Source organism: Ziziphus jujuba, chromosome 8, assembly GCF_031755915.1.
Source record: "Ziziphus jujuba cultivar Dongzao chromosome 8, ASM3175591v1".
NCBI lineage: Eukaryota > Viridiplantae > Streptophyta > Magnoliopsida > Rosales > Rhamnaceae > Ziziphus > Ziziphus jujuba.
This window is the reverse complement of record NC_083386.1, coordinates 20,690,847-20,761,312: the sequence shown is the minus strand read 5'-3', so window position 1 is coordinate 20,761,312 and position 70,466 is coordinate 20,690,847. Positions and strand designations below refer to the sequence as shown.

The 70,466-nt window shown below is 32.0% G+C and overlaps 8 protein-coding genes across 17 annotated transcripts in view; 3 read left to right on the top strand and 5 right to left on the bottom strand.

The window, feature by feature from the left end:
- Positions 1-1,567, bottom strand: part of LOC107413852 (protein EARLY FLOWERING 4) — a 1,932-nt gene extending 365 nt beyond the window's left edge. Inside the window, exons 1-4 of one of the 6 annotated variants that reach the window (XM_048470339.2) lie at positions 1,085-1,567; positions 792-834; positions 648-681; positions 1-81 (exon numbers count right to left, since the gene is read on the bottom strand). The exon at positions 1-81 is cut by the window's left edge and continues 365 nt beyond it. In XM_048470339.2, coding sequence (XP_048326296.1) covers positions 827-834; positions 1,085-1,493 — 417 coding nt within the window. In that variant the 5' untranslated portion in view covers positions 1,494-1,567 and the 3' untranslated portion in view covers positions 1-81; positions 648-681; positions 792-826. Of the gene's footprint in view, positions 82-167; positions 682-791 lie in introns of those variants that run through there. The other 5 variants (XM_048470343.2, XM_048470338.2, XM_048470340.2 and 2 more) reach the window with 5 other exon arrangements.
- An 812-nt stretch (positions 1,568-2,379) lies between these two features.
- On the bottom strand, positions 2,380-5,463 carry LOC107413859 (DNA replication complex GINS protein psf3). Its single transcript, XM_016021909.4, has 7 exons — positions 5,299-5,463; positions 4,516-4,646; positions 4,349-4,417; positions 4,170-4,270; positions 3,643-3,735; positions 2,730-2,896; positions 2,380-2,622 (listed from the first exon to the last, which is right to left on the bottom strand). The coding sequence occupies exons 2-7, from the start codon at positions 4,558-4,560 to the stop codon at positions 2,513-2,515; spliced, it is 585 nt and encodes a 194-aa protein (XP_015877395.3). The 5' UTR covers positions 4,561-4,646; positions 5,299-5,463; the 3' UTR covers positions 2,380-2,512.
- Positions 5,464-7,899: 2,436 nt separating this feature from the next.
- Positions 7,900-12,469, bottom strand: LOC107413846 (GDSL esterase/lipase CPRD49). The gene is made up of 6 exons (XM_048470489.2): positions 12,127-12,469; positions 11,582-11,659; positions 10,270-10,410; positions 9,665-9,741; positions 9,428-9,577; positions 7,900-8,594 (listed from the first exon to the last, which is right to left on the bottom strand). The coding sequence occupies exons 1-6, from the start codon at positions 12,235-12,237 to the stop codon at positions 8,381-8,383; spliced, it is 771 nt and encodes a 256-aa protein (XP_048326446.2). The 5' UTR covers positions 12,238-12,469; the 3' UTR covers positions 7,900-8,380.
- Positions 12,470-16,872: 4,403 nt separating this feature from the next.
- On the bottom strand, positions 16,873-24,213 carry LOC107413835 (putative ABC1 protein At2g40090). 2 transcript variants are annotated; one of them, XM_016021884.4, is made up of 12 exons: positions 23,854-24,212; positions 22,541-22,695; positions 22,239-22,364; positions 21,912-22,007; positions 21,669-21,769; positions 21,431-21,467; positions 19,955-20,173; positions 19,497-19,608; positions 18,809-18,900; positions 18,528-18,707; positions 18,076-18,189; positions 16,873-17,455 (listed from the first exon to the last, which is right to left on the bottom strand). In XM_016021884.4, exons 1-12 carry the CDS (start codon positions 24,035-24,037, stop codon positions 17,255-17,257), a joined length of 1,617 nt encoding a protein of 538 aa, XP_015877370.3. In that variant the 5' UTR covers positions 24,038-24,212; the 3' UTR covers positions 16,873-17,254. The 2 variants fall into 2 exon arrangements, 1 of the variants encoding a protein (XP_015877370.3); XR_001581102.4 differs by having other exon boundaries at positions 17,415-17,455; positions 18,076-18,155; positions 23,854-24,213.
- Positions 24,214-31,294: 7,081 nt separating this feature from the next.
- LOC107413860 (uncharacterized) lies at positions 31,295-34,299 on the top strand. The gene is made up of 4 exons (XM_016021911.4): positions 31,295-31,996; positions 32,127-32,401; positions 33,858-34,004; positions 34,111-34,299. Exons 1-3 carry the CDS (start codon positions 31,693-31,695, stop codon positions 33,927-33,929), a joined length of 651 nt encoding a protein of 216 aa, XP_015877397.3. The 5' UTR covers positions 31,295-31,692; the 3' UTR covers positions 33,930-34,004; positions 34,111-34,299.
- A 911-nt stretch (positions 34,300-35,210) lies between these two features.
- Positions 35,211-50,597, top strand: LOC107413861 (nuclear pore complex protein NUP88). The gene is made up of 9 exons (XM_048470005.2): positions 35,211-35,726; positions 36,176-36,327; positions 36,681-36,803; positions 45,864-46,008; positions 46,561-46,622; positions 47,340-47,556; positions 47,943-48,845; positions 49,523-49,772; positions 50,174-50,597. Exons 1-9 carry the CDS (start codon positions 35,421-35,423, stop codon positions 50,434-50,436), a joined length of 2,421 nt encoding a protein of 806 aa, XP_048325962.2. The 5' UTR covers positions 35,211-35,420; the 3' UTR covers positions 50,437-50,597.
- Positions 50,598-55,126: 4,529 nt separating this feature from the next.
- LOC107413862 (nuclear pore complex protein NUP88) lies at positions 55,127-62,609 on the top strand. 2 transcript variants are annotated; one of them, XM_048469668.2, is made up of 9 exons: positions 55,127-55,544; positions 55,958-56,109; positions 56,472-56,594; positions 57,355-57,499; positions 58,198-58,259; positions 59,015-59,231; positions 59,617-60,537; positions 61,211-61,460; positions 61,849-62,609. In XM_048469668.2, the coding sequence occupies exons 1-9, from the start codon at positions 55,239-55,241 to the stop codon at positions 62,157-62,159; spliced, it is 2,487 nt and encodes an 828-aa protein (XP_048325625.2). In that variant the 5' UTR covers positions 55,127-55,238; the 3' UTR covers positions 62,160-62,609. The 2 variants fall into 2 exon arrangements, with proteins under 2 accessions (XP_048325625.2, XP_048325626.2); XM_048469669.2 differs by having other exon boundaries at positions 55,406-55,544; positions 55,971-56,109.
- A 438-nt stretch (positions 62,610-63,047) lies between these two features.
- On the bottom strand, positions 63,048-68,831 carry LOC107413844 (3beta,22alpha-dihydroxysteroid 3-dehydrogenase). Of its 3 annotated transcripts, XM_048469671.2 has the most exons (9): positions 68,008-68,831; positions 67,240-67,389; positions 66,765-67,010; positions 64,604-64,693; positions 64,405-64,483; positions 64,183-64,289; positions 63,899-64,023; positions 63,771-63,831; positions 63,048-63,639 (listed from the first exon to the last, which is right to left on the bottom strand). In XM_048469671.2, exons 1-8 carry the CDS (start codon positions 68,527-68,529, stop codon positions 63,798-63,800), a joined length of 1,353 nt encoding a protein of 450 aa, XP_048325628.2. In that variant the 5' UTR covers positions 68,530-68,831; the 3' UTR covers positions 63,048-63,639; positions 63,771-63,797. The 3 variants fall into 3 exon arrangements, with proteins under 3 accessions (XP_048325628.2, XP_048325627.1, XP_048325629.2); XM_048469670.2 differs by lacking the exon at positions 63,771-63,831 and having other exon boundaries at positions 68,008-68,828; XM_048469672.2 differs by lacking the exons at positions 63,771-63,831; positions 63,899-64,023.
- Positions 68,832-70,466: the final 1,635 nt, after the last annotated feature.

Sequence of the window (70,466 nt, the reverse complement as noted above, 5' to 3'; positions counted from 1 at the left end):
GAGCTAGACAGAACATAAATACCTCTTTTTAGCGGGTTGAACAGAAAAGTTAGCAGTTCCCACACTGTGACACTGACCCCCCTTGTAAAACAAAACAGCACACGATAAAACAAAAATAAATAAGGATCATTCTATCTTCTCTCAGACCAATCGTAGCACTGTCAGTGGATCCCAAAAAGAGAAGATAATATATTGAAATAGAGTCATTTCGGCATTAAATTTTAACGCCTACAATAATTCCCATCTGGGATACAACAACACCCGAGTAACAAATCACTTTTTAAGACTAGCAATATCAAAATCAATATATAGCCACCTAACACTGGTTCACATAGCTACACAGTCTCCTCCTCTCAAACTCACTTGTGGCTTATGTGGGCACTTTCTGGGTCTTTAATATTCAAATTTCTGAAAATAAATCTCTAAACTACATGAAGCATTATTTGACTCCATTACTTTGCCCACATCTCCATCTATGCGCTCCCAACATTAATCCTTTTCTCTCCAACCGATTGAAACTCAAAATCCAAACCATATTTTCAAAACCATGTTTTTTTTTTTTTTTTTTTTTGTGGTGGGGGGGGGGGGGGGGGGGGGGGGGGAAGAAAGAAAGTCCAAAAATTCAGCATAAAATCGGAGTAACAAACCAATAAATGCTTCAATCCTCATCTTCTTGTTTAACTATTAAAAATAAAATCAAAATCAAAAATTAGAAAGTTCCATCACATAACTAAACAGATAAGAGAAAAACAACAAGAGGCAGCAAACAGAGCATTAATGGTTTTAAATACCTTATTACGTCAACGGAGTTGAGGAGTGTTGCAGTTCACCCTCCTTTATAAAACACAAAAGCGAAACAAACACACACATAAGCAGATTCAATTACAAAACCCCACACAAAAAACACAGAGTCTCCGACTAAAACCGAACACTTTATTTGAAACACCGACCTAAGACTCTGATTTCATAAATTGATTTTATATAGATACGAGAAAATGCTTGGAAATTAGTGATGATTTAATAAATAAAAACAGTAATTGAATGTAAATCAATCAACGCTGAGGAGGAGGAGTTTCAGGCTTGCCGTTCTCAGAGCGCTGCTGATCATGGAAGATGGTAGAGAAATTGGTAGAGAGGTCAGAGTAGAGCGAAACGACCTTAGAGATGTTGCCGTTGATCTCCTGAATAAGAGCCACGTTCTTCACCATGTTATTGGGGAGCCTAGACTGGTGGTTCTCGTTGACTTGCTGGATCAGAGCTCGGTTGCGATCGAGCACCGACTGAACCTGGTTGAAGCTGGTGTTGAAGGTTTGCCACGCCTCGCCTTCTTCTTCTTCTTCATGGTCGACGGGTTTGCGTTTGGATTTGTTTAGGGTTTGGTGGTTGTGACGGCGGTGATTGGAAGCGTCGTCCATGCTCGATTCGGCAGCGGAGGAGGAGGAATCCAGAGTGGTCATGTGCATGGACGGACTGCTAGACCGGCACGGTCTCATCGGAACACATTGTCAGTGGCTCTGGTTTTTTTGGTCATTTAATTTACACTTCAATAACAAGGCAAGAGGAAATGAGAAGGGCGTGCGGAGATATTTATATATAATAACATGTTTAATTTTGGATGAGCGTACACGAGATCAGAATCGCGCGTGAGAATCGAGTTGGAGGATCTTGCTTTCAATTTTTTTTTTTTTTGACCTTTTCATTTGGTAGCGTCAATAGGACGCGCATTCAGCGCGAATGGGTAAATGAGCTAATGAGCTTTTCTTGGTCGGAGATAAATATCTAAAATGGAATGGCATTGGTAGCGTCCAAATGGAGTATTTTGGAAAAAGGAAATAAAAAGGGAAAAAAAAGTCCAAAGGAATCCTGCCACGTAGGCAAAAGTCCGTGTGCTGTCCTTTCTGTCTCCTTTCCAAGTGCTCTATCCACCTGTCTTAGCCATAAATATCTTCTTTTCTTATTTACATATGAAGACCCAAAAATATCCTAAGTGGGTCCCACAAACATATTCTCTCAAAAAGCACACCATGAAAGATGATGCAACGCTCATGTAAGCAAGCAACGAAAGTTTAATGCAATGTCTCTCCAAAATACCAAATTATTTCTATTAACCTTTTCAATCCACTCTAAATTCTTTCTTTCATTTGTTTATTAGAACAAAATTTGAACTATGTATCCAAGAAAAAAAAAAAAAAAAAAATCATGAATTATGAAATTCCACCTGTTGTGGAATACCATATGAACACTTTTTTTTTTTTTCTGAATAAAATTTAGAGGTAAAATCATATAGGCAATTTTTTTAGACAGATTTTGTAATAATTTTCTTATCCAATAAAGTTGCTTTATTCTATTTCTAGTAAGATTCAGCAAGGATTGTGAAAGTGAAATATAAACAGAACTAAATATATTAGAATATGATTGAAAAATACAAGTCAAATACATATCAATTTCTCATGCATGTGCAAAAGCTATAAAAATGCAAAAGAGATGCATATAATTAGGTTAGAAATAGACACTAGTCGGTTGGTTTCCTTTTCCTTCCAAGTATGGATGCTTTCTGGAATCTAGGACCACCCATCCTCCATTTCTTAAAAGCCGCCATCGAAGATTGAGCTGCCTCATACACTACAAAAATATCCGTTTAAGCAATTACGGTAAATATTTCAGTACAGAAGATCTTGAGGGAATGACAGTAAGAAAATAATGCTACAAAATGGAACTAAGAGTCTCACTGGTGGTTTCTTCTTTTGTTAGGAGTGTAAAGCATTTGGAAGCCGCTGCGAATGCTGCAGAGTGTGCCTTGGCTAGGACTTCCTTATATCTGTTCTCAAATGCAGATAACAGGAAAGATCCCAAATCCCTACCCTCAACCCTCGTCTCTGGCTCACAGGAATTGAACCTTGATCAAATTAAACAAGCAAAAAATTGTTAGCTAAATAAAAATTTGGCTAGAATATACTACATGTTTAACAAGTTTAACAACAATTTATCCACCAAAATTTGTTGTTTTGTTTGTATCATTTAGATTTATTTGCAATTAGATCTTAATTAATGACTGAAATATTCCCCTCAAGTCTAGCCATACAACTACTAGTAAGAACACAAAAAAAATATGTAAGGACAGTGATGCGGCAACCAGCAAAAAGCACGTCAGTATACCAGATGAAATCAAAATTCTCCACTCGATATGCTCCAATTACAACAAAATCATTGTATAATTTCAGCCTTCAATATAGTTTGCTACTGAAAATTTAAAACTCTGTCTTAAAAACATGTTGCATGACATTGTTAATAAAACATACAATCAGATAAAATTTATTCCTGTACATTTAAACAGAACATGATGAGCCAGTGATTTCATCAAATGGTTTGGGTTAGCACATGCATATGGCTTCTTGTTCTGCTTTTTTGATAGACAAATCATCATATAATGAACATATTATGCACGAGAGAAATGAATATGAAAGTATTTGCAATGGAAGAACTTTATCTATGATAGGAGTTCTTGACATATGTTCTGTCTCAACAAATCCTCAGTGAAAGGGACCTTTAAGATCATAATTTAACATAAAAAAATACCCAGAGAACGCATTAAATTGGTAAAGTTACATATGAAAGAAGAGAATGAGTAATGCAGGAACTCACAACCGTGCTATCTTGCATCCAAATTCGTAGAAGTATGGACATCGAGATCTCAGATCCACACATGCAGCATCAGCCCCAAGTTCCAGCCTAGTTCTGGAAAAAAAAATTTAAATAAAAAAAAGTTGAAAATTAATAAGAATCTATAAGAAATTAGATACTGTAAAAATTGCAAATTAGTACTCATTTTTTTAGACTTTGAACTCGCTACACGAGTCAAAAACCATGCCTTAATTGAACATATGCTACATGTCCAGGGATTTCCAACCATATTATTTGGTTAGTCACAACTCTGCTCCTGACTAAATTATCTATGATCTTCATGTCGCAGAAAAAAACTACTAGTTATCAGATTTCACAGGTGAAGCAGAAGCATGTTTCCATTCTAAAATCAAAATTACCCCCAAAAAAAAAAAAAAAAAAAAGAAAGAAAATCCTCTCACTCAGCCACTAGGAGTTCCCCAATGAAATAATATTACTTATACAATAGATATTGGAAAATGAAGATATCAAGTTATTGTGACAATTACTTTTGATTGAAACAGGTAGGAACCTTCAGTTTTACTACTTTTCGTAGGTATAACTCATGAGCAAGCCAGAAAGGCAGCTCTACCTTGGAATCTATTTCAACCTGGAAAAATGCAGACAAGAAAATATCAGAAAAAACATCCTTTCTCAATCCAACTCCAGATCCAATCCGCTCACTTACACAATCCGTTTCGGCGCTGGCATCAATTCCCACCCCATTTACTGCCTTTCGGAACACAACCGAAACACGCTGTCAGCAAACAGATAAACACATTTAGAAAACCATCAGAAACCAACATTTTGGGGAGATGAACTACAACCAGCAGAATAGGAAGCCAAAATATGAACCTCTTCCTCAGCAATAATATCATCAAGGTCATAGTAATTAGCCATTCTAGAGAAAACCTTGCTTAGTGCTTTGCAAATCCCACAACGTACTCCAAGTGAAAAATCCTTTATATAGCATTACCAACCAAAACCTACAATGAATTTAAAAAAAGATAAAAAGAAAAAAAAAAAAGATTGAAAATCAGAAGAAAATCATTTTTTCCCAGTTATCAACATAAAGTAAACCATGAACCATATTAAGAACACAGATTTGGGTTTTCCAAGTGGGTAATAGAACTACAAAACTGCGGATCAAGCAATGGGTTCGAGATCACTTCATTTACACTAGTTATTCAAATGACAAGGTTAAGAATTTTAACAAATTGGCCGCAATCTGAGCAAGGACATATTGGGCAAACTATAAAAAAATAAAAATAAAAATAAAATAAAAAAAACTGCTATACTATTTTGATAAACAAGTTCGTATGCAATAAACCCATTGATTCGCAAACAATAACCACCCAATCAAATTCAGAAAAAATGTTTTTCTTTTTTCTCTAAAGAAAAACAAAAAAACAACTAAAATCAGCTCTAAATCGAGAAGCAGATGTGCAATCCAAACCACGAATCGATTACTGAATAGCAGAAGAAAAGCAACGAAATACAAATTTTATTTTTTCTCTAAAGTTCAGATACAAGAAGTACAGATCGGAAACAATAATATACATATATACCAATTGATATTATTCACAATAACATCGAAATCTAAGAAATATAGATATATACAGAAAAATAGAGAATTACCTGGATTCGTGTTGCTCTAATTTGGCGTTTGCACGAAGGGGGTGTGTGTGTGTGTGTGAGAGAGAGAGAGAGAGAGAGAGATTTGAGCCGCGCCTCCAAGTGCAAGAAGATGACTGAAAACGAAAAGGAAAGAGGAAGCTGACATAAACAAAATTGAAAAAAATAAAGGGAGGGAAACTCCAAAAATATGGAAAGCGGGGGAATTCTATTTATAACATGTATCTGTAATCGGATACCGTTCATTAGTAGTGGTTCAAAAAAATTTCAACGGTCTAGATCCAGTGAAGTTTGGGGCGTCGCTTAAATATGAAATTGTAATTTTAGCCCCAAAAAAAAAAAATTTATATATATATATAGCAAAGATAAATAATAAATGAGGAAATGATCAAGCACACAATCCATTTAAAGCTAATAAAAAAAGAAATCATCTAAATTATGTGTATTTTTGTTTTCAATTTTTCTTATGTAATTGTGGCTTGCGGTTTTCTACAGTGGATCAGTAGAGTTCACTATTATTCTAATACCAAATTTTAAAGAGGTAATATTATATTAGAAAGAAAAATGTTATTGGTTACTGTTAATAAAAATCACTTTGTTATTTATCATCAATATCTGATAATTATCACCCGTAGAATTATTGTTAATATGGCCATTACTAATTAATTGCATTTGAATATGAATTGATTTTTTTTATTAAAACTACCTAATTTGGCAAAGTGAACATATTTAAATAGTTATTGAAATTGTCAAATGGTAACATTAATAGTGATATAATATTTTTTTTAGATTAGCATTTAAGTAGCTATATAGAAAGATAAATTATTTGGTAGGATAGATCTATCACGTTAGTCATAAACCCATCATATTATATTATGTTAATTTATTAAATATCGCACATGTGATGATTTAATCCTCAAATTTATCTTATATTGCTGCTGTAATGTGCTCTAAAAACTGGTGCAAAATCTAGTGCAGAATCTGTTTTGAGCGTTTTGAAGTTTTAGGAGGTCAAAACGGTGCACTTCATTATTTTGGAAATAAAGAATGGCAAAATGGTCACGTTGCCTCACATCTTAAGTAGAGTGACGTCATTTTGAGCAATACTTGTTATATATATGGTTTTCTTCCTTCACAACGAAAAAAAAAAAAAAAAAAACAAAAGGAAAAAAACAAATTTTTCTAGAAAGTTGCAGAAGTGGGAAAAACTTCAAGAAATCTGTTTTCATTCCCTCGTGTTCTTCTTTGTGTGTGTAATTGATGTTCTTTGTGAGCTTGGTTGAGAACACAGAGAGAAAAGGGTGTAACAGGAGTTTTGGATTGTGAATATCTGAATGATTCCATAGTTAAAATTATATAGTGATTTTAGTAACAGCAGCTATTCAATAATACCAAAAACTCTCACTGGAGCAATGAGGACGTAGGCAATCTTGGCCGAACCTCTTGGCCAAACCTCGCTAAATCTTGTTGTTGTTTGTGTTACTTAGTTTTTCAGTTTTGCTTTATGATTTTCCAACAACACATTATTTATATCATTTTTAAAATGCAATGTAATTAAACTTTAAATTGGTAAATTATTTGTTAACAAATCAAACTATTTCAATATTTCGTCCAAAAGAAATCAATTTCTTTAATATGACTTTATTAATATATTTAATTTTCTTAAAAAGGATTATCTCATTTATTTTATTTCTTAAACAATCTTTAAAAAAAATGCAAATACTATTTCTTACTATTATTAGTTTATTTTAACCAAAATAAAACATTATATATACAATTGCTCTATTTTTATAAACATTATGGGAAAATCAATGTAGGTGTATATATATATATATATAGGCATATTATTTTTATTATAAAAGAGTAGCAACGCAAAGAGAAGTATAAAAAAAGTATTTCTTTCTTTTCAAAAATAAAAAATAAAAATAAAAAGATATCCCTCTTAATTTATCATATTAAACTTGAAAGTATGTAAATATAAAGTGGATGGAATATGAAATACATAATAATGCTTTTTTAAAGTATTTTTGAATGAAATATATTTTTTAAAAGTTTTTTATTTTTTAAGATAAAATTTATATAAATTAAATGATATAATTATTCCTTAGAAGGATACTAAATGATTTATTAATAAATGTATTGAATAAAGAAATTAATTTGATGTCAAATAGCTTACTAATTTGAAGTGTTATTATATTAATTAATTTAAAAAATAATATGAATTACATATCATATTTGATAAAATGACGTAATACAATTAGACATCTAAAGCTGACATAGTAAACCCATCTTATCAAATAATTTCTTGTGTTAAAAGGTTTACTTATCTAAAAAAAAAATTTAGAATAAAAAATTAATGATTAAATGCTACCAATTAGCAGTTGTCTTGTTAGCATAGTTTCAATTGTGACAAAATAGTAAAACTTTTTATCAAAAAATCTTAATGGCAAAAATACAGTGAAGCATTCAAGTGCAGGACCATTACCCAAAACAAGTTTTGCACGGATATAATTCAATTTAGACTATCACAATTAGAACCCCCACAAAAATTAAAAAAAAAAAAAAAAAAGAATAGGAAAGAAAAATACAAAAGAAAAAAAGATAAAACTCAAAATCCAATTTGAAACCGTTATTGGCCAAAGATTAATCAATTTATGTAATCAAATTTTGCATTTCGACCATTCAGGCTCTCAACAAAACAAACTGCAGCTTCTCCATCTAATGTGGCATAGAAATAATTTTCTGATCAAACAGTGAATGGCTCCTCAACTACCAACTTTCAACAGTACCATGTGGCTGAAGAAATATGAAAGGCACAAAGTTACTTCTAAATAACTTACTTACAAAGCTATATTTAATAGAATTGAGTAAACCATATATAAGAGTCTTTTCCTGGACTTCTAAAGTAGTGTTTGCTACAAATGTATTGAATCTTCTTCCCTTCCCCTTGCATTTTTCTTTTCTTTTTTTTTTTCTTTTTTTTCTTTTTTCAAATATTCCATGTGTTTCATACAATAACATATCATTGTTCTCCGCAATTAACCAAGCACCTGCATGGGGAAAGCAGGCAGAAGATGACCATTGATTATTTCCACTGAATCTCCCTGTGAAAGGTCCACTCAGAGGGATTTAATGTTCCTTTTCCATCAGCAGTAACGAGATCATATGGTGAGTCCTCTGAAAACTCAGTCGGAATGGACTTCCAGTGTAAACATGGTTTCCATTCAGCATTCTTGAGCACCTTCAATATCTCCTCTACAACTATATTGCTCCCCTCAGCGGATAAATGAACACCATCTCTGAAAAGGAAGAATGAGACTGAATTTCCTTTTACCAGAGAATGCAAAACAAATTAAACTCTTGACAATAAACTACTACTGAACAATGAACCATCAAACTCATTAAAGTTATATAAGCTTTAAGGTAGTTATCATGCAGGTTCATGACATTGAAAACTTCTATTTACTTTGCTCGAGAAAGAGTAGAAGAGTACATTTCAGCCAGATATCTTTCAGATGACAATTAGCTGACAATTTGACAGAGCATCAATTGTAATGAAAGTTCACTGAAGTAGTCTGGTTTTTCATTATTATTTCAATTTTTTTTCTGAAAAAGGACCTTATTTCTCAACCACAGATGTATAGCCATCTTAATTGACTGCTTGAACCATAACAAGGACAAGGAAAATCATATTATGGAGTTATGGAAAGCAATAACCTCAATCTCAATTCTGCAGAGACTGAGTCAACCTTGGAGCAGAATTTATGCTTCATAACAATATCAGAAAGAATTATGACATGTCTAATTAACTAAAGCAATTCTTCACAATTAAATCTAGAAGTGAGAAACATGCACTCACATACGCATATAGCCATAAATGCCTCAACTATAATGGTATATAAACAGCATTAAGACATTAATAGCTATGCCTAATGTGTAATTATTGATCTTCCAGTAATAAGCATCAGTAAAGAGTTTAAAATTCTAGCCAACGAAAGACAAGGTATCTGAAAATTGAAAAGGCTAAAGTTTAAACAGGGCAGAGTATTTTTTCAGTGCAACAAATTGCACTCATCATAATTGAGGGTACTGTCAAAATAAAATACAAGAAAATTTGAGCAAACTAACTTACGTAAAACAAGTATTCATCCAATTATCTCTTTTCTGAAATGCAGTAAAAAGATCAACAACCTTCAAACCCATTTCCTGGCACAACTCTACACAGGCATCTGAATACTGTCTGCACAACTCATTAGTTCTTACTAGTTTGCTTAAATACTCACTGTGACAAAGGTAAAACACCTGCATTAGCATTGTCCTAGTAACAGAAAAAAGGAAGGAAAATATTATAAGATGTGCAAACGAGAACCTTGTAATTTCACGAACTTTTTCCTCATTCACAGGAGGACAACTAAGAAAAATGATGCGTGTGGAATCTGAAAGACTCTGGTAACATAAACGTGTGTCAGAATGCATCAAACATCATTCTAGATTGAAGAAGGCATCAACAAAGCTAATTTTGATGGTCATTCAGAGGTGACGTACATACAAAACAAGCATAAATGAATCATTTCAACCATGTATGACTATGAAGATTTATTATTTCCTTTAGCACATTTGGATTGTCTCTTAAATCCTCTATGACAAACTATATTTTATTGATCGTTGAAAGATTGGTTTCATAAATTTTCGTTGCTTGGTTGAGTCTCGGACATGCAGACTTGTCAGATGGTAAAACCAAAATTAAATGCATCACTGATTTCCTACGAAGTTACCATGAATCCAAACAATGCTCAAGATGCCAAGAAAGGGAATGTTCAAGACACCAAGGAAAGGTGAGATGAATGAAGTACAGATCATCCCAATAGGTTAACCAGTATGTAATTAAGGATCCTTCACTCCTTCAGCAAGTCAACTACAGCCTATTTATATATAGCATGATAATGATATTTATTATTTGTATGAAGAAAGAACCTGGAGATGTCTTGCAATCACTCTCATGTTTTCAATGTATTCAGGAAGTGGCACATGAGGGCCCAGGCCAGATGAGTGAGGCCCCATTGAATCATTACCTCCAAAATAAGCTATGACCAACGATGGCTGTACTGCAGCATCCTATATTCAATAAAAGCATATTGTTGGGAGTTAGTATCTACTAGAGTCTAGGCTGCTACATTAAAGCCTCAACAAAAGAGAGTAATATCTGTACTGTTCACTATCCTCTAGTACACAAAATATATATATATATATATATATATTATAAATACTAGAAGTTATAACCTAATTATCATTGTCTCTGTCAAATTGCAATGGAAGCTTTATGATCAGAAGAAGCTTTGAGAAAGTTAAAAAAGGCTAAAAAATCACTGATGGTGACAGGCATATGTTCAGGGCGATATGAAATTCTCTTTGTGGATGAACAAGTCACTTAAATATTCATATGGGAGACACAAGAGAATATACTGAAGTTAGGAGGATTTACATAGGATTGGCAAATTTTTTTTTTGGTTATTCTGCTGATCCTATGGAAATCCTCCTAACTTCAGTAAAATTTGGATGCAGCTCATCCAATTATTTTCATTTTTAACAAGACTTTGCAACAACTTGGGGAACTTCAAATTGATTCAACCAGGTTCAAATTGATTCAACGAGCTTGAGAAACCTCAAGGAAATGTTAGAAATTTAAATCCATTGGGTATAAGGGGAAACAAAAAAAAAAAAAAAATATATATATATATATATAGATATATAAAGTATTAGAGTATTATTTGGCTTAAAAAAATAGTGAGGAAAAGAAAATAATGGAATAAAAATAAATTATGCGAAATCTAGGAATTTTATTTTGAAAACGTGTAAGAATGTTTGTTTCTCTTTCCTTTTTGGTGTATGGGATTCCATACTCGAACCATAAGATAGTTTAAGTAAAACAAGCCGGAGACAGCCGGCATCCTAATACCTCTTTCCATCTGCCCTTTCAACCAGAAAAATAGACTTGGTCAAATCCTGATTTTCACATCACAAAACAGCTAAGTGGGTTACATTATTTTCATTTATTGTTATCTCTCCATTTTCTTCACAAGGAAATTTGTTACTAAAGGTATCAAGCTAAGAAAATGGAATAACATTGTAATTGATAGAGGAGACTATGGACTTTAGAGTGATCCTATTACTCCATCAAGTTCAATCTCATAATTTCTTGTAAACATAGGATCCCTTTATGATCATATCTAAAGTAAAATCCAATAAAGCAAAAAGATTTAAATTTGCAACTTGAAAAATGCAATACCTTAGGAAACACTTGATCGAGGACCTGTACAGCACGCCTTGAGTTCCAACCGTAATACCCCCGCACCAATATATCTGCCTGCAACAAATCACAAATAAGATTGCCAATGTCTCACTGAAACAGATAGCAAACGAGAACCTATAAATGCAGAAACCAACATAAAATCATCAAATTATGGCAATTTTCTTTTGAAATTCAACATTATGCCTGCATGATAGACTTAAAAAATTATTTTGGAAAAAAAATCCATTCACTGATGTGTTTTGGTTGATAAAAAATTCACATGTAAATGGCCGAGAAACAAAAGCTCAGGGCCAGTTTGGACGCCAAAAATCTGACTAGTATTGACAATTTTCAAACAACCTCTGTTTTTTGTTCCTTCTTAAACGAATTAATAAACGAAGAAAAAAACCCACAAAATTAAAGGCGTTAAAATGCATAATATTTTCTTAGTTAGGCTCAAACATAAAAATAATCCACAAGTAGGACAACAACAACAACAACAACAACAACAACAAAAAGGGAAAGATTTAGAGAAAGAATACTTTGCGAGCGTAAATGTCAGCGAGAGTAGCACCCCAACCGCCATTGCTGAAGCTTAGCTGAACAATGGAGGATCCGAACAAAACGAACTGAGGCCTTGGCGGTCCCACCATTTCTCTGTGTGTGTGTGTTTGTAGAAAGTTCTCTCACTCAGAAAAGTCTGTGAGAAAGAAAGACGAAGAACAAGTAATTAGGATCACCGCTCCACCCACCTTATTCGGAGCTTCTAGCGATGACTGATGATGATACACATATACAGATACCAGTAAATCAAATCGCAATTCCTAATTGCAGAGGTGTATCTGTTTTTAGCAATCACTTTATACACCTCCGAGATTGGATGGCATTCTATTGTATTTGCGTGATTATTTATAACGTTTTATTAGCCATCCAAATTATGACATGTAAGAAGCATGGCCCACTTGCGTTAATTATTTATTATTATTTTTTTCACAGATGCAAGTAAACACCGGAGTCACTTTCTCCCTATCTGTTTATTACCTAAGAATAAATAAGTAAAAATTAAATACGAATATTTTGTACATTATATTATTTAATAATTCATCTCTAAACCCTAACTTAATTAAATACACAATGATTTCGTACCAAACGCGTATTGGTTGGTAGGTTAAATTATCAGTTATTAATTTAAATTTAAATTTTTAAAAATAGGTATGACAACTTTTAAATATTTATTATGTATTGATGATACGGTGATATATACATATATATATATATTCACTCATATTCAAACACTCTACGATTAGGATCCATATAGTTTGTTTGCTTTATGTTCAATTAAAATCTTTTATCCATCTTTTTTTTATCCGACCAGTAATAAAATTTTATCTTATTTTAAAAAAAAAGTTATTCATTTTCATTTAAATTTATGTTATTTATTTATTAATATTTTTAATTGAGATGGTAATGAATAGAATAGGGACAAATTATTCAAATTTATTAAAAATTATAAAAAATGATATGGCCTACCCATTATATGTAATACTTTCTTTTTTTTTTTTTAAGATAGCGACTAATTAAAGATTTGCACATGCACATATTAAATTGGGCAAAGAGTTCAATTTTGCTGTAGCAAAATTGTTAAAAAAATATATATTGGAAATTTCGTCAAATAATGTTGACCAGGGAAATAGTTTTGTGATGAAAATAATATACATTTGAATTAGTTTTTATATTAGTATTTAACGATGGGAAAAAAAAATCATAGAGACCCTTTGAAATTTTCAAAGTTACATAAAATTAGAAATTGCATTTAAATTTACAAATATTTGAGAGTTTCTAATTTATAATATTTTCTAAAATTTGTATATATACTCACTAACATAATCCTAAAATATATACTTTTGTAACATTTACTTATATTTATAAAAAAAAAAAAGAAAAAAAACTTTTTGAGAATGTGCAATCTATTGAGAAACAATCACATAATTACAAAATATCCAATAAATTTATTAGCAAGTGAAAAATAATAATAATAATAAAAAAAAAAAAAGGAAAGCAAGAAGAAATAAAGAAAGAGGGTAGAGAGGGTAGAAGGAGGATGGTGGATTTGGTAAATAAGCCACCAACCAAGACCAACTAACCGAAGCTTAAAATTCAATGCTCATTTATGAATGTGATTTGTAATATGTTTTATTATGTACCACTCAAACCAACAAACAAACCAAATTTTACTCTCTCTCTCTCTCTCTCTTCTCTGTCTCTTTCTCCGTCTGTCTGTCTCTCTCTCTCTCTCTCTCTCGCTATCAACTTGCCAACAAATGCAACCCTTCATTTCTCTGCTCTCAACATCTACCGTCAGATTAAAATCCCTCGAGATTCTCGCTCCGTATAAATTGGCTATTCATTCATATCTACTTGGCTTTGGGAATTGACTTGGACAAACACTTAAACATTGAAATTGATTGCTTTACATGGCAGTGGCAGGAATACGATGGATGAAATGAAACCCCCGCGACCGCATTACTCTTTTGTCTTTTTCTCATCATTCTCTATGCTTTCTTGTTTTAGAATTGGTAATGAGAATTTCAGCATAATAATGAGTAATTAGTTCAATATTCTTTTATTTTTAGAAATTTGATTTATTTAAACAAAATTTACTTCAAAATAGCTTGATGGATAGTCGAGGTGACAATCAGCTTAAGGGTCTATTATCTGTAATAACTTTATGGTATTTAATATAAACCATCCGACTAAGTTGAGTAAGTAATTTATGTATTAACAGTGCTAAAATTGCTAAATTATTGAGCATTATTATTTATCATTATTGATAATCATCAACTATAAAATATATATATTAAATATCATTTAATTGTCGATTGTTGTTAAAGTTCATAATTTTGATATTGATGAAAATATAAAAATTTTCATAAAAATATAAAAAAAAATTAAATATTTATAAAAATTCATAAAAAATAATAAAAATTTACTTAAAAAAAAATTATTGAAATTTTAGCATTAACTTATTTAATCAATTAATTATTAAATTTATTATAAAAATTACAAAAATATTAAATAAATATTATATTTTTCTTAATCAATTTAATTTACAATAAACAAAAATAATTATAAATAAATTATTATTGATAAAAATATAAATATATATATATATATATATATTTAATAAAATTATTTATTGATTAAGATAAAATAATTATTATAATTATATTATATTTTATAAATATCATTTCAATATTTATAGTTAATTAATTGAAAATTATTGATATTTTTCTTTTTTTCATTTTGATATGTGAAATGTAAAAATAATTATTAAAAGATATATCTCCTTAATAATTTTTTATGTAATTATTATTGTGTCTACCATAAATATCTTGTGTTAAATATAATTGTTTTTAATATTTAGTATAATATATTCTATTTTTTTTTTATTTGCTTAAATTATTAATTAAAATGCTATCAATGTCAATTTTATATAACATTGTATTTCTATTTTTATATAATAAATTATTAACTTATAATTATGGAATTTTAATGAATCTATCTTATATAAAATGTAATAAAATGTATAGCAAGTATATTTACTTTATCAGTGAATAAAACCTATCAAAGTTATTGAATTTAATTCACATCGTTTTATTTATATTATTAAATACTTAAAAAACAATCAAAAGGTTAAAAAAAATCACTAAAATTAATTTCGTAACATAATTTGCTAAGTATTAATAATATTAAAAAATTTCGTAAATATTTGCAAAAATTCTATAGAAATTTCAGAAATCCACATGGAAATTTTTGAAATTTCGATGGATATTATGAATTTTTTAACCAAATTGTTAAAGATTTGATATGAATATTTTAATGAAAATTTTGATAAAATTTCGCTATATATTATGAAAATTATATCAATTTCTATTGGGAACCTATTTTTTTTTTCAACCCCTTAAAAAAACGGAATTTTCAAAAAAATAATAATTCAATATTTAAAACCTTGGTTGTGACTGGAAAAATGAACCATTAGTATTAACTTATTAATAATTAATATAAAAATGTAATTTTACTGGTGATAATCATAAATAGCAACAAATATCATTTTTTTTAATTGTTTATCAAATAATGTTAAAATTATGTGTTAATATATGATAGGGTAACATAAATATTGACATACATAAGAATGCAACATGCATCAATTTGTTTATTAAATCATCCATCAATTGAAATGGCAGATAAATTAATAAAAACCAAACATTTAATTCAATATTTTTTTTTTGTTACATTAACATTTAATTTAATGCAAAGCTAGTAATATAGTATTATTTACTATATGAGTTTGTTAGATAAATTTGATAAATATTTTAATATCCATAACATTATTTTTAATTAAAATAAAACATAAAAATATTTTATTTTAATTTATTTATAAAAAAAAAAACAAACGTAACATAAGAAATATTAATGCGAAATTTGAATGAATTATTTTGCAATTCCTCCAAAGGAGAAATTGTATTTTTGCTAATACCTGCAATGGACCTGCTATAAACACAAGTACGGAGAACAGTGAGAAAGTGACAAGAATGCCCGTTGAAGTAATTGAGCCAACCACCAGCAGATATCGTTTAGGTAAAGATGTTCATTTACTCCTCTCTCTCTCTCTATCTCTCTCTCTCTCTATCTCTCTCCCCATTGTATTCAATTATCAAATTTATATGCAGATTGCAGAATGACAGACCCACACCTCTTTTGAAACAGGATATATTTATACAAACAGCAAATTAAGTAAAAATAGAGGCATCATGGTTGTCGAAAGGATGCTTAAATGGGCTGTGGGCTGTGAATTCAATTTAATATCTGGTCACCAAAAACATAATGGTTCAATAAAAAGGCAGTACGAATGGTTGTTGCGTGCAATGTATTATCCATGTACCTAGCAGAGCCAACAGTTGTAAAATTACCACGTGTTCTTTCTTGTTCGTACAAAGCTGAAGGTTGTGAGTATCGCTTTTACAATCTCAATCAATTGTCCTCGTCCTTGAGATGGGACAGAATCTTCTATAGCATGGCTTATTTTTGTCTTATTCTTTGGAACCAGTCAGATTGATAAGAAGCAGGGAGTAAAAATCAGGCATATACATATAAGATCAACTTCTCATATCTTATTGCACGATTTGAGTTCTCAATAGGAACAAATCCCTAGATAAAAATCACTTAAACACACAATAAAGATGTTACCATCTTATATCACAATTTAGAGTTTCTAACAAAAACAAATCTGCAGAAAAATAATCACTTCTAACACAAAATAATCTGTGAAAGAATGAATCACTTACAAAATTTTTCAAAAATCTGTTTCACTCCATATGGGTATATTTTTCTTTGAGTCTATTACTTTGCCCATCGAAAGGGGTTTTACAACACTGATGAGGTCCTAGTTTACATGGCTACATTTCTGTGTTTCTGAGAAACAAGAACAAACATGCATCATTTATTTATTGAATCTTAAAAAATCAATCTGATCCTATCAATCATCAAACTCCCAGCATGTTAACCGGGAGACCTTGAGTTATGCAGACTAAGAATGTTCAAGCCCACTTTTGGGTCAAACCGAAAGAATATCATTGTTATTCAAGAATCTTGCATGATCTTTCTTCAGTTTCACAAATTCAAAGTTTTCCTTGTTCGTAAAAGCCACAAGGCAACCTGCATTGCGAGAAGTCGAGCTTCCAACAAGATTTCGTCCAACCAGACACTCAACCAAGTTAAGAATGATTTCCTTTGTAATAGTTTTGCTTCAATGAGTGCTTCAGAAGAAACCCTTCCAATGATGTAGAATGTCTCCATAGAAGATCTCTGCAACTGTTTCAGAAACATTTCAATTGAAAAAGTAAATTTCAGTCGTGAAAAAGTAAACCCGGATACATTTCAGTAAATTTTTTTAAATGAAAGTCCAAATTATGAAGGTGAATTAAAGGCTTCATAGAAAAAGATGCATACGGTGATAAATATAGGGAAAAAACTCTCTACATTTGAAGACAAATCAAATGCTTATGTCAATAGGTGTGTTTATTTAAATTCTACGTGATGCTAAGTTAGATGCGCAAATGTAACTACTGGAATCCATACATGTTCAACTCAAAGTTTCATTGCAATACACATGCACTATCACCATTCAGACACTGTCATGAGTCAATTACCAAAACCTTTGACCCACAGTTGAGTCATTAGACATAATCAAATTCTATGAACCTATATTAGAAAATGAAAACTACATATATATTTCTTAAGAAAAAAGCAATAAAAATTTCTGAAGACTTAGACAGGTCAAGTGCAAGCAAGAGGCGAAAATATTCAACTTGGGAAAGTCAGAAAGCGGACTAACTATAATCTTATAATTTCAATTCTAAGGCTTTTTAACTGGTAGCAGTGAGGAAAATTAAAGCATAACTGGATTTAGGACCCAAAAAAAAAAAACATACCAGAGAATTGTTAACTGATCTTAAACAATCATTTGTCTTCAGCATCAAAAGAATTACACGTGGAAGCCTCCTTAAAAGCTCTGAAATTTGAGGGAAATACTGAGAAGCATACATCTGCTCAATGAAGAATTAAGCAAGTGAGTGGTATTTTTTGTATCAGAAGCAATCCATCACATAGAATAAGAATCTAATTTCAGTAAGTATCACGTTCGAGTAGATTCTTTTTGTGACTTGTTAATGAGAAAAAGACATGCTTCATAATTTAAGTTGAATCACTATGCTAATGTGGCTTTCCAAGGCACAAGAAACACAGAGGGAAGAAGGGAGAGATTTATCTGTTACAGTGAGAATAATAGTTAAACAATGTTTACTAATAACAGCATGTCTCTTGAATAACATCTCAAAGAATATATAGCTTGTCATAATTCATTAAGCCCTTAACCAAAGCTCACCTGTAGCTCTGAACGGTCACTCTCATTGCCCTGTATGACCAAGTGATCAACAGATGTATCAATTACTCTATTCCATGGTCTCATAGTAAGAATTCCTGCGAATAATGCATATAGATCCTCCCCTGCACCCAGTTTCACACTATTTTCCTTTATTGCTTTAGCATCAGCAAACACCAGTCCCTGGAACAAATAGAAAAACATGAGGAGACAGGAGAACATGTTACTGAATTGATAGAGATTAATGAAATAATGGAAGAAAACATTAGAAAGCAATGATGCACCTTCCAGAGTGCAGCATAGTTAGTTCTCGTTTGGAAGTCAAGATCTTTATACAGGCCATGGTCCAGAAGAATCAACTGTGGTTTTCTTTTGCCTGTGCATGAGAAATTTTTAGGGGGAAAAATGTAAGAGAAACAATATATATGAAAAGTTTGTGGCACATAATATGAGAGAATCAATAAATATATGTTTGAGAGAAATGTCGAAGAGATGGGCTATTTACAAGTTTAAAATACAAAATAATTAAAATAACTTTATACAGTAGCAATAGTCAGCACTATAAGAGGCTTCTTATTCCTTAAGCCAGTCCATGCATTAATTTCCCCATTCTATGCTGATATTAATATCAGTCCACCACACTAGAGAAAGGCAAAACTAGAAGGTTTGTAGAGCCTAATAAACAGCTCAATTCATAAGCAGAATCCTCTAATTGCATTAGCACTGAGATGGAATGTACTTTCTCAATCAAGGACAACATCTAAACATGCATGCGAGAACAAATTTTTTTCTCTCTAAAGTTTTTTAATCTCCCAAAAGCTGCTGCACCAACGAGGAATACAATATTATTAGAGCTACGAAAACCCCCAGCAGGTTCCAAAATTATGCTCGTTAACGTATAAAATCAAACTAACATGATAATAACTGAAAAAGTTATCAGATCACAATCTCAAGAATCAAGAAAAGCCTAACCTAGAATGGTCTTTCGGCTAGAAGGCAATGGCCGAACTAGCAAGTTTGCAGCATGTGGGTCACAATGCACAAATCCATGTCTGAACATCATTTCAGCAAAAGCTTGACTAACCTGTGTAAACCATAACACCATTAAATTCTAATGTCTCAAAACCTTTACAGATGATCATATCTTCGCAAGGAAATTAAGCATCAGATATTTTTTAGGTGCATGGCTCCATATCAGGGATATGTATTATTGAGGACATAGAAAAATCAAAGGCAGATGACTTATAAACCATTTCTATCCAGTCCTTTAATATAGTCAATCTAACATAACGATTCCAGAGTCCAATTATATATTCATTTTGTATACTTGAATACATGCAGACTGCAAAAAGTAGGATGACCTGTGTAGTCTTTGACTACTTCCTCATCTATTTAAATGCTGTCAAGTAACATGAAGTAAATGAACTTACTAATCTTGCAACTTCATTTGGCTGCACTCCAAGTCTTCGAATGCTCTTCAGATCATTTACTTGGACTCCATCTATATATTCCATGGTTAACAACTTTGTGGTACTAAGGTTCCAATGAATCTTTGGTGCATATATGTAGTGTGCAATATGTGGAGATAGCTTCTGAAAATTATCCAAGCATTTCTCACTGTTTTTGGCTTCAACCAAGAAATCTAGTTCCTGAGGTCATACCACAAAAAGAAATAGGTAAATGAATGTTTGTAAAAATTTACTACACTAAAAGTAAATGTTTAAAATTCAAGATTCCATTCCATATTCCTTATGAAAATGTGACATAGCAAGCAAAACGTTCTATGGGAAACAATGCAGCTAACATGGCAGTTAGCTTAGCTGCATCGACTTAGGGAAAAAGTGGACTTGTTCATCAAATCTTTAAAAAAATACCAATCATGCAAAATCCATTGTGATACCAAAGTCCCACCATGGACATTTGTTAAGAAGGTCTTGGATATAGGGTATATGATCTAATTAGAAGATATTATAGCCAATAGGATCCACTGCATACATGACTATGAATAGCTTGTAATCATGTAGTAAACATGAATTAGCTAGCAATGAGCCTGAATCATGGGTAATGGATCTTTCCACATGAAAAGGGCTATATTAGACTCCTTTGGAAAGGAAAATAAGGTATGAGGACAACAAGGTGAAATTGTGATAGCCCACATTTTACATTTTGGGGATGATTACCCAGCACATGGGCTAGGACACTGCAGGTGCTTCAAGGATTAGATGGATGCTCAAAAGACATTCAGGAACCCCGCAAAGCCTCAAGCAAATAAATAAAAAAAATAACAAATCATACATGCTATTTCATAACTTTCTCACATAGCTAAGCAAAAGTACCTCAACACAACTCAGATGATATGACCCTTTTTTTACCCGACCATTCCATATTTATTTTCTTTTGTGCTATAAGTTTTAAGTAAGAATCATGTTAGAATTAGCCCAAAAAACAACATAGATGACTTCATGACATCTGAACATGAGTTTTGAACTCAGAGCACTCATTCATTGAAATACGCAATTTCAGACAGCTATGATGAACAAACAGACTACTCGATCTATTGAAATATGCAATTTCAGACAGCTATGACGAACAAACAGACTACTCGATCTAGCCATATGAAACAACATAGGATCTTCATTGACACCTAAAGAGTCATCTAGAAGGATGGTAAGGATCGGGAACAGACAATGTTTTAAACTGAAAGTGCCTAACATGGCAAAATAATATTTTCTTGTACTTATACTATTAGTAAGTTTCCTACTGTCAAAGACACAAGTTATCTTCTGTCAAAGACACAAGTTATCTTCCTTTTAATTTGATAAATATAAAAACGTGATTAAAAAGCAGTATAAATTCAAAAAATTAAAAAATAAAAAACAATAAAACTGTTGAGATTAAGAACGTGCCTTTGGTAAACTTTCAGCTATTTCATCAACTAACCATCTGCACATTAAAGCAAGAAAAGTACAATTAAAAATTATATATTTAAAACCATAAAAATCACATTTGCAGAATAGATGTAGTCTTTGAATGTATATAACAATAAACAATGCTTGGTCAGCATGATGATGTTGTGTGACATAATCCTCAAATAACCTAGACAACAAGAAAGAGTGATAGGCATTAAACCATCCATAAGTATACCTATAATCAAAAGAAGGGAAAAACCGATGCAGTGTGTTCACAATTAATTCCACGGAGGCTTGATCTGCAGCGGCAGTATCTGTCATGTGGGTGTGCTGAACCTGAATATCAATGTTCAACAAAGGAAATTCTAAAAAGAAATGCTTATGTCTGTAAAATTGTAAGAAACTTTGATGACTACTCAGTTGCATCTACTACTAAAAATCCCAAATACCAAAAAAAAAAAAACAAGGAAGCTGAAACCTTCACAGCAACTTTCTGGCCATCATGTGTGCGAGCAACATGAACTTGTGCAAGTGAAGCACTTGCTATTGGAACAGGATCAAATTCAGAAAAAATCTGCATTCAAAAAGATTACCTCAGCACACTATCATTCTCCCTTCACATAAACCAATACAACCACCATAAAATTGACAGGAAATCTATGTAAAAATTCAAAATTAAAAAAGAAAAAAATCATAACTTTCATATCAAATGCTCAGAATCAATAATCCAGATGAGACTATTGACCTGCTTAACTGTCTATATTATTCCCATAAAGGGTATGCAATGACACAATAAATTACATACCTTTTCTGGTGTCTCTCCAAGCTCTTTCTTGAACACTTCACAAACTTGATCATATGAAGAAACTGGACATTTATTCAGCATAGACTCCCTCATAGTCTGGACATACTCTTGAGGTACTAAGTATTCCTGCATAAAAGTATAATGAACAGCAATAAAAACTTTGATGCTTGCACTTTAGGGCTATAAATCTGATTGGGCAAATTGTTATCTATCCGAAACTTTCATCTCAAACACAGCACGAAGAATAGAATGAGAACTTCCATTCTCTTCTCAAATACCTAAGAAAGCAAATTGAAGCATACCAGCTGCCCAATATGTTGACCAAGCTTGATATATATTCCTCCATTTTTGAAACATAATTCTTGAAGTTTAAGTGCAGACCTGAGATGAACTTCATGTTTAATTTTGGACCTCTCATTGCTTCCTTCAGGCAATCCCCAAAGAGAATATTCATAGTCTAATGAAAGTGAAATGTGAGAATGCATCAGAAAATCTACGCATCATTTCCATTTGCAAAGAACTCTATGATCATGAAGAATGTACTAAAAGATGTTTAGAGGGATCATATTCCCCAGAAGCACCATACATATCAAAAGAAAATAACAAGAATAATAAACAATGAAAATATTTTCAAACATCAAATAAAGTGAGATCCTATAATCACAGAAACAGGATGGTAAAACCGTAAAAGTCTTCTCCTACTACAGAAATTGCATTCATTTCACCAATCCAACAAAAGCCTTTGAACGGGTCTACCATTTGCAAAAACACAACAGCATCCCCTGGGACAGTACAGTGAATCCAATAAACGCTCAACTTTCCAACCCAACTATGAGCAATCCCACTATAGTAGACGTAAAAAAGCACAAATATTATTGGTGGGTCTGGGTGCATCTGCATCTTTTTTTTTTTGTTAAACACAAATATTGTCGGTGGGGCTGGGTGTATCTAAATCTTTTATTTGTTTATTTATTAGTATTATTATTAAACTGTGTAATCCTGTTTAACTCAAACACGAAACTGCACTCAACATGTGCTCTCTTTTTCACTTTATAAAACTGAAATGGTGGAACCAAGAGGTACGATATGTCCAAAATCTAATAGATACAGGAAAAATCTTCACCGCGACTAATACACCATCCCTCTGCCAAGTTCAATCAGAATAACAATAGGCCTACTCAAACCACTTAGTAATGAATCGTGATCATACTTAATACACATTAAAGCAATCAGATACACTTGTTTCTCATGAAAAGATTAAGTCCAAACTATGCATACTCAATTAAACATATTCACCATCAACTTATAAGATCAAGCTGAATTCCTCCTGTTACATCAACCTCATACTTGAAATATCTCATTTCATACAAATAAACGCAATGCATAATTGGCCCCGCGGGGGGGGGGGGGGGGGGGGGGTGGGGGGGGGGAGAAGAAATTCAAACTCAGTCTTCAATTCACAAAATCAGCACCAGTTTCCAAAGTCTCAATCCGAACAAAAATAGAATTAAGTTAAAGCAAAAAACATGTAATGCTGAATTTAAAACAAAGATATAACAAAATTTCGTAAAACCCTAAGCGTAACGTTAACACGTATTATTCAAGGAAATGATACCGAAGGCGATGTTGGCGGCTGTAATGGAGTCGCGAACAAGACGGAGGGGAACGGCGGTGCAGAGCTTCAAAACCTTGGAAGGATCGTCGGAGGTGGCGACGGTTGCCGCTGCGGCGCCGCCGAGAACGGCGGTGGAGGCCGCGGCGAGCTTCAGTTGGGAGCGCAACAAGAATCGCGCGGCCATGTTAATTTTTAGGAAGCGAGGGGAACCTCTCGCTCGGGCAAGCCAGCAAAAAGTTCGCGCTTGGTTAGAAGTTGTAACAAATTAAAGGCTTTCAATCACCAAAAAGAAAACAATTTAAAGGTTTTGGCAGCGAGAGCGACGACGTGGATCCATTTTGTAGACAGATGAATAGAAAAATAAACTCTATATATATATATATATATATATTGTCAACGTTAAGTATGACCTCTCTGTTTGGTTTTGTCAAAGATTGACCTCTCTAATTTGTCTCCAATTTCAATTGAATGTTTCGAAATTTCAATTTTTTTCATTTAAGTGCCTTGTTTTTCATTTTGATTTTAATTTGGACCTTCATTTTCCTTTTCCATTTTTTTTTTCAATTGAGATTCTTAATTTTAGTTTTATTTTAATTTGAACATTGTTATTTAATTCTTATACCAGGAAATTTATTTAGTTTAAAATATTTTAAGTTTATAATATTTTCAGCTTATAATAAGAAACATATATAAATATATATATATTTGAATTAAATTGTCATTAAGTTTTATCCATATTAAAATGAAAATAAAAATTAAGAATTTTAATTTAAAAAATTGAAACTGATATCGAAATGAAAACCACAATGAAAATAAAGGTATTAAATTGAAAATTTTAATAAAACTTAAAGCGCTCGATTAAAATTGTGCAGACTAGAGTGCTTAAAAGTAAAATTAACCTTCACACACACATATATATATATATATATATTTTTTTTTTTTTGAACACACATACACACACATATATATATATATATACTTTTTTTTTGAAATACACACAACACACACACACATACATATATATAAATATATATATATATATATATATATTTTAAGCACCCTCGTCTGCCACAAGTTTAATTGAGTGCCTTAAGTTTTAAAATTTTTAATCCATACCTTCATTTTCGTTTTGGTTTATTTATTTATTTTATTATTATTAGTTTTTGTTGCAATCGTAGGGAATGTGAGGCCGTTTGGTTTCCTTTTGTGGCTTCACCTTTTCTGAATTTCAGGTAATAGGAAAGGCGACCATTGAACAAGGGCAGACAAAGATCCAAAAAGAAAAAGGCCCGCTATCTTTTGAGATCGGATGTTCAGTGTCGGGTTTCGTTGACTTGGACCATTGTAACTACTTGGTGTAGTTGGCTGGTTATGGTTTCGGTTTTTTTTTTTTTTTTTTTTTTTTTGGTTCCCTATTTATTTCTGTTAATTTTCTTAATTTAAATGTTTAATGATAGTTAGAGTTTGCATTGATGTTTAGTTTTTGATTTTTGTTTTATTTCTTGTTAAAATTTGTAGCCGATTGATGTGTTTACCAAACTATAATTACCAGCAAAAAACACTAATAAACATTTTAAGTAAATAAATTTTACATTACTAGAGAAGAAAAAAATAATAATAATAAAATAAACCATCACTTAACCTAGTTATGAATGTTTATTAAAACGGCCAGGGCGAGGATTCTCTATTGGGAAAACCCACTTTACCAATTTTTAAATTATATTAATAATTTTTAAAAAATCTGCTTCTCAAATCAATTTTATAACTATTAAAAGTATTTAATAATCAGACTAAAATTAGGTTTATCAAACACTTTCCTTCTCTAAAATTGTTTATCTTAATTATGTAATAATCAGAATTTTTAAAAAATTCCTTAACCTACTTTAAACCAATTTTATAGTAACCAAAATTATTTAATTATCAAACTGGAATTTGTTTACCAAACACATATCTCCCCTAAAGTTATGGTGGGATTGATTCACGACCCAGAGTTAAGAAAGCAGTCAGTTGCTATTCACCAAAATTTAAAAAAAAAATAAAAATAAAAATAAAAAAATAAAAAAAGTGCAGTGTGGTTGTTAAATGTATATTTGGACCTGAATTGTTACCTTAAAGGCCCAGTAACCAACTAAAAGCCCAATAAGATGCTATTGAAAAAGAAGTGTATCCAGGTTCACAATTAACTGGTTCAATTGTATGCTTTTCACAATCAAATCATAAGCACATAATTTTCACCCCCCTCTTATCCTCCAAAATCTTATTCCATCAGTATCCAACCACCACCAATAAAATAAATAATCACTACAGTATTATATGAATAAAGAGACAAAGGCAAGCAAAATATCAACACCAAACCTGCAATTGTAGACTAAGTGTAATATTATACATTATAGAATATTTATATATCATCTGAATGTCCCACCTTTTAATTAAAATAATTTCTAGAAGAAGGGATGAGATTGGGATGGGACATAATCAAATTAAACTTAGAAAGCCACATATTGGATTTGAAATGCTGTCACAAAATTGCATGACCCACGGTGAATAATATAATAGACTCTATATGTGTATCACTTCAAATTCATGCTCAAAATGTGTGATTTTTGCATTATAGATTATACACAAATATATATACATCTATATTTATTTATTATTATTATTATAAAGTTTATGCAATATTGCCACCTAGATGCCTTTGCTTTTTTCTAGAAAGTTTTTAAAGGGTTATATCTATTTTTTGTTGCCCTGATTTCTCCGCGTGTATTACGCGTGTATGTTTCTGTTTAGGAAGCCTTTAGCTTTTTCTTCTTTAACAAGCAAAGGGGCCACAATTATATTTCAAATTCTAGATCAGGACATTAAATTTTCATTCATGCTTTTCTCTATTTTGTTTTCTTGCAGTTTGTTTTCTGTTTTTTGAAAGCAGTTGTTGAGGTTACGTGCCCAAATGATGTCTCAAACAGTTTAGAAGAACCAAAACCTTATTACCCGCTAATCAAACCCAAAAGTTCTATTTATGATCTTCCATAATAATTATTGTTAGCCGTGGATGTATTATAAGTTTAAAAAAAACTTATTAACCCATGACCAAGATGATTAGATTGATTGTGGTTGGTTTATAATCTTCCATAATAATTATTGTTACTCGTGGATGTGTCCTAAGTTTAGGACAACTTATTATCCCTTGACTAGGATGATTAGATTAATTGTGGTTGGTTAAAATAATATTAGGTTGGTTTCCGTTAGTTTGGTTATGGGTTGAAGATTTGATTTTGGTATCTCTAATTTTGGGTTTCTATTGATTGGGCTCTTAGTTTCAAAATTTAGCATTTTAATTTTACCAAATGAATTTGGTTCAATTAGTAAATCATTTATATTTCATGTTAAAAAATCATAGATTTTAAATATTTAAGTACAAGAATAAATTATTATATATGATCAAAATAAATTAATTTTTGATCTGATGCAGTTTTATTTAATTTTACATTTGAGTTTTGATTAACATAATGGCTGATGGTTGATCACTATGATTGATATTAGAATGCATATATCTTAAATTATAAAATATTAAAGTGCAAAAATTTAAATCTATTGTATTTTAATTTTTTAAATGTTATATTTAGTATTCTTCATTTTGATGTTTAAATAGGAAAATGATATGAAATTGTCATTAACACTTGCAAATCAAAAGTCAAATTAAACTAAATTGTATTAAATCAAAAATTTTAAATTTGAAACAATTAGTTTTAAACCCAAATGACAAAACAAACCTCTCAAACTAAGGTTTTTGAATGCAGTTGATCCTAATTTTCTAACTTATTAACAATTATATTTTGGTCGAATAAAAATATTTTTTATTATTATTATTATTTTTTGGTGGGTTCACCAAGAAGAACAATAATCTAGGTAAGGAGCTACGGTCCGGTTTTAATATCATTTTCGGTGTACACTTGTCATTCAGATAAATTACCAACAAGTGCAACAAAAATCAAAATAAGGTTACGTTTTAATTTTCAGAAAAAAAAAAAAACATGCAGAACCAAAATTGGTTTCAATAATTTCACTTCGAAAAGAGGGGCAACCGAGTGAGAAACGAATTAAAAGCAGAAGAAAGCACCAAAAGGAAAACGAAAATGAAAAATTGCTGTGTTTGGACCCCACGAGAAGATTCCTAAGGGTCATGCCATGCCATAGGCATACATGCTTGGTCACAGTGTTTTGTGACATTTGACTCTTTAGCCTTAGGCGGCTTTTTAATTAAGGAATCTGTCATATTTTGTTTCAAATTTGACCACGTCTGCTTGTTCCCGAAGGTGAATATTTTTCTTCCTCTTTCCACCAAACACAAGAATTCTCATCTGGCCATGGAGGCTGATAGTTTAACCGAAAAAAACTATTTAGTTTTTATTTCTACATGTTTAAAAGTTGAAGTTCAAACTTTATTATTATTTCGGACAATCTTATACCACAATATCATATGATATAAGATTACAGTCTGATGCTTATGATACTATAAAAATATATTTTTTTAATCAAAAAAAAAAAATTAAATATGAAACCCCTAAAATTTGGATTCCAAAATATACGAAACCCATTTTTTACATTTTGACTCAAAATTAGAAAACAAGATAAATAAAAAGTAGTTTGGGATAAAATTTAATTACGCTCTATTTATAACAATAATTACGCTCTATTTATATCAATAATTTTATATAATTATTTTTTTTCTCTTACAATAGAGAGCCCAAAGTTTTAAAACTCTTTTTTTTAAAAAGCTGTTTAAATGATTTTAGAAGTTGCATAGTCCAAAATAACATTTCATACACCTTGCTAAACACGGTTTAAATATCGTTCTTCCCCTTTAAACCAAACATAGGAATCTCAATCTGAAATTCCCTAAACCTTGTATGCAAAGTAATATGAAACCCATTTTTTTGGGCTTTCAGTCTTTTGACTCAAAACTAGAAAATAAATGTAAAATAAATAAAAGTAAATAAAAGGCTGCTTGGCAACTCGACCAAGCAAGAAGTATTTTATTTTTAATGTGTAATTACGTAAGGTGGGGTTTGGTTTGTCCCTTATCCTCTTATTCCCACCAGATTTGTTTCATTAGCAATGACGCTATTCTTTTTGTGTTTAATCCTTTAAATCCAAATAAACTTTTTTTATTTTTTTTCTGACAAACTTTGCTTTTGCTCTTTTGACAGAACATTAATTTTTATTTGTTTTTAATAAAACTGCAATTTTGGCTGGTTTTGGAGGCATGTGAACGAAACGTGGTTCCATGCCCACCTAAAAGGTTTTTGATGATTATTATTATTTTTTCTTACTCCGGATGAGATCTTTCAATACGCCAAAACTCCCTATCAGTTTTTATGTGACTGTTAAGCTAACGGACAACTTGTTGGGTTTTTGTAATTTAGTGGTAGCCACCGAAATTTGCATTTATATTTATTATTCAAGTAAGAAAATACTGTTTTAATATCATAGATATCATATTTAAAATGTTAATAATGATGTGGATGGATCTTCATCCCTCCATATATAATTTCTAACCCAATCTGGATGGATGGTCCATAAAGACCATATATATTTGATTCAATTAAGTTCTAGATCAATTTCTACAATACCATTAAATATTTATTTTATATGATATGTATATGGAATTTTGTCATGATGGGCTACTTCTTCCAATTTACAATGAGTGTACTAATTTTACCTTATATATTTTATAAATTACATATAATCTAACAAATAACTTGATCATAAAAAATATGAAAAATATAAAAGATCTCTTATATCTCATCTAAATTTTTAAATTTAAATTCAAATAACTAAAAACCTACTACATAAATATTCCTTGTTCAACTAATTAAAGAAACAATCATGGATCAAAAAGTTATTGTATATGCATATTCAATATTGAACATTCAAGTTGATGATATTATAGTAGACACCAAACTAGGAATATATATATCTATCCAATAAGTGGCTTACAAGCTAGATGCCAAGTTGTAAGATAAAATTTGTTCCATCATTATATATTTAGGTACCTATAGGGTGAAATAAGATCCTCTATTATGATTCTTGAATCCTAGCACCAACAAACATCCAAATGATTTGGAAAAATGAATGAACAAAATTTATACGTTAAGAACATTAATAAAAAAAATTACATTTTATTAACATTTATTTGTATGGTTCTCTGCTAATAATTAACATTGTATGGCTAACATTCGTGTATGGGAATCCATACTATTTAAAAAAAAAAAAAATACAGATTGGAAAAATAATATATTCCACAACGGTTATGAATTTTAACCACCCAAAGATTCTAACTACGACATTTTTATATTTTATTACTTTATAAAGAATTTAGCCTCGAATCATATAGAAACGAGAAAACAAACCAAAAAAAAACCTAAAATCCTCTGCAAGGACAAAATGCTGCATGTGATCACATGCTCCCAAATCGGTCGGTTCCACCATACTCGCCTGATTGATTACAACTTATTTTAAAAATATAATACACATAAAATTTTAAGAAGTAACCTAAAATTTCGTTATTCTTTAAAAATATTTGGCCTACCAATAATAATAATAATAATAAAACTCCATTTCTTATGGAAGTAATATTAAATTCATAAACCTACAGCTTAAATCTCTCTGTAAAATTATCACCAAAATCCTTCTTGGGAACAAAGTTTGTGTCTTATTATTATTATTATTTTTTATTTGGACTGCGTTTAAAAAATATCAAATTTTAAAGAGTAATTGATTCAAATTTCAATTTTTGATACTTAGTTTTTTTAAAAATCAATTTTCCTTGTGCAACGTTTGATTTGAACTAAGCATTTTAATACTTGAAAACAATTAAATTAATTTTTATTTTTATAAATTAAAAATAAATTTATCTTTTTATAAAACTCATAAAACTACTGTGATAATTATTATTGTTAAAATGATACCTTTTGTATATGAGAAAATAATTTATGAATTTGATTTTCTAAAGCTCGCTTTCTCATCTTTTTAAAATTATTCAAATAAAAATAAAATATCACTTTTCAAATAAATTTAAATTCTTATTAACTTTACAAGTATTAAATGGAGACGTAGGTTAAAAGTTGGAGGCGCAAAGTCTTTCATAGTTTCAATACAATTCAAGATTTTGAGTGTAACATTAGCAATCATTATTTACACAGTCATCAATATGGGAATTTACATCTTACTTTCGTTGTAAAAATAATATTAAATTCATGGAAACCTAAATTATCATCGAAACCGATGATCAAACTATAGTTTAAAAAAATTGAATAATCAAAATTTGTGTCTTAATGTATGCTTACTCATAAATAAGAATTTAAAAAATAAAAAAAGAAAGAAAATTATAAATTCTAATAAAGCCGATTTAGGTATTGCCGTTGGCCTTGTAGGAGTGTAGGAGGGGGTTCTATTTGACTGGTAATTTGCGCGTGTAAAGTTCCAAGTCTTTGTCATCATAACTCTCTCCCTCCTCTTCTCTCTTTCTCTCTCTTCAGTCAAAACTTTGCACCTTGGCCTGCACCTTCCCAATTGTTTTATTTTTCCTTAATAAAACTTTATTTTCTTCTTTTTATTTTTATTTTTATTTTTTATTTTTATTCTCTCTCTCTCTCCCCCTCTATATTTCCCACTTCCTTTTAAGTTTCTCTTCCCAGTCTCTGAGACTTCCCCATATACTCCTTTTATTTTCTTCAACCATATTTTTGCCTTTGTACATAAACCCACGTAGCCCTTTTCTCATCTATACCTCAGAGAAGAAAAATTAGAGGAAGAAAATTAAAGAAATTGTAAGGAAAAATGGGTTTTTCGAAGGAAGAGAAATCGAGAAGATTATGGAGAGGATTGAAGACTCTGTTTTTCTTGATCACCATGTTGATTTCTCTGCTGCTGTTCTCTGCTCCTGTCCTTCTTGCTATTGCCGATACCCTTCTTCCTTCTGCTCTTCTATCCGCTTCTCTATCTCAGCCCCATCAATACTCTTCTTCTTCTGCAACTCCTTTTCTCTTCGAAACTTTCTCTTTCCATTTGCAAAATTACGATTTTCGCTACTCCCTCATTGATATTCCTATCATATCCATTCTAAGATCGGCCGTCATCATTTGTAAGTAATTATTAATTTAAAAAAAAATAAACAAATTTGTTTTCTGGAAGCAACAACATGATGATTTTTGGGTTTTTGGAAAACGAATTGAAATGGGTTTGTGTTTTTTTTTTTTTTTTTGGTTGTGTAGGTGTTTATAGTTTTTGCGACGGACCGAGGCTATCACGAGGGCCATATTTGGGAATAACGACGATGTGTTCAGTGGTGTCGCTTGTGTTCGTTTCGTTGAAGGCTTCGTATGTGTTCAGCGTTTCGGGTTCGGATCGAGAAGGGTATTCGAGAGCCATGGAAATGGCCCTTTTCATTTGCTCGCTGGTTTTGGCCGTTGGACATATCGTCGTTGCGTATAGAACAAGTTGCAGAGAGCGACGGAAGCTTCTAGTGTACAAAATCGACATAGAAGCTGTAAGTTTCTTTCATTCTTTTTTTTTTTTTGGTTTTTTTTTTTTTGGGTATTTTTCTCGCACACTCTGTTTTTATTTTTTGTATATAATTTTTGAGGTATTGTTGTCACTTTTGAGTAAAAATTACAGAAAATCTATATGTCAAAAAATAAGAAAAATGGAAATTATATTAATAAAATAATTAGATATTTGGAATGAAATTGATATTATAGGTGAATATAAAGTATACGTCTTAAACTTGTGACTCCATCTGATTTGACGAAAGAACTTGGAAATTTCTAATTAGACGAATATAGAAGGAGTTGAATCTTTGCCTTTCTCGATGGTCAATTTATTTTTTTCCTTCTATTTATTAGTTGGAGTTTGAAATTTATTAGGAAAAACCAAAAAAAAAAAAAAGAAAAAAGAAAAAAGAAAAATCCAAATCGCTTACGAGACAGATGCACATATATATTTGTATTATATTTTCCTTAATAATTTTTCTCTTTATTCAAGTGTATCGATTTTTTTTTTCCCACATCTAATTAATTTTAAATCCACATATAATCCACTATTCCTGTAAATTAAAAAAATTAAGACAAAATTAGCATGATTACTTGCTAACTATAGTCTCCATTTTAGTACAGGAGTTCATTATTTTGATGTTTGTCTAGGGGTTTTGTGTGTATAAAATCACGACAAAATAACAGCTAGGTTTTTATAGTTAGTAGCGAAGTTATTATTATTTTTATTAGAAATGTTCAAAATTTAAATTGTCTACCCTAATATAAAATATATAATACATATATTATTTGGATTTGAGAGGCCAAAACAAAACAAGATGTGCATAATTTTGAATTCAAGTGGGAAGTCCATGTTTTTCTTATTTTTGTTGTTGCACTTTGGAAAAATAAGATTTCTTGTAATCCTTACATTAAGGAATCAATGATGGGCGGCCGACTAATTAGGGTTAGGATTTGGATTGTTGACTATGGCCAATTGGCCACTGTGCAGTGTGCCCACATTTCTGTCAAGTTGGAATAAACTTTATTTTTTATTTTTTTCCCCCAAAAACAAGAATCTTCTCCAATTGATCTGCCTTTTTTCTCATCCTCTTTAGTGCTTTTCCTTCTAAATCCAGCACTCATATTTAATAATTTCCACACCAACAAATGGTATGCATTCAGACGCTACCAATAGTCCCCTCCATTAACATACCTGTAACATACCTGGAAGTATTACACTTTCGGTTGTAATTATTTTTACATTATCACTGTACTTCTTAGAATGATTCTCTTATTCAAAGAATGTCAAAAAGTATCCTTGCAATCTAACAAAATAATATGGAATATGCTTGAAAAATATTTCAAACCCATAAGCTCATTTTATTTGAAATTCCATGAAGTTTCACACGGATTTCATTAAATAATACTTTATTACAAATAAATTTTAATCATGTTTAATTTCATGATCTGCAGGTTTCAGCTTGCAAAAATGGGTTTCCTGTAGCTAGATACCAGAAAATACTTCAACAAGAAAGAACAAAGTGAACATCACCAAGAAAACTGTAAAATAGGTTTTGGTTTGGTTCAAGCTAATCAAATTCTTAGCCATGAGATTTTCAGGTAAATGCTTTAAATTAATAGTTTTCATTTTTTGCGTATTTTATTATATGGTGCTTTAGATTTCAGCTCTTACAATTTATTTATTTATTTATTTTATTTTCTGCAGATTGCTTTTGGAGGAATGAAGATTATATAGAGGTTGTGTAGCGTTATAGAGGCTGTATATACCATTTTCAGCATATGCCCATAACATTGAATTTTCTTTCATCTCTACACCAAATTGTACAGTTATACCCAATATACAAAACAAAATATATATGAAAGAATGAAGAAAGATGGCCAAAGGCATTTTTCTCATCTTGTGTCTGAATTCAGTGTGTATATATATATATATATATATATGTATGTGCAGCTCAAGTTGTTTGGCTCTTGTACAATATTTTATTAGCATTTATAATTAAAGTCATATGGTTGATTGAGATTTAAGAGTGGAGAATATATATTTTAAAATGAAAAAAAAAAAATAAATGACTGAAAAATAATAATAATAATAATAATAATAATAATAATGGAATTAATAATAATTAGTTGACCAATTATGTTGGTTGACATTTGAATTCAAGATCTTCCGAGCAAAATCTTCTACCCTTGAAAAGCATACATGGGAAGGTGCAGCTCTAGATTTTGGGTTTGTAAGTTGAGAAAAGTGTATTTTCCAGGTGTTTACATTTGCAAATAATATTAAACTCAATGGAAATTTCTTCATTAGCACTAATCTCTAGAATGTTTGCGATTAAACAATAAGTCTAGAGTCTTAAACCGTTTTTGGGAACTGAATTATTTAAAATCCAATGTAATCCAACATCTAAACTGTGTAATAGTATAATATGCTCAAATTATTTTGTTTTCCTCCAAAAAAGCCCAAAAAAAAAAATTGTTTAATGTTGGAAGTTGGAACAAATTCTTTTGGGAAACCAAAAAAAGAAAAGAAAAAAAGAATGGAACTCGGAACATAGGATTGGGAAATGGAAAATGCAAAATTGTTTTGCACCGTTGGATTAACCAGATAGCATTTTTTTAACTTTTTTTTTAAAAATTATAAATTATTTTAAATTTTGTTATTCTTATAATTCAAATTTATATTCTTTTAAGACAAATATAAATGTTCAACTATTAAAATTATATTTTTTATGACATTTTTTGCACTTAAACGCCAACTGCTCGTTCCGACTGGCGCAATAGTTGGGCCAACAAGAAGCAAAATTTTTCAAACCAAATTTGAAAAAGGCCCCCCAAAAAAAGGTTAAAACGACGCCGTTTGTCCCGGCTTTTCTTTTTCCAGACTCGCCGTACCGCTTTTTTCATCGGAAAACAAAAACCAGGGCGCAAGGAAGAAGAAAAAGAAGAAGTAGATGCGGAGTTCAGAAAACCAAAAAACAAATAAAAATAAAAATAAAAAAAAGAAAAGAAAAGAAAATGAGGTTAAACTTCGATCTTCATGAAACGGAACCGGACCACCAGAGAAGTGGGTCGTCGTCCTCCACTCCAAAAGACGATGTGGAATGGATTCCTCTTCGGAACCACTCGGTCTTCGCTTCCGCCGCCGGTCGGGTCCAGGACTCCACCACCACCCCCTCGGCTCCGGTGTCCAGAAATCTCTTGGCCTGGGATGGAGCTTCCCGCCTTTACTTCTGGGACTCCAACAAACTATGCCTCCATCGGATCTGTATTCGGCTTGGAGACCCCGACCCCACTTCCGTCCTCGCTGCTTTTCCCTCTGAGGCAAACCGTTTTCTCATTTGATTTTCTTTTTTTGTTTTCTTTCTTTCTTTTCACTATGGTTGGTTGCTGGGAAAGTGAAAGAAAAGAAAATGAATGGGATATGGTTGGTTAAATAAGATAGCTCACTGCTATAGAGAGTGACACTATGGAATTTACCGTATTAGAATGAAATTTATGTGCCTTGCTCTAATTAGATAAGAAATTAGAGGAGTGGTTTTGACTGTTGAGTTGGTTTGTGTTTAGAGGAGTGATTTTGACTGTTGAGTTGGTTTGTGTTTACTTTGGACGATGAATGTTGTCATAAGCTTACGGCTAAATGCAAGTTTCTTGGTGTGTGTGTGAGTGTATGTTTGTTTCTTCAGTTTTGTATTCTTTGTTTCAATACCTACTTTAACCAGTTATATTATTTATTTTTAAGCTTACAGTTGATGATTCAAGTAATTTAATAGGTTTTGCAAGCAGATGTGCAGCTAGACTTTGTCGTTCACAAAATATCTATCAATAGGAATGGATCAGCATTATTCCTTTCGGGTTCAGATGGTCTATGTATTATGTATCTCTATGGCCGTGCTTCTTCTAAACACAATACCATGACTTGCAGGTATGTGAAGAAACTAGTGATATGTAAACGAATGGTTATGTTTCGCATTTACTAGTAACTGAGTTTTGGGCATCACCATAAGCTACTTGGCTGAAGAATGACATTTGTAGCTTTTTTGAGAAAACTTTTGCAGTGATTCAAATATTGTGGCAACGTATAATATAGTGGGGGTGTTAGTTTTCTCTGATCTTATTTATTTATTTATTTCCCCTGGTTTTATTCCAAATACTTAGTGAAGAAATTATATTGTATGTAGGGATTGAATGAATTCTTTGTGTTGAACAGTCTTTTGAATAATTAGTCTTGCACAAGAAAGATTCTTATTGCACGAAATTATTTTTGCTACATCACAGGACAATCAATGTTGGTTCAAAAATCTACTTCAATGGAGGCAGCTTTATACCTGTCCTTCAAGTTTTATGGCATCCTTACAGCGATAGCCATTTAGGAATTCTTTCTTCTGATTCAGTTTTCAGGTATCACCTACTTTTCTTTGAGAAATGTTTGATTTTTTTTTTAAATATATATTTTTTTAATTGTAAACGAAGGTCGGCATTCATCGTTGATCTGTGAAACAAATCCAATTTTTGAGGTTTTCTTGGTTAGAGAAATATAATAGGGTAAAACTTAGAAAACATAGTGCAGGATAATTTTAGAAAATCTTTGTAAAGCATGCTTTCATTATTAAAGCAAGGATGAGTCTAGAAGGCTACATAATTGTCTTTAAGAGGCTCCATTCATTCATTTTCTAAGAAGTGACATTAATTTTTTAAAGCTTCATCTTTAAAATCCTAGGAGCATCTTATTTTGTCATGAGAGCAAGTAGGAAATATAGTGATTGATATCTGAGGATCTAGAGTATGATAAATGAGGAACTGAGCTTTAAGCCAGTGGCAACCCCACTAGAGGATACAATGAAGGAAAGTCATTTAACTTGTTCAAAGAAGTGAGATAGTCTAGCAGGATTTAGGGGAGTCGAGGAAGACCAACAATGAAATAGCTAGATGAATTAGGAAGTGACATGAACCTAGATCGACTCGCATTTAAACCCGTATTATATTAGTCTAGATCTCAATTAAATTCAAGTTCTTATGAAAAAATCTTAACCCGTAACCAACCTATAATTAGAAATTTTGGTATAATGAAGATGCTATAATAGGTGATGGATATCCTATTGATAAGTCAAAACTAAAACACTCACTCTCCAATGTTGTTTTAGATATTCAAGAAGAATAAAGAAAATTATATCTTAAATTCTATCTTACAATTAATTTTCTGAATATTATTAAAGGTGTGTTCTTCCTTAAAAATAAGTCCTAAATAGGCTAGAGTCACAAAGCAAAAAACCTAGGACAAAATCGGCCATATAGATTAGGAAACAAGCTTGACAGAATTTTCTCTCTTCTTTCCTAATCTAATTTTAATTAATTAATTTTTTTATTTTGAATTAAGAATTAATTAATATACAATGAAAATAATAAAATAATAATTTTTCTAAGTTGATTTGTCCGGAAAATAAATAAATAGAAATCAAATAAAAAATTAATTTTTTAAAACAAAAAGTCAAAATCAAATTAGGAAACTAATTAACTATCTTTTTTACTAAGCTGTCTTTGACCAATCTTTAATCAATTGAAGCTCTAAATCAGCTTCCATATGTCTTATAGGATGTCAAATAAGATTATTATTGAGTCCCACACGTTGTCCTTGCTTGGAACAAAGAAAAAATGCCAATTCAGTAAAATACAGTAAAGCAAGCAAATAATACTACAAAACCGGCTAATTTTCTATCCCGTGCGCACAAGTCCTTTTTGATTGCCTTTAAAGCTGCCTTGATTTGATTTCATGATCTTTTAGAGATATGTATTGAATCTATGAAGTGTTGAAACCATTTCTAGCTGTCTGGAGTCCATATTTGCACGAAAACAACTATCTGGGTCCGTATTGGCTTCCACAACTTAGATGCTTAAAACAGGCTTTGTATATTTGGGTATGGATAAGCTCTTTTGAGAATTGATAACTTCCTGAATAAAAGCAGTCAAGTTATCCTTAAATCTTTTAGCTTGAGCCCTACTGATTGGTCCGGTCTTCATCCGTATCGGGTTGGTATCCCAGCGGATTGTCAGTTGTGCGGGTTTGGGCTGATTCTCATCATTTCTTTCACCTTAAAAAGAATTTGCTATCAAATTAAAGTCATCACCTACAGCAAAAGGAGATAAGTAAACAACATTAAATGTAGCACTAACATTATACTCATCCAGCAAATCAAGTTTGTAAGCATTGTCATTTATCCGCTCCAAAACTTGAAAATGTTCATCTCCACGCTGCATAAGTTTAAACTTCTTTTGTTTGGGAAACCTATTTTTTCTTAGATGCAACCAAACTCAATCTCTAGGTTCAATGTTTTCGGCCTTGATTAGCACTCCTTGCATATTGCTTGGCCCTCCTCTCAATACTTGCTTTTGTCTTTTCATGAACCTGCTTCACAAAATCAGCTTTTTGTTTTCTATCTAGATTAATACGTTCACTTAGAGGTAAATGTGTTAAATCTAATGGAGTTAAATGATTAAAACCATAAACAATCTCAAATGGTGAATATTTAATGGCTGCATGTAAAGATCTATTATAAGCAAATTCAACATGTGGCAAATATTTTTCTCATGTTCTTAAGTTTTTACTAATTAAAACACGTAACAATGCAGACAAAGTCTTATTTACTATTTCGGTTTGTCTATCAGTTTGTGGGTGACAAATAATTGAAAATAAAAGTTTAGTTCCTAACTTAGTCCCACAAAGTTTTCCAAAAATAGCTTAAAAACTTAGCATCCCTATCCAAAACAATTGTTCTAGGCATACTATGCAATTTTACAATTTTCTTAAATAACAAATTAGCAACATTAGATGCATCATCAGTTTTGTTACATGCAATAAAATGTGGTATTTTAAAAAATCTATCTATAATAACAAATATTGAATTCTTACCTATCCTTGATCTAAGTAAATCAAAAATAAAATCTATAGACAAATCCGACCAAGAAAAAGGAGAAATTGACAATGGGAGGTACAAACCGTGCGGCTTCAACTTGGATTTGACTTTTCGACACTTTAAGCATCTTTCACATATTTTCTCCACATCTCTCCTCATATTAGATCAATAAAAATGTTCTTACAGCAAAGATAAAGTTTTTAAAACGCCAAAATGATCCATTAAAACCACTACCATGACCTTTCCTCACTAATAATTCTCTAATACTATAATTAGGCATATAAAGTTTGTTTTTCCTAAACAAATACTCCTCAAAGATATAAAATTTATTAAAATTATGTTTTGAACAAGTTCTAAATATTTTTCCAAAGTCACTATCATGCTCATAAAGTTCTTTTAATTGTTCAAATTCAAGCAATCTAGCATTTAAGGTAGAGAACAATACATACATTCGGGATAATGCATTGGCAACCATATTTTTCTTACATTTTTTTGTAGTGGATGACATAAGGAAATGTTTTAATGAACTCAATCCACTTAGCATGCCTTCGATTAAGCTTCCTTTGGCCTTTAATGTACTTCAAAGATTCATGATCCGTATGAATTACAAGATCTTTTGGCATTAAATAGTGCTGTCACATTTCTAAAGCTCTCACCAAAACATACATCTCTTTATCATAGGTTGGGTAGTTTAGTGCAGTTCCATTTAACTACTCATTAAAATAGGCTATGGATTTTCCTTCTTGCATTAAGACAGCTCCAACACTTACACCCAAAGCATCACATTCAATTTTAAATTTTTTATCAAAATTAGGCAGAACTAGTAAAGGTGTATTAGATAATTTTTCTTTCAACAAATTAAAAGATTTATCTTGTGCTTCTTCCCATTTAAAGCTAACATTCTTCTTCACAATTTCCGTCAAAGATGTTGCGATGGTACAGTCTTTGACAAATCTTCGATAAAAACTAGCCGAATTATGAAAGCTCCTCACTTGGATAATGACGGTGGGTTTTGGTCATTCTTGGATTGCTTTCATCTTGGATTGATCAACTTTAATTCCTATAGCACTTACAACAAATCTTAGAAAAACTAATTCATCTTTACAAAAATCACACTTTTTCATGTTAGCAAATAACATTTTCTTCTTAAGAATATTTAAAACTTGGTTAAGATATTCTACATGCTCATCTAGATGCTTACTATATACAAAAATATTATCAAAATAAACAACTATAAATTTACTAATAAATGGACGCATGACGTGATTCATTAATCTCATGAAAGTACTACGTGCATTAGTTAAATCAAAAGACATTAGTAACCACTCATACAATCCATACCTAGTTTTAAATGTGGTTTTCCATTTATCATCCTCTTTTATTCTAATTTGATGATATTCACTCTTAAGATCAATTTTTGTAAACATACATGTACCATGCAATTCATCTAACATGTTATCTAACTTAGAAATGGAATGTCTATATTTAATGGTAATATTATTAATAGCCTTACAATTTACACACATGCGCTATGAACCATCTTTCTTAGATACTAATAAAACAGGGATAGCACATGAACTCATACTCTCATGAATGCAACGTTTGTCAAGCAATTCACTTATCTGCCTTTGTAGCTCCTTTGTCTACTCGCGATTACTTCTATATGTAGGTCCATTTGGAATTGCAGTTCTCGATACAAAATCAATTTGATGTTTAATCCCTCGGATAGGTGGTAAACTTTTAGGAATTTCTTTCGGAAAGACATCATCAAGCTAATCCCGAAGAATTTATATTGCTATGTTCTTTATACATATTTATAAATCATGATCAGCAATGGTTTCTTACTAAGATGACTTTATTAACATCCCCAAAACTAAGATAATTTTTTTTTTTATATTTTTCCTCTCTTTTCTTTCTTTTCCTTTCTCATTCATGGGCTGTCTTTTCTTTACCTCACTCTCGGCTCTTTCACTATGTCTTTCGGTTTTCTCAAGCTTCTCCTCACTCTCGGGTTTCTCTTTTTCTTTCCCCCTTAATTTAAGTTTAGGACACTTACTGGTTATTCATGCATGTCTTTGTTCCCTTGAATAATTGTTGAAGCCTTGGGTGCCATATTAGCATTTTCTTTAAGCTTTTCGGCCTTCCTTCTTTGTTACATTTGAAGTTGATCTCTAAATATTTCATTTGAAGTTAATGACTCTAGTTTAACCTTTTTCCCTTTAAACTTAAATACAATGGAATTCTCTCTCCCATAATGTAGGGCATCTTTATCAAATTGTCATGGGCTATCCAACAAAATATGACCTGCATACATAGGAAAAACATCACACAATACAACATCCATATATTTATCAATGCTGAATTTTACTTTGGCTTGTTTATTTGCTTTCATCTCACCACTATCATTAAGCTATTGTAATCTATATAGTTCTGGATGTTTAATAGTTGCTAACTCCAATTTATCAACTACCAAATTACTATTACATTTGCACAACTTCCATTATCAACTGTCATACTACAAATGTTCTCTTGAATTTCGCATCGGGTGTGGAGGATATTCTCTCTTTGAATTTGGTCCTCATTTTTGTATACGGATATAATCCTCATTGCCACCAAACTTAATTCAGCCTTAGATGCCTTGAGAGTTTTGGATTCATCATGCCCTTCATCTCCAACTTCTTCATCATCAAATTTGGTTTCCCCTTTACTTTCTTCACTTTCGGTTCTAGCTCACCATTACCTTTCAGCACCATGATCTTCCTATTTGAGCATTGGTAGCAATGTGTCCTCGTTCCTGGCATTTAAAACACATAATTTCACGAGTTTTAGAAGGTTTAGGATTAGATTTACCTTCACTTTTTTGTGCTTGGACAGATTCGGTTTTGGACTTCCTTTTTGGCCGTGTGGTGCTTTCTTCTTCAAGTTTCGGCTTTTGTCTTGCTTCAAAGATGGGATTGCTTCTCCAAGCACTTGGATTTGATTTCCCGTTGTTTGAAACTCCTCCAAACCATGTATTTGTGGCATTCCTCTTGAATTGATGCTCAAGTTTTATAGCCACATGCAACATCTTTTCCAATTTCACATATTGTTGTAATTCCAACTGGCTGGCTATCTCACGATCCCATCCACCTAGGAATCATGCCATGGTTGCTTCTCTTTCTTTATTCATGTTCAATCTTATCATGAGCATCTCCATCTCCTTATAATAATCTTCTGCTAACTTATTTTCTTGAGATAAAGATTGTAACCTTTGATGTAGCAACCTATGATAATGAGTTGGTATAAGTCGCTTCCTCATGACCCCTATCATTTGTTGCCAAGTAGTAATAAATTCATCATCTACTCTTCTTTGGGTATTTTGTTCATTTGTCCACCATTGGAGTGCATAATGTCCAATTCCATTGCTACCACTTTTATCTTCTTAGTCTTTAAATAGTTGTGACAATCGAAGATCATCTTCATATGCTACTCCCACTCTAAGTATGCCTCTAGATCATTTTTTTCTATGAAAGGTAGTATGTTGACCTTAATATTTCCAAGATCATTTTCTTCTTTGCTGGTTTCACATAGTTTTCTTCCTTGGAGAGCATAGATGTTTTCAAAATGCTCTTCCAAATTATCTCCGTGATTTCCTCCTTCAAAATCTTTCCTATTGCGTCCACGACCTCGACCTCGGCCACAATGGAATTCTTGCCTCAAATATGGCCTATCTTGTGATGTTTCCAACCTGTTTATCTTTTGATAAAGATGATCAAAGCGAGCATTCATCTGCTGTACTTGCTTCAAGATCATTATCATGTCCATATGCTCACCTCCACTTCCTGAAGCTCGAGAATCACCTTTGAATTTTACGGATTCTTCTTCATCAATTCTTAATGGTGAATCTTCTTTTCTCACCCTTAAATCTGTCATATTAGTATGAATAACACAAAAATAAAATAGAACCTCACTAAATTCACTTCCTTACGTGTTTCACTTAAACAATATCAAAACACTCGTGTTTGCATACTAGTTTCGGCTTTTGATCCTCTTTTAAGCTTATACGCTCTTGTTTTTTTCCACTCAAAGAATTAACTCAAAATTCTAATTAAAACACCTACTAGACAGCAATTAGATCACAAGTATATTTTAATTAAATTTATTAACAAAACAGTAGCATAAATCAAACAATATTGAGTGAATTTTTAAACACCTAATTCTTGGCTTTTCTAAGCAAAAATAAGGCAATTGAACAAAGAAAATTTCGGAATAAATACTAGACCATATGATAAGAAATTAAGAATTCAAGAATAAAATTTAGAAAAAGAAATTCAAATACGAGCAATAATCAAATTGAACAAAATATAATATAGTTGTTGGTTGTTGTTCTTTGTAGTTTAAATTTTTGTATTAAATCCTTTAACTAATTTTAATTCAAATAATTTTAGCACCCAAAATTCAAATATCCAGCAGCAAAATTGAATTCCTAGCAACTTCAAATATTGAATAAATAAGCAAAAACTTAGTAGTATCGATAAATTTCCAGCAAGTAAATTTCAAATTCCAAATTTCAACAAACCGATTTTTTTTTTTAATTCGTCTTTATTTTTTTTATTTTTTTATTTTTTCACTCATAGAACTTAAAGCACAACTCCAGTAGCAAAAATCAACAAGAAGATTACAATTCCAACACTAAAATTTCAACAAACTCGTGACCTCCAAAATTTAACTTGCAAATTTTTGTACTTTTTTTTGTTTGTTGCTGTAAACCCTCTTTTTTTTTTTTTTTTTTTTTTGAATATCTTAATGCAACTAATTAAGATTAAAATAGCAAAAAAAAATCAACAATAAACCAAATTAACAAGAAGACTGATAAAAAAACCCAACAAACTAGGAAGCAAAAATACGGTAAAAACAAGAAAATCTAATTTGACTAGGAATAAATATATATATATATATATATTTTTAATATGCAGAACTTGTATAATGATCAAAGCAACTTTAACCTAATGCTAAAATTGTAGATTAACACAAAATAAATAAACAAATATGATAGATCAAACCTGAACAAAATATTGGCTCTGATACCAAATGATACGAATTCAGGTCGACTCGCACCTAAATCCATATTATATTAACCTGGATTTCAATTAAGTTCAAGTTCTTATGGAAAAACTTTAATCCCTAACTAATCTGTGATTAGAAACCTTGGTATAATGAAGATGCCATAATAAGTGATGTATATCCTATTAATAAGTCAAAACTAAAATACTTATTCTCAAATGGTGTTTTTAGGTATTCAAGAAGAATAAAGTCAACTCTATCTCACAATGAATTTTCTGAATATTATTAAAGGTGCGTTCTTCCTAAAAAATAAGCCATTAAATAGGCTAGAGTCACAATATAATAAACCCTAAAAACTTAGGACAAAACCGGCCACGTAGATTAGGAAACAAGCTTGGCCAAATTTTCTCTCTCCTTTTCTAATCTAATTTTAATTAATTAATTCAATTATTTTGAATTAGAAATTAATTAATTTATAATGAAAATAATAAAATAATAAATTTCTTAAGTTGATTTGTAAAGCAAATAAATAAATAGAAACCAAATAAAAGACTAATTTTCTAAAACAAAAAGTTAAAATCAAATTAAAAAACTAATTGATTATCTTTTTGACCAAGCTGTCTTTGATCAATTTTTGACCAATTTAAGCTTCAAATCAACTTTTATATGCCTTGTAGGATGCCAAATAAAATTATCATTGAGTCTCACATGTTTTCTTTGCTTGGAATAAAGAGAAAATGCCAACTCAGTAAAAAACAGTAAAGTAAGCAAATAGTACAGCAAAACCAGCCAACTTTCTTTCCCATGCGCATAAGCCCTTTTTGATTGCCTTTGAAGCTGTCTTGACTTGATTCCATGACCTCTTAGAAATATGTATTAAATCCATGAAGTGTTGGAACCATTTCTTGCTGTTCGGAGTCTATATTTGCACGAAAACAGCTACCTGGGTCCGTATCGGCCTCCACTACTTGGATGCTTAAAACATGATTTGTATTTTTGGATATGGACAAGCCCTTTTGAAAATTGATAACTCCCTAAATAAAGGCAGTCAAGTTGTCCTTAAATCTCTTAGCTTGAGCCCTAGTGATTGGTTCGGTCTTCATTCGTATCAGGTTGGCACCCCAGCGAGTTGTTGGTTGTGTGGGTTTAGGCGGATTCTCATCAGGAAGGATATTTCTATTAGAGATATAGTTGACGAAGCTAAATGGCATAGAATGGAAACATAGAATTTGCGATTGCATATATTAATTACTTTTGGGTTAGGATATTTGTAATTAATTTATACTAATTGGATTGAGGCTAAAAGCAAACTCTCTTATGTTTACATGAGCTTATATTTACGGACTTCGAATTTCAATTCAAGACTAATGTCTGTTAATTATAAAAGTAATATATTTTTTCTATTTTTTATTAAGACCTCTTCTTTTTGTCTTTTTGTTTTTTGTTTTTATCGTTTTTAGTTGGCGCTGTATATTTGATATATTAATTTTTCTATATTCTTTTGTAGACTCTTTGATTTGTCTTCAGATGTCATTCAACCAGAGCAAGAGTATTATCTGCAACCTGTGGAACCAGGTAGATGCAGCAATGCCACCTCAATTTGTCCTGTTGATTTTTCATTTGGAGGTGACCACTTATGGGACAGGTTTACTGTAAGTTCAGTTGAACTTATGATTCCAATTGACTTTAATTTTTTCTTGTTAATGGTTTGTTTTGTTTGTTTCTTTTTGAATCACTGGTCCTAATCTTGTGGTTAGTCGAATTTTTATCTTATTGTGGTTTTGCTTTTTGAATGCATTTTATATATTTCTTTTGACAAGTTGCTGCCTTTGCTTAATGTAGATTGTATTATGTATTCCCATTTAAAATGATATCTCCCAGCATACCAAAACTAGCCGTAACCCTGCGCATGGTAGGAGATGAAAGATTAATACATTTCATCATATTATGGCTCGATTATACTTTCCAAGTGAATATCCAGTTCCACTTTGATGTAATCTTGCCTTTTGGTTGTCATTTAGTATATTTTGCAAAGTAGCTATTGTCGTTGGGTTTTTTGTTACTTTTGTTTTATGGCAATATTTCTGAGCCTACTACTTTTTTCAAGTATTGCTATGTTAATTACAATTAGAAGGTCAAGTTTGTAAATCTCAACATGTGAATAATCATTGTACACTCACTGTTCATTCTATGACACTATACAGGTCTTTGTTTTGTTCAGTGATGGTTCAGCTTACATCCTTTGCCCTGTTGTTCCATTTGGAAGGTACTTAACACCTCATGTGCTACTTGATTTGTTTCTTTTCCTTCTCCCCTTTTTCTTAAAATAATTTTTAAATGCCAAGCTTAATTTTCTTTAAACAGCAGATACATTAAGATCTCAATGTAATTGTAAGAACTTTAAAGTCTAGGTTCTTGATAAATGAACCATAGTGGGGTATAAATATCGAAGACACATGCCATGGATCTTAAATCTGGATTGGCCATTTTATAATCCACTATGAGCCTTTTAGATTTTGAGATATATATACCACTTTTGTGATTTGGAATTCCATTTCATAAATAACTTTGTCAAGCAAGATTGTTGAATGAGGCCTTTACGTTCTGATTGTTCATTTGTCCTGTATATTAATAACATGCCAGGAGCATCTCCAGTAAAACTGTTGATTTTAAAGAGCATAATGCACTTCCTATGAATTTAGGCCTTGCCTTGTTTGTGAATCTTAGTAACCACTTAATTTTTGTACAATCGTAAGGCTTGAATTTGCTTCTAGTTATCGTGTGGGCCTACACTTGAGTGGAGTTTCAGATGCATATTGTCTTGGTTTGATATATATATATATGTATATAGTTGGGTTTGCTAACCATCATTTTAAACTTTTGGACTTAATGGTAACTGAACATTATACCAAATTGCTTGTTTGCAACTGACTGGATGGTTCTTTAAATTGTGTGCTGAATAAAGTGCTTTCTCTTGCTACAGTATTTACAGATGGGAGTCTGTAATGGAGATATATAGTGATGCGCATACATTTGGCCTGAAATTATCCAATCCAACATCCGTTAGTAATTCTAATCTGGCAATTTCATGGTTGGAAGCAACATTTCCAGAGTTAGTGCACCAAGCATCAGAAGTGGCTGATCTATCTTCAATACGTGCTCGTCCTTATGCGTTATTTGATGCATCACTTTACTTGCAGGTAGGATATTGTCTTTTCTGTAGTTGTGTTAGTTTCCTATATCCTATGGGAGCTTGAAAGTGAATTAAACAGGGCATAGTGTAGCTATGTTTTAGAGATAAGGTGTTGATATGTGGCTGATTGGAAATTTTCTGATTTGCTTTTAGCCTGTTAAATGTTACATGAATTATGTGGAATAATGCCTCATTTTTATCTGAAGAATATTGTGTCAACTTTTGATCTTGGTGATTGCTTCCCTGGGTTAGCACTTGGTGTTTTCCTGCAGGTTTAGTATATCCCTTTCTGTGGTTTGACAGTTTACAAATACTGGCTATTTGTTTAATTTTGGATATTTCTGTTTGATACTTAAAGAATCCATTTAACCATCTTATGTTATGGTTTTCTAGGGTCCCCTGAAAAAAGTATGTCAAGGTGAGGATGGTGCGGAGTGTGAAGGCCGAGCTGTCAGTTTTCTTTGCAATGTAGTAAGCAAAGACTCAATTATGGTAACTGCTTGGAGTGGCGGGCAGTTACAAGCAGATGCCCTGGCTGATGAAATCCAGCCAGTTTGGAATGTTGGTAGCCCACCTCGCCTACGTGTCGATTCTTATGACCACATTCTTGGTCTTGCTATGATTTGTGAGTCAATTCAGAGTAATCATTCCATTGTGAAGTTTGATCAACCACTTGAAAATACTGTTTGGTTGGGGCATCCTCCTCCCTTATTGAGACTGGCTATTGTGGACCTAGCTCTTCCAATTAAAAGTGAAAGTGGCTCCCTTATTACAATGTTTGTAGATCCTCTTATGCCAGAAAGAATATATGCTCTTCATGATGAAGGGATTGATTCAATCGTGTTGCATTTTCTCCCATTTACAAGTCAGATCAGTGGCAAGAATGATACCATGAAAACTCCCTCTGTTCATCCTGTTTTAAGTACATGCCAAGGAGAAGTATCATCACCATCTCCACTTTATGGCTTCGTGTCATTATCGGATTCATTTGGATATTCATGGATTGTTGGAGTAACTATTTCTCAAGAATGTTTTGTGCTAGAGATGAAAACATGGGATCTGTTACTTCCTATTCATGTTGATACAGTGAGCGGGCCCACTCACGTGGAAGAACTGAAAGAGAGAGGTATGTCAGATATCATAAGCAAAGAACTGCTTAGTGGGCCTAAGGTGGTTCTTGCTCCTCAGAGCTCACGAAATCTGCGTTCTGTTAGTGCTGATTCTATAGAAGGTCGATCCACACTTCATCAGTACTTCAAGCTTTTCCGTGAAAATTATGTGGATTATGCGCATAAGGTAAGATGTTATAGCAAGCAACTTTATCTTGTAAGTGCTAAGTACTTTTGTGGTATAATATGTTTAAACTAATTGGCTCCTCTTTTGTCATCATAGCATGTAATAAGGAGTGTGTTTTTTATGCTTTATTAGGAAGTTTTACATTTTCTAAGAGGTATGTTAATCTGATGGAGCTATGGATGGATTTTTTGCCATTTGGAAATTTCAGCAAACGTTTGATGCTATTTAGATGATCAGCTTATGAGCAATTATAGCTGCAAGAAGTAGTTGAATACAAAAAGTGCTAATCGCCAGAAGCAATAAGAATTATCAATTGAATTGCAGCAGTTACCACATATTAAGTTTCTCAATTATAGCAATTTGTTTCTTCTTAAGCAAGAAGTTGGGATGCCATAATGTGGCACTGATAGTAAGAATTTGATTCATGAAATGTACTGTATCTACAGTGCTCGAGTTCTATAATCTTGAAGTATTTTTATTTCAGGGTTTTTCCACCATTGCCATGATAGTGTTTAAGGAATCTTTCTACATTTCTTCACAGTTTACGGGTGACATTATTTATGCCTTATGATAGTTTGATTGGAAAAATGATGAATTGAGCAACATTCCTATGTTGCTGTAGTTTGAATAATGATCTTTTACCAAATCATTTAACCCTTTGTTTCTCAATTTTCTAGGTGTACTTTGAGCTCAAGTACCTTGGACCTCTCTTGAAGAGAATCACTGATGAGCAGCATGCTCGTTTAGGTGAGGCTCAACAACAGCTTCTGAGAGTTGAGGAGAAACATTCAAAGTTGGAGGAGAGGATTGATCATGTAATTAAGCAGCATGGTGTCTTGGAAGAGCGCTTGAAACGTCTGGAGAACTTGCCTGGGCCTCACAAGAAACCGCTGTCCAGAGCTGAGAAAGAGTTCAAGTCTGAGCTTGGTATGGTTATCGTATTTGTAATAAATGCAGAAAGAAAACTTAAGAGAAACTCAATGGAAGTGATCTGTCTTCTATTGTTTGCATGGTTTAGGTAATTTTGACTAGCTTGTTAAGTATTAATTATCTTGAAGCATTCATAAAAAAATTTTCTTAGCAAAATATAAGAGATGAAAAGTGGCACATACTAAAACAAGTTGATGTAAATGTCCATTGTTTCCCCAATTGTCTTTTCCTGTCGATTGTTTCCTATTTAATGTTGAATGGTCATGGGTTTCTTTCAGTATTATATTCTTAATTGTTGCCAATTACCAGGAAACAACTTTAAAATGAAAAGTATGTCCTTTTAGTCCTAGCATATTTGAGCAACCTTCTCATATTGTTACATTTTTGCGATTGTGCAGACCAGTTTAGAGGAGTTGAGTTGGATGCTTTGCGTTCTTCAATTACTGCTTTAACTGCAAGGTTGAGAAAGCACATGCAGTATCCCGAGGGCAATGAATCAATGCAACAAAGTCCTGTATCTGAGAGGAAAAATTATGTGCAAGATTCTCAGATCTCGCAGCTGAAATCCTTACTCGAGAAGCTTTCACTTGTTAACGCTGAGAATTCGAAGAAGGTTAAGCTTGTTGAAACTGCACTAAAGGACCGAGAAAGCAGCAGATGATAACTGCCTCTGTTCTGAATCTATGATTGAACCATGCATGCCACTTCCATCTTGCCTTCATTGTATCTTCAATCATGCTTGTAAAATAGATGATCCTCTCATATTCTATTTTAATATATGTTCAAAAATTTTTAAAAAAGTATAAATTAATATTTCCTTAAGTAGCGAAAAAAGAAGTCAAAAACTAGAAAAAAAAATCTTGTAAATATATTAAAGTCCAAAAACAAAACAAAAATGCAAAGGTTAATTTGGTTATCCTAATATTATATAAAAAATTAAACTTTTAACATTTAAAATCTGTTATTATAGTTTGTTCAATGTAACATCAATTAATTTTTATGCTCGTAACTTTTGATAAATTCTTTTTCTTCTTCTTCTTCTTCAAAAAAAAAAAAAAAAAAAAAAAAAAAGAAGGGATATATTTTGTTGTTCTTTTCAAAATCATTTGGATATTCCAAAAAATCTATTTTAATTAGCTTTCTTTCTTATCAAAATTTTTGTACTTGGTCGTTTTTCTACAATGTCTCTTTTAAATTAGGATTAAATTATTAAACTAAAATATTTTAAATTATGTACGATTCCATTATCACAAGTTCACAACATAATAAATCATTACCATGACGTAGAATATATATCCATAATACAAAATAATTATGAAAATACTTAAATTGAGAATGCATAACTATAATATACTAAAATAAAAATCCCTAATGCAAAGCATCTCCATTGGCTATGCTATTCTCATGTATATCATAAGACAATAGATTCGTATATCTCTGTTTATAATGTTCAACACCACTGCATCGGCTATATTTACATCTAATAACATATTCACCTTTAGATTGTATGGTGTTATTATAGTTTGTTCAATGTAATATCAATTAATTTTATGCTTATAACTTTTGATAAATTCTTTTTCTTCAAAAAAAAAAAAAAATGGATACATTTTGTTTTTCTTTTCAAAATCATTTGGATATTCCAAAAAATCTATTTTAATTAGCTTCCTTTCTTATCAAAATTTTCGTACTTGGTAGTTTTCTTACAATGCCTCTTTTAATTTAGGATTAAATTATTAAACTAAAATATTTTAAATAGGTACGACTCCATTATCACAAGTTCATAACATAATAAATTATTCCTATGACGTAGAATATATATCCATAATACAAAATAATTATGAAAAGACCTAAATTTAAAATGTATAACTATAATACACTAAAATAAAAATCCCTAATGCGAAGCATCTCCATTGGCTATATCATAAGACAATAGATTTGTACATCTTTGTTTATAATGTCCAACACCACTGCGTCTACTACATCTACATCTAATAACATCTTTACCTTTAGATGGTATGGTTGCATCCTCAGCCTATCGGCTCACATACTTGTCCATCTCGGTGAAATAACAATACGACTTGACACATAATTCGAAGCATGCCACTATTTTTTTAATCTAAAACAAGGTAAATGGACTCAGTATAAGCTGCACAATATATATAAGCAGTGTAGTAATGAGAATACATGTCATAAGGAGTAATTTTGCATTCTTTGCAAGTAGCAATACAATAATCATAAGGATATTAATTAAGATCGAAGACTTTGCAGGAGTATATTTTTGATTGGAGGTTAACTGTGCCCATCAAACTCCCACTTTCCATAAAAAACTCATAGATATTAACGGCCTTCACACGCAACCTGATAGACTCCAAATTGCGAAGTTCGAGTTGCTCTTCCATACGGTCAGTTACAGACTTTGTCAATTTTGCACCTGCATTTCGTTGTTCATAAAACCACCTTTGTACCAAGTCTCGTATGTGCTCAATCGATACTACTACTGACATCTCTCTATTATCTAGCGAAATACTGTTAATGCTTTTTGCAATATTGGTGGTCAAATGGTGTACCTTTACATGGAGAGAGAGAACGTGCCTACCTATTAGGATTACATGCTCTGATGTACTGTGCAATTAGACAGCCTTTTGCCTCAATTTGCCCTATATAAAACTCAAAATCTTCAACCAAGTATGTTTTATCTGTGAGCATAAAATATTGTATTATCATATCATCATTTTTTGCATGTCCATTAGCCTTAATATTTTTGCTTAGGTGGTACATGCATAGGCTATGCTATGCATTAGAAAAAGACTTTGTGCATTACCTTTTCAATAGCTGGGTGTCTATCACTCACAAATACCAAATCTGAAAAATTTCAAATAGTTTGAGGTTTTCGAAAAATCATGTATATGTTTACTTGTTCTCTCCATCTCTAATGCCGAAAGCCAAACGATATATTTCCTTATTGCCATCCACGACCACTGCAATATATATGTATCATTTATATTTTTCTTTCAAAGTAATTGCATCAACAGCCAATACGGATCTTATGTGGGATATAAATCTCCTAATGTATACTCCAATCGCAATAAATATATATATAAAATGGTTATTGTTGTCTGTTTTGATATGTGTTAGAGTCTCAGGATTCATTGACTCTAACTCATAACAGTAGGCAGGTAGCTTAACAAAATTCTCCTTTAGAGATCCCCTAACATTGTTAAATGCATATTCTCTACTTCTCCATGGTTTATTATAACTTATATTCACCCCATATTTTTTGCAGAAAATCATGTTGAATTTCTTTGGCTTTGTAAATACGTGCAATCCCTTCATATTTAGATTTGATACATTGTCTGATAACCCAGCTACTCACCTGCTTATGTTCTCAATGCATGATATTTAACGAGCAACCGTGTACCTTATCAAAAATTTTACAACGAATATTTTTCCATTTTTAAGTTTGGTTGCATATAGTAGCCATTTACAAGTATTTTCCAAACACACAAGCTCATATTGTTGTATAATTGATCATGTCACCTTAAACTCTTTATTTGCATGCATGCAATAAATATTCAATTTATTCTGTAACTCGCATCTGTTGTGAAATATCTATCCAACTATAATGCGCTCGCAGTGTGTAAACTTTAATGAAACTATGGCCATAAAACCATTTTTGTTTCTCGATGAAAAGTGGTCGTTTGTAGCATGATGAACCCTCACATCATGAACTTCTTCATTGTTCATTTTGGAATGCATATCATTATTATTATCTCGTAACTCATGTTCAAATTCTACATCATTATGGTCAACACCATCTAATTGAATACTAACATTATCCTCTTCTGCATTGTAGTTCTTATAATTATTAATATTATGCAACTGCTCATACTCTTCTTGGTTAGGAGACTGTTCAGCAGAGTCACCTCTAACGTCAACTCCTTCATAGATCTTAAATAATGTCAAGATCTATGGACATCAACTTGATCTCTAAACTGAGTTTCATGAACTACAATGTAATGAAATGTAGCCTCAATAGATTCAGATTCGGGAACTTGTGGTAGATGAACACCAATTAAAAGATCAGCAAAAGATAAATGATTACTCTCACTTTCCGAAGCAAATGTTATTTCATGAACTTTTTTATATACTTGTTCAACTTTGGAAATTACCTCAACATATAACGGAGGTCCCATTATCGTCATCCCTCGATTCCTCACTTCTTGATGAAAGCATTGTACATCCCTATTATTATGTATTCATGTAGTATCCAACTTTTTTACACATCATCCATATACCCATATTAGCTTTAGCAAATATTCATTTCGGTTTATGTTAATAAAATTTAAAATCTTATCCTTTAACTTTAATTTTATGCATTTTTGACCGACAAAAACTATTCTATTTTTACCATTTTGATACTATCAAAGACCACCATCATTTTTCACCAAAGTTCCATCATATAATTGCAATTACAATATACTCATCTTCCATTGCAGTACAAAATTAAATAAATAATGTTAAATTTAATTAAAAAAATTATAAAAATATGAATAATACTAACTAAACATATTAATAGTCTCAAAAAAACTGATTCTAACTTTTTTTTTTTGTTTTTTTCCCAACCAAATGTAACATTTTTCTATAGTGAATTGGTGGAAAAGAGTGGAAAACTAGCGAAAATTAGTAAACTAGCAAAAAATGGCGGAACTTCATATTTTTCATCCATTTTCCTATGGTTTTACTGGTTTGGAAAATTTGTAGATTTAAATTTTTTTTTTTCATTTTCACATCTTATATAATCTAAATACCTTGAAATTTAAATACAACTGTTCATAACTAATTTATTAGATACTCATACAAAAAAATCCTTAAAAAAATAAAAATTCATTTATCATAAAAAAAAGAGTAAGAAAATAGAAAAGAATGAAGAGAACCTCTGTGAGAAAAATAAAGATAAGAATCAAAACATATGAGAAAGGGGAAAATATTTATTACTTTTGAATTTTAACCCAGGGTATTTTTGTCACATGCGGTTATTTAAAAAAAACTATTATTTTTCTATTGCTGATTTGTACAGTGACAATTTCTCAAAAAACCCGAATTGTTTTGCACCGTTGGATTAACAAGATAGCTTTTTTGGCACTTAAACGCCAACCGCGCCAACCGCGCCAACCGCTCGTTCCCGACTCGTGCACTTGCAGCCATCAGATGGAAAATAGTGTACAGATGGGCCAAATTGGGCCAACAACCAGCAAAGTTTTTCAAAACCCAATTTGAAGAGGCCCAAAAAGAAAAACTATAACGACGCCGTTTTTGCTCTGGTTTTTCTCTTTTTCCAGACTCGTCGTACCGTTATTCCTCGGAAAACAAAAACCAGGGCACAAGGACGTAGAAAAAGAAGAAGAAGCTGAGGAGTTAAAATAACCAAAAAAGTTAAAAAAAGAAAAAAAAAGAAAAAAGAAAATGAGGTTGAACTTCGATCTTCATGAAACGAAACCGGACCACCGGACAAGCCGGTCGTCGTCCTCCACTCCAAAAGACGATGTGGAATGGATTCCTCTTCAGAACCACCCGGTCTTCGCTTCCGCCGCCACTCCGGTCCAGGACTCCACCATCACCGCCTCGGCTCCGGTGACCAGAAGTCTCTTGGCCTGGGATGGAGCTTCCCGCCTTTACTTCTGGGACTCCAACAAACTATGCCTCCATCGGATCTCTATTCGGCTTGGAGACCCCGACCCCACTTCCGTCCTCGCCGCATTTCCCTCTAAGGTAAACGATTTTCTCATTTGATTTTCTTTTTTTGTTTTCTTTCTTTTCACTATGTTTGGTTGTTGGGAAAGTGAAAGAAAATAAAATGAATGGGATATGGTTGTTCAATAAGGTAAGCTCATTGCTTTAAAGAGTGGCACTCTGGCATTTACCGTATCAGAATGAAATTTATGTGCCTGGATCTAATTAGTGAGAAATTAGACGAGTGCTTTTGACTGTTGAGTTGGTTTGTGTTTAGTTTGAACAATGAATGTTGTTATAAGGTTAGGGCTAAATGCAAGTTTCTTGGGGGTGTGTGTGTGTGTGTGTGTTTCTTTTTTCAGGTTTGTATTCTTTGTTTCAATACCTACTTTAACCTGTTATATTATTATATATTTTTAAGCTTACAGTTGATGATTCAAGTAATTTATTAGGTTTTGCAAGCAGATGTGCAGCTAGACTTTGTCGTTCACAAAATATCTATCAATAGGAATGGATCAGCATTATTCCTTTCGGGTTCAGATGGTCTATGTATTATGTATCTCTATGGGCGTGCTTCTTCTAAACACAATACCATGATTTGCAGGTATGTGAAGAAACCAGTGATATATAAACAAATGGTTATGTTTAGCATTTACTAGTAACTGAGGTTTGGGCATCACTATAAGCTACTTGGCTGAAGAATGGCATTTGTAGTTTTTTTGAGAAAACTTTTGCAATGATTCAAATATGGCGGCAAGGTACAATATAGTGGGGGTGTTATTTTTCTTTGATCTGATTCCACAACACCACCCCCCTGCCGCAGGTGGTTTTATTCCAAGTACTTAGTGAAGAAATTATAATGTATGTAGGGATTGAATGAATTCTTTGTGTTGAACAGTCTTTTGAATAATTAGTCTTGCACGAGAAAGATTCTTATTGGACAAAATTATTTTTGCTACATCACAGGACTGTCAATGTTGGTTCAAAAATCTACTTCGACGGCAACAACTTTATACGTGTCCTTCAAGTTTTATGGCATCCTTACAGCGATACCCATTTAGGAATTCTTTCTTCTGATTCAGTTTTCAGGTATCACCACTTCAAGAAATGTTTGAGGTGTATATATATATATATATATTTTTTTTTTTTGGTCAATTGTAAATGAAGGTTGGTATTCATCGTTGATCTGTTAAACAAATCCATTTTTAAAACTTAGAAAACATCGTGCAGGATAAGTTTAGAAAATGGTAAAGCATGCTTTCATTGTTAAAGCAAAGATAAGTCTAGAAGGCTACGTAATTGTATTTTAAAGGCCAATTCATTCATCTCCTAAGAAGTGACATTAATTTTTTAGAGCTTAATCTTTAAAATCCTAGGAGCATATTATTCTCTCATGAGAACAAGTAGGAACTATGGTGATTGATATCTGAGGATCTAGAGTATGATAAATGAGGATATGAGCTTTAAGCTACTGGCAGCCCCACTAGAGGATACAATGAAAGGAAAGCCATTTAACTTGTTCAAAGAAGTGAGAGTCAAGCAGGATTTAGGGGAGTAGAGGAAGACAACAATGAAATAGGTAGAAGAATTAGGAAGGATATTTCTGCAAGAGATATAGTTGAGGAAGCTGAATGGCATTGAATGGAAAAATAGAATTTTGCGATGGCATATATCAATTTCTTTTGGGTTAGGATATTTGTAATTAATTTATGCTAATTGGATTGAGGCTGAGTTGGATTAATTCTAATAAAAGCATACCCTCTTATGTTTACATAAGCTTATATTTATGGATTTCGAATTTCAATTCAAGCCTGATGTCTGTTATATTAATTTTTCTATTCTTCTGTAGACTCTTTGATTTGTCTTCAGATGTCATTCAACCAGAGCAAGAATATTATCTACAACCTGTGGAACCAGGTAGATGCAGCAATGCTACCTCAATTTGTCCTGTTGATTTTTCATTTGGAGGTGACCACTTATGGGACAGGTTTACTGTAAGTTCAGTTGAACTTATATTTCCAATTGACTTTAATCTTTTCTTGTTAATGGTTTGTTTGTTTTTGAATCACTGGTACTCATCTTGTGCTTAATCGAGTTTTTATGATATTGTGATTTTGCTTTTTGAATGCATTTTATATTTTCATTTTGACAAGTTGCTGCCTTTCCTTAATGTAGATTGTATTATGTATTCCCATTTACAATGATATCTCCCAGCATACCAAAACTAGCTGTCACCCTGCGCATGGTAGGAGATGAAAGATAAATACATTTTTTCGTCTTATGGTTTGATTATACTTTCTGAGTGAATATCTAGTTCCACTTTTATGTAGATTGTATTATGCATTCCCATTTACAATTATATCTCCCAGCATACCAAAACTAGCTGTAACCCTGCGCATAGTAGGAGATGAAAGATAAATACATTTTTTCATCTTATGGCTTGATTATACTTTCTGAGTGAATATCTAGTTCCAGTTTTATGGAATCTTTCCTTTTGGTTCTCATTTAGTATATTTTGCAAAGTAGCTGTTGTCTTTGGGTTTTTCTGTTACTTTTGTTTTATGGCAAAATTTGTGAGCCTGCTACTTTTTCAAGTATTGCTGTGTTAATTACAATTAGAAGGTCAAGTTTGTAAATTTCAACATGTGAATAATCATTGTGCACTCACTATTCATTCTGTGACATTATACAGGTCTTTATTTTGTTCAGTGATGGTTCAGTTTACATCCTTTGCCCTGTTGTTCCATTTGGAAGGTACTTTACACCTCATGTGCTACTTGATTTGTTTCTTTTCATACTCCTCTTTTTCTTAACATAATTTTTAAATGTTAAGCATAATTTTCTTTAAAAAGTAGATACATTAAGATCTCAATATAACTGTAAGAACTTTAAAGTCTAGGTTGTTTTATAAATGAGCCATAGTGGGGTATAAATATTGGAGACACATGCCATGGATCTTAAATCTGGATTGGCTATTTTATAATCCACTATGAGCCTTTTAGAACTTTTGAGATATATATACCACTTGTGTGATTTGGAATTCTATTTCATAAATAACTTTGTCAGCAACATTTTTGAATGAGGCCTTTGCGTTCTGACTGTTCATTTGTCCTGTAGATTAATAAAAGTTAGGAGCATCTCCTGTAAAACTGTTGATTTTACGGAGCATAAATGCACTTCCTATGAGTTTAGGCCTTTTTTATTGATGCTGACTTAATATATTTTCAAAGCTTAGGTATGCAATCTCGCATTGTTTATGAATCTTGGTGACCATACTTAATTTTTGTACAATTGTAAGGCTTGAAGTCGCTTCTAGTTTATCATGTTGGCCTACACTTGAGTATCAGATGTGGATTGTGTTGGTTTGATATATATGGTTGGGTTTGCTTACTGTCATTTTAAACTTTTGGACTTAATGGTAACTGAACATTATACCAAATTGCCTGTTTGCTACTGACTGGATGGTTCTTTAAATTGTGTGCTGAATAAAGTACTTTCTCTTGCTACAGTATTTACAGATGGGAGTCTGTAATGGAGATATACAGTGATGCGCATGCATTCGGGCTGAAATCATCCAATCCAACAGCTGTTGGTAATTCTAATCTGGCAATTTCATGGTTGGAAGCAACATTTCCAGAGTTAGTGGACCAAGCATTGGAAGGGGCTGATCTATCTTCAGTACGAGCTCGTCCTTATGCGTTATTTGATGCATCACTTTACTTGCAGGTATGATATTGTCTTTTCTGTAGCTGTGTCGGTTACCTATATTCTATGGGAGCTTGAAAGTGCATTAAACAGGGCATAGTGTAGTTATGTTTTAGAGATAAGGTGTTGATATGGGGCTGATTGGAAATTTTCTAATTTTCTTTTAGCCTGTTTAAATGTTACATGAATTATGTGGAATAATGCCTCATTTATACCTGAAGAATATTGTGTCAACTTTTGATCTTGGTGATTGCTTCCCTGGGTTAGCAGTTGGCTTTTTCCCACAGTTTTAGTTTGTTCCTTTTTGTGGTATGACAGTTTACGATACTGGTATTTATTTAATTTTGGATATTTCTGTTTGATACTTAAAGAAGCCATTTAAGCATCTTATGTTATGGTTTTCTAGGGCCCCTTGAAAAAAGCATGTCAAGGTGAGGATGAAGATGGAAGTTTTGGTGGTGCAGAGTGTGAAGGCCGAGCTGTCAGTTTTCTTTACAATGTAGTAAGCAAAGACTCAATTATGGTGACTGCTTGGAGTGGCGGGCAGTTACAAGTAGATGCCTTGGCTGATGAAATCCAGCCAATTTGGAATGTTGGTAGCCCCCCTCGCCTACGTGTTGACTCTTACGACCAGATTCTTGGTCTTGCTATGATTTGTGAATCAATTCAGAGTAATCATTCAATTGTGAAGTTCGATCAACCACTTGAAAATACTGTTTGGTTGGGGCATCCTCCTCCCTTATTGAGGCTGGCTATTGTGGACCTAGCTCTTCCAATTAAAGGTGAAAGTGGTTCCCTTATTACAATGTTTGTAGATCCTCTTATGCCAGAAAGAATTTACGCCCTTCATGATGGAGGGATTGATTCAATTGTGTTGCATTTTCTCCCATTTACAAGTCAGATCGGTGGCAAGAATGATACTATGAAAACTCCCTCTGTTCATCCTGTTTTAAGTACATGCCAAGGAGAAGTATCATCACCATCTCCACTTTATGGCTTTGTGTCACTATCGGATTCATTTGGATATTCATGGATTGTTGGAGTCACTATATCTCAAGAATGTTTTGTGCTAGAGATGAAAACATGGGATCTGTTACTTCCTATTCATGTTGATACAGTGAGCAGGCCGATTCACATGGAAGAACTGAAAGAGAGAGAGATGCCAGATATCATAAGCAAAGAACTGCTAAGTGGGCCTAAGGTGGTTCTTGCTCCTCAGACCTCACCAAATCTGCGTTCTGTTAGTGCTGATTCTATAGAAGGTCGATCCACACTTCATCAGTACTTCAAGCTTTTCCATGAAAATTATGTGGAGTATGCACATAAGGTAAGATGTGATAGCATGAAACTTTATCTTGCAAGTGCAAAGTACTTTTGCGGTATAATATGTTTAAACTAATTGGCTCCTCTTTTGTCATCTTAGCATGTAATAAGTAATGTGTTTTTTTATGCTTTGTTAGGAAGTTTTACATTTTCCAAAAGGTATGTTAACCCAATGGAGCTATGAATAGATTTTTGGCCATTTGGAAATTTCTGCAAACGTTTGATGCTATTTAGATATCAGGTTATGAGCAATTATAGCTGCGAGAAGTACTTGAATACAAAAAGTGCTAATCGCCAGAAGCAGTAAGAATTATCAATTGAATTGCAGCTGCTATCACATATTAAGTTTCTCAATTATAGCAATTTGTTTCTTAAGGAAGAAATTGGGATGCCATAATCAGGCGCTAATAGTAAGAATTTGATTTGTGAAATGTACTGTATCTACAGTGCTTGAGTTCTATAATATTTAAGTATTTTTATTTCATGGCTTTCCACCAATGCCATGCTAGTGTTTAAGGAATCTTTCTGTATTTCTTGATGGTTTGAGGGTGACATTAATTATGCCTTACTATAGTTTGATTGGAAAAATGATGAATTGAGCAACATTCCTATGTTGCTGTGGTTTGAATAATGATCTTTTACGGAATCGTATAACCTTTTGTTTCTCAATTTTCCAGGTGCACTTTGAGCTCATGTACCATGGACCTCACTTGAAGAGAATCATTGATGAGCAGCATGCTCGTTTAGGTGAGGCTGAACAGAAGCTTCTGAGAGTTGAGGGGATAAATTCAAAGCTGAAGGAGAGGATTGATCATGTAATTAAGCAGCACGGTGTCTTGGAAGAGCGCTTGAAACGTCTGCAGAACTTGCCTGGGGCTCACAAGAAACCACTGTCCAGAGCTGAGAGAGAGTTCAAGTCTGAGCTTGGTATGGTTATCATATTTGTGATAAATGTAGAAAGAAAACTTAAAGAGAAAATGGAAGTGATCTATCCTCTATTGTTTGCATGGTTTAGGTAATTTTGACTAGTCTGTTAAGTATTAATTGTCTTGAAGCATTCATAAAAATTTTTCTTAGCAAAGAGGAAAGGGGGCTCATACTAAAACAAGTTGATGTAAATGTCCATTGTTTCCCAAATTGTCTTTTCCTGTCAATCGTTTCCCATTTAATGTTGAATGGTCATGGATTTCTTTCAGTATTTTATTCGTAATTGTTGCCAATTACCAGGAAACAACTTTAAAATGAAAAGTATTCTTTCTATTCCTAGCATCTTTGAGCAACCTTCTCACATTGTTACATTTTTGCGATTGTGCAGACCAGTTTAGAGGAGTTGAGTTGGATGCTTTGCGTTCTTCAATTACTGCTTTAACTGCAAGATTGAGAAAGCACATGCCGTCTCCCGAGGGCAATGAATCAAAGCTACAAACTCTTATATCTGGGAGGAAAAATTATGTGCAAGATTCTCAAATCTCGCAGCTGAAATCCTCACTCGAGAAGCTTTCACTTGTTAACACTGAGAATACAAAGAAGGTTAAGCTTGTTGAAACTGCACTTATTAACACTGAGAATACAAAGAAGGTTAAGCTATTTGAAACTGCACTAAAGGACCGAGAAAGCAGCAGATGATAACTACCTCTGTTCTGAATCTATGATTGAACCATGCATGCCAGTTCCGTATCTCGCCTTCTGGGTCTATGCCATTGTCTTCCTCTCTCTTGGAGATTTGCACGTTGGGCAGTGAGGCTCCAAAAGTTACTAGCTCTAATGTAAGCTCTTACAAGGTGAATTTGATGCCACTACAGATGGATTTATGCTTGTCGAAATTGAGAGCTTCTTGACCGTACAGCGTTGTACCAGTCAGGATCTTCCAATGAGTTTTCTGTTTCTTCTAAAGGGATTTCTTTGCAAGATGGAAATGGCGAGGTTTCAGACAGTTAGAAGGGTTTTTAAGTACTGTATTATCTACTGGGAACGCACTCTACCCACATATTAACACTGTGACACAATATTTGACAGCATTTTGGTTTTCATGCAAGCTAAGTTACATCAATTTGAAAGATTCTAGACCTTGAATTATGAGGCCGTTCTAGTGTACATGGATGATGCAGCAGATAATGAATTATGAGAAAGAATATATGGAATTTCTAAAAAGGGCTTTCTCTAATCAACCCCAGGCCCTGGTGTAAGTGGCACCCCTGAACGAGAAAATCCATTCATTATATCAGCAGGACGATCTTACTAACAATGTAATCTCTCTTTTCGAAACCAATATAAATCACAAACCCACTTGCTATTAAATATGGCAGAAAAAAGAGAATAAAGAACAAAAAGGAGAGAAAATGAAAGGAAGATTTTAGGGGCTCGAGGAGCTAAATAAAAAGTCTGCTCATCGATTAAAGAAGAAGGCAGTGCAGATATGCCATTTTCTTTACATTTAATTCTTATGTTCCCTTTCTCAGAGTGAAAGGCCAATAAAAAAAAAAAAAAAAAAACAAAACAAAACAAAACAAAACAAAAAAAACATACATACATATATATATATATATATCATATATTACCATAGGTTACACATATCCAAGTTTCATTCATAAGCTCCTTTTTTTGTAGATTTCTGCTACAACTGCTTTTATGTGGGGAGAGAGACGGAGAAAGGTAATACCAACTTAAGAAGAAGAGGCCAAGGAACTAAAATAATCTTACAACTCCCTCTCTCTCTCCAACAACAAAATGCCATCAACAGGAAAAGAAGAAATAGTCCATTTGAAACTGCATACTTGGACCTAAAAGATTCCCTCACTTGACTCTGCTAATGATGCTGCTAACCACATTTTTCTTAATTAAAAAAACAAAATTAATAAATTTAATTTACATATAAGAAGCTAGTGGTTTATTATTATTTTTAATTAATTATCATTATTATTAATAGATTCAACATCTCTGATTCCCATCTTTTGGTAGCTCTCTCTATTTCTGGGTTCCTACTCTTTTTCTTTTTTTTTACATAGCTTCCCCATACATTGTCCTGCGCTTCACGTTGATTGGGTACCTCTTTTGCGTCCTTGTGGTTGGGAAAAAAACCAGCTTGTCCTCTTCAGCAGGAACCCAACTGTAATTAACCATAACCACATATTATTACCCACCAAACAATCCCAAAATCCATTAAATTTTTTTTTTTTTTTCTCAAATCCAGAATTTTTCGTTTTTTAATTTGTCCTGATTGTCCGGGACAACGCTTACACCAAATGTTATGTAGTGTTTAATTTTTTACATAATGCTACACATTAGACATGGCGTTGACCTGTACAATACCGAACAAAAAAGATCAAAATTGTATATATAAACATATATATATATATAAAAGATACCTGAACTGGGTAACTAAACGGTGAAGGAAAACTGAGAGTTCTACTCTGGCAAGCTCATAACCAGGGCACAGCCTTGGTCCTCCTCCAAACGGCGTGAAAACGTTTGTCGTTCCTCCCGAATTATTCTATTTAATTTCCACCATTGAATTACCAAATTCCACATACCAAAAATACATGTTTTTTTTTTTTAAAAATAATAATAATAATAATAAAACACATTTTTTTTTTTTTTTTTTGTTTTTGGTGGACGGAAAAATAGAGGAAAAAGGTCTTAAAAAGTGTACCTGCCATCTCCATGGATTAAAAGTTCTAGCGTCCTTGAAATGTTCGTGATCTAAATGTACTGCACGAAATGACGCAAACACTTTCCATCCTTTGGGAATTGTATACCCTGTTTTAATTCCCAAATTTCTACGTTACCAAACAATGCCTTACTTATAGTAATAATTTATATATATATATATATTGCTAATGTTTGAGACAAATATTGATTTTATTTATTTTACCTTTAATATGGATGTCTGTCATCGCTCGCCTGAATACCCCACTTATAATATTGGCGAGTCGTAAAGTCTCATTAACAACCTATACAATTTAACATTAAAATATATATATATATATATATAGAGAGAGAGAGAGAGAGAGAGAGAGAGATTACTAATTTGTAAATTTTTGAAACATTTAATAAAATAATTATACACTTACACACTGAGTAAATGGCATTGATTTGTAATCGTTCCATTCAAGAACCTCCAAAGAATCCTTCTTTTCTGCACGAATTTGGTCATGTTCCTCCTGGCAACCACACAATAAATAAATAAAATTAGAAAGAAAAAAAAAATAACATGTTCCATTTTTAATTGCTTGAAAATAATCCAAAACTCAAAACAAAGGAGAAAAAAAAAAAAAGTATTTTAGAAATTAGTCTTGCATGGAGCCCAGTTAAATTTGATTTTAATCTTGAATAAGAATGAGGAACACAAACATGTGGTGACCACCCATGCAGTATATTAAAAACCAAAAAAAGTGGACCAAGCTCCATGTGATGTTCTCATAAATCACTGAATTGAATTGGTCCCACATTACAGGAAGGAGAAGCTCAACTCCAAATCTAAATCCAACGGAAAGAATTTTTACTCAACAAGTTTGTTTACAAACATCAAAATGATCATAGGAATCCAAAAAATGAAGTTAAATTTAAGAAAAATGTTAATCGTCATCATAATGTATAAAAAAAAAAAAAAAGTCATATTATAAATTTCATTTCATTCTAATGTGTTATTTATTATTAATGATGAATAATTATTAATAAAATTTATATGCCATAATATAATAAAACATAACGGATTCAAAATATCCTAATTAAAATTTTTCACATTGTATAGTGATCATCATCGGTGTTAATAAAAAAGAAAAAAAAAAAAAAGCCTTCTTATAGCATCAAAACATGAAACTTTATAAGGAAATAAAGCAGACCAAAACTCAAACCACGTTAAAAACTTTTAAAACTTTAAAACATTCTCCGCAACTACTTTATAAATAGTTGAAATGTTGGATTATTGCGGGACCTAGAAATTAGAACCCCACGATTCTCAATACAAACACTATACTCCGTAGAGAGAATGGTAGGGGGCAGTTTGGTAAAATAAAAAGGAAGAAGATATATTGTAGTAGTCAAAGAGGCATGGAGTGAGCAGAGTCTGACACGTCAGAGGTAGGTTAAACAGCAGCAGAGCCTCTTTTTTTTTTTCTTCTTTTGTTTTTTTGTTTGGGGAAGAAAAAAGGAGCATCATTTTGTCCGTTGGTTTATACACGAATGTTGGCCTCTACTTTGACTTTTTTTACGGTCTTTACTTATACCATCTGCCTCTACTTTTGACCTTCCTTTTCACTTTTCCCACACGCCTATTTCGTCCCTTGTGTAATTCCCTATTTTTTTTTCCTATTCTTTTTTTATTTATTTTTTTTCCAATTAATTTGACTATATAATATTATTACTTTTTTAAACCTTTTTTTTTTTTTTGTTTCTTTTTCCCTTTCTTTTCTGAAACTGATAATTGCGTTTTAAAATTTATTGTGTATCAGCATACTGTCCCTACCAGTATTTACCAGCCTACCGTCAAAAACAATTTTTCTTTTCTTTTTGTTTCTTATTTTACAATCAAATATTTAATGAAATAATTAAAAACAACTTTATTTTTAAAAAATATATATTTTATGAAGATATTGACAACCATAAATATACCGCTACGTACTCAGTATAGTGTTTTTATATACATTCCTAGCTAAATATCTCTAATAAATATATATATATATATGTGACCTAATAATGACGTCCTATCTAAGTAATGGCAGGACATATATTTACATAAACAAATAAATAATAACATATTACTTTATTACTCTCAGCAAAAAAAAACATATATACTTTATTACGTTCAAGAATAATAATAATAATAATAATAATATCTACTTATTTGAGAAAACGTAAAATATTGTTGTTTGGCGAATGAAACAGTGATTGAATCATTGTTATAATTCTCTCATATAACATATATATATATATATATATTCTTTATTATTGTAATATAGTTTACCTTTTTAACCTTCCATTATCAAATGTAAACAATAAACTTTTTTTTTTTCCTTTTATTTATTATTATTTTCACTGGTTGAGAATTTAGATAACGAAGATGAGGTTCCTAACAAATTGCCAAGATGACAGTGGTTGCAAGGACTATAAAAGCCCCGACCCCCACAAAAAACTAAAATCCAAGAAGTACCAAGAAAGATAAAGAAATATATATATATATATATATATTAAATTAAAATTAAATTAAATTAAATTATAGCTAGTTGTACGCACCTTGAGCTGATCCAGAGCTAGAGGAGTCTCCGTCAAGAACTTGACGGCTAGAGTCATAATAGTGGAGGTGGTTTCGTAGCCGGCGACCAGTAAAGCAAGCAAGAAATCGACAATCTGTTCATCGGAGAATCCATCGTCTCCGGCCAACAAAGCTGCTAACATGTCCTTCTTTCCATCGCCTTCTTCACTCTCTTTCCTTCTCTGCTTCACTATCAATCCTAAAGCCTCTGCCACCTTCGTCCTCGCCTGAATAAAATTCAATTTATTAATTAATTACAAAATTTTCTCCGTTATCTTTTAACTTTAGTAAAGTATAAATATATGATCCATTAATTATAATTGGGATGGGATGTATAAATCCGAACTGTACATCCCACCATATTGTACAATATCCGAATGTCGCAATAAATGGTACAAAATCAGAATATCCTGATGTATATGATTTAGTATTTAAGAATTGATTTATGAAATTTACTTTGATGGCTCGGCGGTAGGTGGTGGAGAAGAGTGGTAGAGGTACGGTGAAAAAACCTTCTATAAGAAGTACATATTCTTTTCTTAGCGATTCTGTCCATTCTCCTGGATCAAAGCTCATTAGCTGCTTCACTGCTAGCTCAAATGTTATCTGCATCAAATAAATAAATAAATATATAAAATACAAAATACAAAAAAAGAATATCTTAAAAATGATATAATGATAATAATATTATTATACTATGTGATGTATATATATATATATATGTATTTTTTTTTTTTTGGGTAATACTATATGAATATATTATATGCATGATGAACATCATTAGCCGAACAAAATGATCATGAGCCGTAAAACTTTTCTATAAGGGAACGTGATTATGCATGTATGTACACCCACCTAAGCTCCCATTGAGATCTGAGTCATCAAACAAACAATTCTTTAACGTCAAGTATCATATCTTCATATCAATAATATATACACACACACACTATTATTTATTACATATTACATATTAATAAAAACCGAGTTATTCTATAGTGCGCCGTACAACACAACTGGGTGTCGGATGGGTCAACTCGGGCGATTCAAAACCCGATTTGACTCGGGGAAAAAGCAATACTGTTTTTAATGAAATTGCTTTTGCTTTTTCATGATAATCGAAGCAAAGAAAGTGTTCCAGGAAAACCTTTTTATCACGAAAAAAACATAAAAATAAAAATAAAAACACTTTCATTTATTTTCTTTTTTTTTTTTTTTTTAATTTACCTTCTTGGCCTCCTCCATGAGAAGAACCCGGTCGGTCCAAGACTCCAAATTGAGCCGGATCAACCGGTCGATATCGTCGAGGAGATGATCTCGGATGATGGAAGAGTTAGCGAAGCTCATGGTGAGCGAATGCATTCTCTTATGGAGATTCCCTTTCATCAGAAGCAAAGAATGCTTCCCCAACAGATTGGATATGGAGCTGGGATAGCTGCACTCGAACAATTTCCCTTCGTTCTGCAAAATGAACCGGTTGGTCTCCGGGTCGGATGAGAAAACGGTAGGCTCGCCGAACACATGGGTTGTGAAAATCGGCCCGAACCGGTTCACCCTTTCGTCGATGAACGGTTCGGGATTCTCGGTCTTGTAGGCGGAGATCAGCTGGAGAGTCTCGCCGATGAAAGGGAGACCCAGATTCCCGGGCGGCAGCCGGAGATTCCTGTGGCGGGAAGTTCGGAGGAGAAGATAGAGAGAGATGATTGAGAGAGAAATACAGAGGAGAAGAACAGAGGATAAGAATTCCATCTTGGAATTTTACAATATAAAAGCTTCAAACAGAGTATTAGTGGGTTTTATTCAAGTCTCTCAATAAGTATATATATATATATATATCTCTATAATATTTGTGAGTGTATATATTTACGTGTATATGTATATATACACATAATAGAAAATGGATAGATATAGAAATATATAGAACTGGTGGTGGTTTGTGAAAGAGAGAGAAAGAGAAGAGGGCATTGATAGAGGACGGTGGGGGAGCACACGAGGGGTATCTGCTGAGAATCTAAAAGAGAGAGAAGCTTATGGGAAAGAAATTAATGTCGGATATTTTCGTATCTGACAACTTTCTTTCCTTTAATTATTTATAAAAAATAAAAAATAAAAACTCTTAAGACATTGTTTGGGAAGGAAAAAAAAATGTGGAATGCAAAAAGGCCAAAAAAGAAAGAAAAAATGAGTTACATCTGTCAGAAAAAAGAGGATGTGTTATGGTGTTGAGAGTTAGAGTATGAGTGGGTCAACTGTTCCTGTTTTGGGCCATTGGATGGTATGAATTGGATTGGGATTTTTATTTCAGCCCTTTTTTCATGTTTTAATTTTCTGTGGTAAAATCTTAATTTTTTTTTTAACTATTATTACTTATATGTCTTTTTAAAATGAAATGTGTTTTGACTCAATAGATAAGATATTAACATTTATATTTAGAATATTATAGATTTAAAATATTGTAATAGAGAAAAATTATGGATTCAAAATACAAATGAAAATAAATTGTTTTGAATACTAAAAAAATTGAAGTGTGATATCATATTATTGGTCAAATAGAAACAGAATAAAATAGGATAAAAGATTTGAATCCCCCAGTACTAATAAGTTATTTAGAGATGCGGTCCACAGCCAATTGAAAGTGAATAATCTGATGGAACACAAAGAATAAAAAATTATGATATCAAATTTGCAACCAAAGCTAAGCTTGTGGCATTGTGAATATTATTGTTGCCGGGAACTTGGTAGAAAGGAAACTTTAGAAGCCACTGACTATATAAAAAAATTCCATCTACACATGCACTACATCTCAATCTCATTTCTCAAAGGTATTGAAGGCTTTTCTGGTTTATTTTATTTTGGACATAATTAATAATTATAGATATATTTGATTATATATAGGTTTTATTTGTAATTTTTGCCCTTATTCTTCAGATCTACCAAGTAAGCAAATAGAATGAAAGAATAAAAGGAAAAGCATGTAGTAATGTTTACATACTTTCCACTTTCTTTTTCAAATTCTTTTGCTACTTAATTTTTATTTATTTATATTTTGCAACGAGGCATGTGAAAGGCGTAGAGAATAATAAAAGGAAGCATGTGTATTACTGGCCCACACCGCTCTATCTACTATAAAATAAAGAATATAAATATATATATATATATATCTATTTATACATTATATATAATAATTATAATTGTATAAAAAGGTACATAACATATATATATATATATATATATATATATGTGGAGAGTATATATGTCTTATATATTATATTAGGTACTTGTTTACACGGCTATATATATATATGTGGAGAGTATATATGTCTTATATATTATATTAGGTACTTGTTTACACGGCATATTATATTGTGTATACAACATATTACAGCCAGGGGTTTGACGATTATTTAATTAGATACACCGGTATCTTAATTGGTTGGCAGGTTTATAATTTGTTAACATGAAGAATGTGTTAAAAAGAAAAAACATGAAGATTATCTACTCCAATACGTATATAATATATATGATATATTCACCGTATTAAAATCGATATATTTTTTGGTTATTTTATTACAAAAAACCACAATTTTATTTTATTTTTTGTTCATAAACTACGGTATAATTTGGAAGTACTATTGGGTAATTGAGAAATATTTATAAAAATATAAATTATCAATCAATCTCTCATT

Coding starts and splice junctions, on each gene's coding strand:
- LOC107413844 (XM_048469670.2), bottom strand. CDS start 68,529: ATGGAATTCTTATCCTCTGTTCTTCTCCTCTGTATTTCTCTCTCAATC. Junction 64,024..64,182: donor TTAATCCATGGAGATGGCAG/GTACACTTTTTA, acceptor GAAATTAAATAG/AATAATTCGGGAGGAACGAC. Junction 63,640..63,898: donor CGTTTAGTTACCCAGTTCAG/GTATCTTTTATA, acceptor GGTTAATTACAG/TTGGGTTCCTGCTGAAGAGG.
- LOC107413835 (XM_016021884.4), bottom strand. CDS start 24,037: ATGGCCGCGCGATTCTTGTTGCGCTCCCAACTGAAGCTCGCCGCGGCC. Junction 18,901..19,496: donor TAGCCGAAAGACCATTCTAG/GTTAGGCTTTTC, acceptor TCTCATGCACAG/GCAAAAGAAAACCACAGTTG. Junction 18,708..18,808: donor ACTATGCTGCACTCTGGAAG/GTGCATCATTGC, acceptor TATTTGTTCCAG/GGACTGGTGTTTGCTGATGC.
- LOC107413862 (XM_048469668.2), top strand. CDS start 55,239: ATGAGGTTGAACTTCGATCTTCATGAAACGAAACCGGACCACCGGACA. Junction 55,545..55,957: donor TCGCCGCATTTCCCTCTAAG/GTAAACGATTTT, acceptor GTAATTTATTAG/GTTTTGCAAGCAGATGTGCA. Junction 56,110..56,471: donor CACAATACCATGATTTGCAG/GTATGTGAAGAA, acceptor GCTACATCACAG/GACTGTCAATGTTGGTTCAA.
- LOC107413859 (XM_016021909.4), bottom strand. CDS start 4,560: ATGGCTAATTACTATGACCTTGATGATATTATTGCTGAGGAAGAG. Junction 4,418..4,515: donor ATATTATTGCTGAGGAAGAG/GTTCATATTTTG, acceptor GTTTGCTGACAG/CGTGTTTCGGTTGTGTTCCG. Junction 2,623..2,729: donor AACAAAAGAAGAAACCACCA/GTGAGACTCTTA, acceptor ATATTTTTGTAG/TGTATGAGGCAGCTCAATCT.
- LOC107413846 (XM_048470489.2), bottom strand. CDS start 12,237: ATGGTGGGACCGCCAAGGCCTCAGTTCGTTTTGTTCGGATCCTCCATT. Junction 11,660..12,126: donor CTGACATTTACGCTCGCAAA/GTATTCTTTCTC, acceptor GATTTGTTGCAG/GCAGATATATTGGTGCGGGG. Junction 9,742..10,269: donor TGATTGCAAGACATCTCCAG/GTTCTTTCTTCA, acceptor TTATGTTACCAG/AGTCTTTCAGATTCCACACG.
- LOC107413861 (XM_048470005.2), top strand. CDS start 35,421: ATGAGGTTAAACTTCGATCTTCATGAAACGGAACCGGACCACCAGAGA. Junction 36,804..45,863: donor TCTTCTGATTCAGTTTTCAG/GTATCACCTACT, acceptor ATTCTTTTGTAG/ACTCTTTGATTTGTCTTCAG. Junction 48,846..49,522: donor ATGTGGATTATGCGCATAAG/GTAAGATGTTAT, acceptor TCAATTTTCTAG/GTGTACTTTGAGCTCAAGTA.
- LOC107413860 (XM_016021911.4), top strand. CDS start 31,693: ATGGGTTTTTCGAAGGAAGAGAAATCGAGAAGATTATGGAGAGGATTG. Junction 31,997..32,126: donor AAGATCGGCCGTCATCATTT/GTAAGTAATTAT, acceptor TTGGTTGTGTAG/GTGTTTATAGTTTTTGCGAC. Junction 32,402..33,857: donor ACAAAATCGACATAGAAGCT/GTAAGTTTCTTT, acceptor CATGATCTGCAG/GTTTCAGCTTGCAAAAATGG.